This window comes from Arachis duranensis, chromosome 5, assembly GCF_000817695.3.
Source record: "Arachis duranensis cultivar V14167 chromosome 5, aradu.V14167.gnm2.J7QH, whole genome shotgun sequence".
Lineage (NCBI taxonomy): Eukaryota > Viridiplantae > Streptophyta > Magnoliopsida > Fabales > Fabaceae > Arachis > Arachis duranensis.
The window spans coordinates 5,889,904-5,942,450 of NC_029776.3; the positions used below are offsets into that span (position 1 = coordinate 5,889,904).

General features: G+C 36.1%; 4 protein-coding genes across 6 annotated transcripts; 1 reads left to right on the top strand and 3 right to left on the bottom strand.

Annotated features, from left to right (window-relative positions):
- The first annotated feature begins 1,356 nt into the window (after positions 1–1,356).
- LOC107487612 (transcription factor RAX3) lies at positions 1,357–2,946 on the top strand. The gene is made up of 2 exons (XM_016108280.3): positions 1,357–1,660; positions 1,774–2,946. The coding sequence occupies exons 1-2, from the start codon at positions 1,525–1,527 to the stop codon at positions 2,454–2,456; spliced, it is 819 nt and encodes a 272-aa protein (XP_015963766.1). The 5' UTR covers positions 1,357–1,524; the 3' UTR covers positions 2,457–2,946.
- Positions 2,947–22,344: 19,398 nt separating this feature from the next.
- On the bottom strand, positions 22,345–35,780 carry LOC107487547 (separase-like). The gene is made up of 29 exons (XM_052261594.1): positions 35,688–35,780; positions 34,625–34,691; positions 33,251–33,872; positions 32,996–33,164; positions 32,817–32,924; positions 32,602–32,730; positions 32,152–32,531; positions 31,898–32,006; positions 31,653–31,775; positions 31,295–31,555; positions 31,108–31,200; positions 30,788–31,003; positions 30,576–30,683; positions 30,312–30,476; positions 29,862–30,221; positions 29,703–29,792; positions 28,027–28,227; positions 27,807–27,930; positions 26,825–27,334; positions 26,354–26,591; positions 25,845–25,947; positions 25,345–25,512; positions 24,933–24,976; positions 24,629–24,849; positions 24,308–24,521; positions 23,656–24,049; positions 23,214–23,453; positions 23,047–23,134; positions 22,345–22,956 (listed from the first exon to the last, which is right to left on the bottom strand). The coding sequence occupies exons 1-29, from the start codon at positions 35,778–35,780 to the stop codon at positions 22,544–22,546; spliced, it is 6,051 nt and encodes a 2,016-aa protein (XP_052117554.1). The 3' UTR covers positions 22,345–22,543.
- A 4,478-nt stretch (positions 35,781–40,258) lies between these two features.
- On the bottom strand, positions 40,259–45,095 carry LOC127747557 (uncharacterized). The gene is made up of 2 exons (XM_052261595.1): positions 42,021–45,095; positions 40,259–41,872 (listed from the first exon to the last, which is right to left on the bottom strand). The coding sequence occupies exons 1-2, from the start codon at positions 45,093–45,095 to the stop codon at positions 40,259–40,261; spliced, it is 4,689 nt and encodes a 1,562-aa protein (XP_052117555.1).
- A 2,873-nt stretch (positions 45,096–47,968) lies between these two features.
- Positions 47,969–50,443, bottom strand: LOC107487613 (uncharacterized). Of its 3 annotated transcripts, none has more exons than XM_016108284.3 (10): positions 50,299–50,443; positions 50,077–50,181; positions 49,909–49,964; positions 49,730–49,843; positions 49,537–49,662; positions 49,353–49,457; positions 49,134–49,265; positions 48,906–49,010; positions 48,693–48,816; positions 47,969–48,038 (listed from the first exon to the last, which is right to left on the bottom strand). In XM_016108284.3, the coding sequence occupies exons 2-9, from the start codon at positions 50,138–50,140 to the stop codon at positions 48,700–48,702; spliced, it is 819 nt and encodes a 272-aa protein (XP_015963770.1). In that variant the 5' UTR covers positions 50,141–50,181; positions 50,299–50,443; the 3' UTR covers positions 47,969–48,038; positions 48,693–48,699. The 3 variants fall into 3 exon arrangements, with proteins under 3 accessions (XP_015963770.1, XP_015963767.1, XP_015963768.1); XM_016108281.3 differs by having other exon boundaries at positions 48,906–49,013; XM_016108282.3 differs by having other exon boundaries at positions 48,906–49,013; positions 50,077–50,184.
- Between the last annotated feature and the right edge of the window lie 2,104 nt (positions 50,444–52,547).

The following is a 52,547-nucleotide window of genomic DNA, read 5'->3' on the forward strand; positions in this document are numbered from 1 at the left end:
TATATATAGACAAAATAATAAACGAAATTATAAGAAAAGAAGTTGTAATAATTTTTATTATTAAAAAGATGATAAAAACCTGTCTCAAGTATTTGAACATATAAAAAAAGGATTGATATATAAAATATCTAATTAGGCAAGTAGATGAGATAATATACATAACAAGAGAAAGATAGAAAAAGATTTTTTTTTTCTTACAAACGAATTGCCATTGTTGTACACAATGACTAAACTTTCCTAATTTGTAGTCATTTTTTTAAATTAGACAACTGGTCGAAAATTATGTATAAAAAAATAGTTATTAAATTAGTTTATATATATTTATATAAATAATAGATTTAGTAATTAATTTTTGTTGAATACGATAACACGGTTGATATTTTTATGAGCAATGCTAGGGGACCAGCAATTTTTGTGATTGTTAGCCATCAACTAGCCATCAATAATGATTTGATGGTGTGAGATTGATGTGAGATTTCATCCAATGGTTCACCTTACTCTGCTGGTTACATGCTGGCCAAAATTCAACAAAACTGCTGGTCCCTAAACTTTTCCCTATTTTTATTTGATAAAGCACATCTGATGATAATAAAAAGGCTAAAATATGTAGCCGTAGTAAACAAAGGCAACTCCTTCCATTACGGGAGTTTTTAAGAAAAACATTCCTGCATAACTTGCATTACAAACTAAGATATCGAAGAACCAAGGCGTAATATGGAATAAGCACAATTTCTTTATCAAATTGTTAATGAAATGAAGGTAGTTACTAGGAGATATTGATAGATTGACAATTTTATATTTAACCAATCAACTATGAGTTTAACCTTATTAATTAATATATAATAGTATATTTACCATTGCACAAGTTTATTATGACATTATCTGCAGGATTCTCTGGTGATCATGATGCGTAATAGACGAGTCATTCTTGGTCTAGGCATTATGTAATCAAAGAACCATTCAACCCCAAAAAAGGAAAAAAAAAGTGGTTTTGATCACCATCGCTTTATTAACCTTCCAATCCAGATTCCTTGTAATAGGTCCCACTATAACTTCACATGCATACATGCATACATGATGTATGTTTATTATATCATCATGATCATCCACCATCCATCCACAGCAATAATAATTCAATTATTCCCCGGCATTATATTTTTTTCAGAAATAATATAAGAGAGAGGGGATAGATGGATAGGGTGTATGTATATAATATATTGATAAATAAATGAATGATGAATTATTATAGATATATAGTAGACTAAGAAGGACAAGGAGAAAAACATTGATCTACTTCGTCACTGGTATTCCAATTAATCCATATAATAATAAATAAAGCTTGTGTTATTTTTCTTACCCAAATACTACACCTTTTAGAAATCCCCAAAAGTCTAAGCCTCAATCTCCTTTTGAATCTCCAGGCTATTTCTTTCTTTACTCGTTCCTCTCCCTCTCACTCTTGTTGCTTTCTATATATATAAAGAGCATCCATCATTACCAACATATCAGTTAAGAGAGAGAGAGATGGGAAGAGCACCTTGCTGTGACAAAGCGAACGTGAAGAAAGGGCCATGGTCGCCTGAAGAAGACGCGAAACTCAAGTCTTACATCGAGCAGCACGGCACAGGAGGCAATTGGATCGCCCTCCCTCAGAAGATAGGTATATATATATACATGGATCTTAATATTAAACCACTCTTTCACATTAGTCCATGACAATAATAAATACTTTCTGGTTATTAATTAATTAATTAACGAATGAATTAATTGCAGGACTTAAGAGATGCGGGAAAAGCTGTCGTCTAAGATGGCTGAATTATCTTCGGCCAAACATTAAACACGGTAGTTTCTCAGAAGAAGAAGACAACATCATCTGCACCCTGTATGTTAGTATTGGAAGCAGGTGGTCTATTATAGCAGCACAGTTACCAGGGCGCACAGACAATGACATCAAGAACTACTGGAACACCAGGCTCAAGAAGAAGCTCCTTGCAAAGCAAAGGAAACTAGACCAACCTCCTCCTATTCCTTATTGCAATTCCTCTTCTAATTCTTCTTCTTCTTCTTCTTCAGTTCCACAACTAGTAGTACCACCTGCACCGCCTTCCATCCACGACTACGATTTCACCTCCCTCATATCCTCCTTCCCACAGCAACACCACCTTTATCCACCGCCAAATATGTATCACCATCAGCAAGGCTTTGAAAGCTTATTGATAGATGATGATTTGAGCCATCTCATGGCGTGTGTAGTGAGTAATAATCAACAAATGGAAGTGCAGCAGGGTTTTTATGGCAGCACAACTTCAACAGAGAGCACTACTACTACTAGTTGGGGACCTGATATGACCTCTCTCGTTAACTACTCATCATCACCACCACCACCACCACCACCTTTGCTTTATCAAGATGACGCTTCACCTGCTTCTAGGTACTTTGGAATGCAAATGCTATAACATACATATACATACATAACGCTTTTGTTTCTTTAGGGGGTGCTGTAAATCAATTTCATTTAATATGTACGCTACAATTGCATAAATAATTAAGATTTAAGAAAAGAAATGTATCCGACAAAACCCTAAATCAGTTTATCACTTTCATGGACGACAGCTTTTGTGGCTCTTACTGTTTTTGGCTACATATATGTATAGCCTTATATATATGGATGTTTACGGAATAAAGAATCTTAGTTATAGTTCTCTATATATATACCACTACTGGAGTTCATATAATTATTTCTGCTTGAGAAAAAAGAAAATGAGTTTCTCCCATCCGTCCCTGAAATACATGATGATGATGATGATTGAATTGTAGCTTTCAGAAAGTTCTTCTGAAACGGGAAGCAAAAGGCTGTGGGAAAATTTGAAAGGTGCTTAGCGGTTTTGGCAGTGACTTGATAAGCTTTTAGCAAAGAAAGAATAAAAAAGTGGCAGCATTCTTTTATAGTTTTCTTAATGTCTTATATATTTAGTAGCCATACATCTCATGTGACTCCAATTCAAGTAGATCGAATACGAGACACCTTTAAGTCTCTCATTATATTCTTGCCTCATATACAATCCATATCTCATGAAAACAACACCACCCTTCTTATTAATTATTAGCTTGCTTGCTTTCCAACTTCAATAGTAGCTAACATTATTTTAAAACGTATAACCATTTCTTTACTTAAATTTTTGAAAGAAGTAATTTTATAATATAATAATAAAATTTATTTGACCTAAAAAGTTTTAAAATTTGATATCTAATATGTTTTGAAATTACTTATCCCAAAAGTTTATGAATACTTCTCTTTAAAGAAGAACTTTTTTTTATTGGGTTTGTTTGATTTTGTATAGGTCTTTTAAATTTTTTTTATCAAGGTCTGATATTATATTATGAAAGCGTCCATCCCAAAAATTTAAATTGATGTGGGAGAAGACAACATTAAATCATTAATGATTATATTTTATCATAATAATGTTTTCAAATGAAAAACCGAGAGAAGATAAATAAAAAAATATACAAAAATCTATATGATAAACAAAAAAATCTTATATAAAAAAAATTGTACTAAAGATATAACTAATTAAGTTAAAAAAATAAGTATAACAAAAAATATAGCTTTAGTTGATAAAATTAAGTTTATACTTGTTTAAATTTGTATAATATTAAAAATAGTTTCCATCGTTCATTAATAATAGTTCATTTCCGTTATTTGGCACATTTTTCACTCCAAACTACCATATGACTGTACAGGATGACTCTGGTACGGGTTGAGAGGAGGATCGGGAACCTGTGGGTCGAGGCGGATGTCGGACTGTCCGAGTGGAGTGGAGGGGAGGTACCTGCAAAGACACTCTGACGCTCAAGTCAGGATATATCTAAGAGGTAGAAAGTGTGAGGAATCAATAAATACCTGGAGGGACCTGGGTCCTCTTATTTATAGGTGATGACAGTTATCTTATCTTATCTTGTTTGGCTAAGATAAGAGGTGTTTGAATTCGAAAGTTGGTTAGGAGCTCTGAAGGGCCGGTTTTAGACCTTCAGGTCGAAACGGATTGCTCCTGATAAACCGAGTGCGTAGAATCCGTGGGTCGGATCCGTAACACATACCTTAAAAAAGAACAAGTATGAAACACGTTAATATAATTTTCGTAGCGACAATGATTGTCTCGAGCCTATCTTTCATAGATAATAACTATGTTTATATATGTATATTCAGTTGTTTTAACAGTGTATAATTAAACAGCAACAATTATTTATTTATTTCTACCAATTATTTTAAAGTTTACTCAACTCTATCATTGTCTTAAAGTTTCAATTTATATGAGACCAAGCGCTTACTGCAACAAATTCTACCTATAGGTCAAACGAGGCCAACTTAATATTTTGAATTATTGTTTTCACAGCTCACAAGGAGTTGTTGCAACTTGAATCAAATTACCAATATTTAATCTTGACTTTATAATTTCTTATTTTTTGGTACGCAAACCTTCTCTAGGCTTTTCTATCGTTTAATTATTGATTTTACTTTTCTCGCATAATCTTTCTGAAGTGATTTGATATTGATAGTTGATTTGTCAACTTTAAAAACCTACCTAGCTGCTGATCCTACTTTCAAACCACCATTGTTAAAGGATTTTTTTTTTCTTGAAATAGTAATGATCAGTAATTGTTCATAGTTAATCATCTTATGCACCGACATGCATGTAAGCAAATTAATTAGCAACACTATAAATTATAAACAGTTGAAACAGATAATTATACAAAATATTTTTAAAAAGTTAAAAGAATGACCAATGTAGTATTTATTTATGCTCTCAATGATACACTCATAAACTTTTCTTCAATTTTTTTAATAATTATTACTTCATATAGTTGTCAAAAATAATTGTATCCAATTACGTAATATGAACATATAATCAAATACGTGTTTGGTTTCAATCATACTAACATATCACCAACAACTAAAATATCGTGGACTAAGGCCTAATTTTTCTCACTTAATAGTTTTCAGTTATATGAAAAGATTGAACTCAGCGACATTAGAAATCAGAAAATAATTTAGACTATGTTATTTTTATGGTGAGTTGTATCTTATCTTTCTTAAAATAATATGTAATTTAACATTTATAATATGTCAAAATTTAATTAGCTGATATCTTAATTTAATTATTAAATATACTCATAACTTTAATTTAGTTATTTTAATTTAATTAACGTTAATATTTTAATCATAATAAAATTATTTTGTAATTAGTTATTATTTAAAATAAGAGATTATATATAATTTCTTAAAATATTAATAACCAAATCTTTTTTTTTAAGTTATTTTTTCGGAAAAAAAATTCTATTCCTTCACCGATGCCGTCGTAATAAGCAATGACGACATCGTCCTTATCTTTATAAATTATATTCTTTATTTCGTAAATTAAACCGCCGATACAATACAACAGAGACTGAGAGTTAACGAATGTATTTTTAATTAACTATAATTTTTGTATAAATATATGGATGAAAATTAGCATTCGTTATGAAAATTATTACGGAATGTTTAAGTTGCTATCAACAAGTGAAAGGTTTTACCATCAATCTAACCAAATCAATAAAAAGTTGAGTAAAGTACCAACCCGGTCCCTGTCCATTTCCCAAAATGTCAAGACGATCCTTAACCAAAAACACGTTCCAATACGGTCCCTAACCCTGAACTCCGTCTGCCAACTCGGTCCCTCCGTCACTTTCACGGCCAAAAGTCGACGGAAAATGCTGAGGTGTGAAGGCAAGGGAGTGACACGGATGGCTCGGATGGTTATGTGGAAGATGGAATTCTACGTGACTAGATGAAATGGACAGGGGCCTTTTTGTCATAGCCCACAACACAAAAACGATGACGTTTTGAGGGTTCCAGGCGTCGTTTGTTTTCGCGCCTTATACGTTATCCCCTAAAGACCCCTTGACTCTGTAATACAATTACATTCCAAACCCTAGCAGACAACTCTCTTCTCCATCAAGGCAGTGGTGACTGGTGAAATTCTTAGTGACAAGGTTGCTGATGAAGCTCTTGACGGAGACGTAGACGGTTGTTGGACGGCGCTCTTGACGGAAGTTAGACGGTTTGGCACACAGCATTGATTGGTGAGGTAGGTGTCGTTACTGTCCCTTTCACTGCTTTGCTTGTGTGTGGTCCTCATTCTACCATTGTTGTTTTCTTTCAGTGTGGGTGGGGTAGAGAGAGATTAAAAAAGTGTTTCTGCTGCCATATCCTAGTAGTTTTATGTATTTAAATAAAATGAAAGTGTAGATTTGAGTTAAAAAACTAGTGATATGTGGAACAGATTATTAGGATTGGTTGTTTAAATTTATGTAAGATTGAAGAAACTGTATTGCATGTTTAAATTTTTTATTTAGGAGTTAAAAAAATTTTATTGGCCTTTTCCAGATGTCTGAATGTCTAGTTACCCCTGTGTTTCACCATGGGGGGAATTTCATGAAGGACAGTGAAGGAAATCTTACCTACATGCATGGAAAAGTTCATAGGTGGCCACCAATGGATGTTGACCTGATTAATTACTTTGATTTGGTTGTTTTGTTTAAAGAGTTAGGCTATGTTGAGTTTAAGGGAATGTACTGGTGTGATATGACTGCCTCTGATATGAAATCTGGCCTTTATGCCATTCATGGGGATAAAGAAATTAACGAACTGAGGGAGGGTATTGATAAGAACAGGCATACATATGAATTTTACATCTACTTTGATCATCCTGTGGACTTGCCAGAGGTAGTTGATGAGGGGTTTGTGGAGGAGGATGTGATTGCCAATGATGGCAATTCCCTTAAGTCATCATCATCTTCCTCGGATGATGGATACGAAAGCGCCGAAGATGAGGCTTACAAACCGCCTCCTCCTGGTTATGAGTCTGATAATAGTGGGAGTGATGACAGTTTGAATAAGAAGAAGAACAAGCAGAAGAAGAGAGTTAAAGAGAGGATGTCACCTAAAGGAAGAAAAAAAACTGGTGTGGGTAAGAAAAAGAGGACTAAGTCAGCAGAAGATGGGCCAAAGATGTCCCCTAAAACAGCTAAGAGAAGGGCTAGTAGGAAATACTCTGGTGCTAGGAGAAAACATGTGTTAAAGGAGGGGCTTGGTAGGCAAGGTATACAGGGGGAGAACAGTGGGCCTGGGCCAGAACTGGGAGGCCCAAGAAGCTCCAGACAACATGGGCCTGCTGGGCAGGATACAACAAATGCTGCTAATGGAGCTGAAGCCCATGTACCAGAGGCAACTGCAGCAGAGCTGGATAGTGAGTATGAGAAACCTTATGAGTATGAAAGTGAGGTGTTCAACAGTCCAGTTTCATCTGGGGATGAGGGTAAAACAGCCTATGATACTTTTGATGAGGACACTGAATATGGTGAGGTCGAATTTAAGGTTGGACAGTTGTTTCCCACTATGGAGTCATTCAAGAAGGCCCTGAAAGATTATTTTGTGTACGAGGGTAAAGATGTTTTATACATTAAGAATGAGAAGCTGAGGGTGAGAGCAGCTTGTGCAGGTGAAAAATGTCCTTGGTTAATTTTTACAAGTTGGAACAGTTCAAAGGGTTGCTTCCAGGTCAAAACTCTGTACAATGAACACAATTGTGGAAGGGATTTTGGTAGCAATTTGGCTGATAGAGCATGGGTTACTGATAAGTTAGTTAAGAAGCTCTTCACAGAGCCTGATCTGAAGCTAGGTGCAGCCAGGGAGCATATCATAGATGAATACAACGTGAAAGTGAATCTTAGAATGGTAGCTAGAGCATTGAAGGTTGCGAGAGAGGTTGTCGTTGGGAGTGAAAAGGCACAGTATGGAAAGACACGGGATTACCTGATGGAATTGCACAGAAGTAACCCAGGATCAACTGCCTTGATGGAAGTAATTCCCCAACCTGAATCCCTGCCACTATTCGATAGGTTATACATTAGTTTAGATGCCTGTAAGAAGGGGTTTAAGGAGGGATGTAGGCCACTGATAGGATTGGATGGCTGCTTCTTGAAGGGTCGTTATGGTGGCCAGCTTCTGAGTGCGGTGGGCCAAGACGCAAATAACCACTTCTATGTCATAGCATATGCAGTGGTTCCGAATGAATGCAAGGAGACATGGAAGTGGTTTTTAACTTTACTGAAAGAAGACTTGGGTGAAGTTCCACAGCATGGGTGGAACTTTATCTCCGACCAACAAAAAGTAAGTGGATTATGTTAAGTTAGTTGACAAGTATACCTTCTTATCAAAATTCAATTATTTTAAGTTAATTACATGTTCAGTTTACCTTTTAATGATAATAAACATGATGAAATTGTGTTATGAATCTGCCATAGGGTTTGGAGCTGGCAATGAAGGAAGTGAACCCTACTGCTCATCACCGAAACTGTGTTCTTCATATTTGGAAGAACTTTATTAAACATTTCAAAGATGAACAAACAAAGCAGATGGTATGGGAGTGCTCTCATTGTACAACAATTCAAGAATTCAGAAGTGTAATGGAGAAATTAAAGAAACTGAATGAAGGAGCCTGGGAGTATCTGCAGAAGTTTGACCCGGGTGTGTGGTGCAAGGCCTACTTCAGCCATGGGCCCAAGGTTGATAACATAACGAACAATATGTGTGAGGTGTGGAACGCCAAAATTGTTGAATATAGGAAGAAGCCAATTCTATCAATGTGTGAAGACTTGAGGTGTTACATCATGAGGAAAAGGGCTATGCACAAGAAAAGACTGGAGCAGCACATTGGTATATTGGCCCCTGTGCAGCAGAAGAAGCTTGATCAGTTTATCAAGCCCAAGAGTACCAAGTGGAGAGCAACCTGGGCTGGTGATTCTGATAGAGTCCTGTTTGAGGTTCATATGCAAAGGCACAAAGTTGGAGTAAATTTACAAAGCAAGACATGTACTTGCAATGTGTGGCAGCTAACCGGTATACAATTCATCATCCTATATGACTAGTCTAGTTAATAAATGCAAAGTCTTTAACTAGCTAGTGTTTTTTTAACAAAATCTGTGTGCAGGCATGCCTTGTAGACATGCGGTTGCAGCCATGGCTAAGATGGGGTTGAAGCCAGAGGACTTTGTGCATAAATGGCTCACTTTGGATGCTATTAGATCAGCCTATTCTGTCTGCATTAATCCAGTTAACAGCGAAGAATACTGGAACCCAACTGATTCACCACAGCCACTACCTCCCCCAATCAAGAAAGCTGCACATCGCCCAAAGATGAAGAGAAAAGTTGATTCTGTGGAGACGGAGATGAATTCCCACAAGGCCAAAAAGTCATTCGAAGTGACTTGTAACAAGTGTGGCAAAAAGGGTCATTACTATAAAACATGCTCCAACCCACCCAAAGACCCAAATTGGAAGCCTATGACGAAGAAGGAAAGGAGAGGTTTGAAGCAGTCTGCTCCAGCAGTGGACTCTGCTAGCACCACACATGTATGCCTCCTACAGGGTTCGATTTGTCATAATTTTATAATGGTTAAGGATTTAAGTGTCACATGATAGATTGGTTAGGTATTTAATTGTTATAGCAAAGATTGGTTAGGTATTTAATTGTTACATGAAAGATTGATCCAATATTTAAATGCCTGTTTTGTATGATGATCCACATAGAACCAGGTTGGTGAGGAAAACAACATGACTACTAGTGTTGAAGGAACAATACTGGACCCTGTGGTAAGTAGTTTGTAGGGTTAATTTGTGTACATGTTTTCATCATCTTTATTGTTGACTCTAAATTGAGAAAGAGTACTATTCATGAATGTAGACAAAGGCAAAAAAACAAAAAAAGAAGCTACCTAAATCGACATCAAAGGAAGGTACAACACTGGGACAAGGAGATGAAATTCCTCTTTCACAGTCTGCTCCCCAACCAGAAGTTGTAAGTGCCTAGTGTAGTTCACAATTGCATTATAAATAGTAATGTCTTAGTTATAATTTTTGTTTCATATAATGAAATCCTGTTGGTTTACAGGGAGCATCTGACATCCCCACCTTCAATAACCCACCTTCACAAAGGATGAAGCAACCAGTTGTTAGACCACCAATCTCCTCCACCTTTGTTCAAGGGTCTGTGGTAAATCAAATTCCTCCAACCATAGGACCTCACTTCAGGCCTCCCACTCCTACCAACATAGAAATTCCACCCAATAATGATACTAATGTTCCTACTGGATCAAGGATGCCTAAACCAAGTCAACCACATGGTCTTAGTGCCGAGACAATGACCGCAGCAGCTTCCGGAACTGCATCAAGACTATTCAAGTTTATCCCCACTCCTGGATTTAGGCCTCCTAGGAAGAACTAGAAGTGTGGTCCTAGATTTATATCTAGTTAAAAGAAGAAGCTGGCTTTTTGATAAACTAACTTACATATAACAACCATAAACAGTTTTTTGCTTTTTGTTTTCATAGCATATGTGAATTAAGGGTCAACAATACTGTTTTTATTTTGGTGTTGCTGATGTTGGTATAGGGCTATATATTGCCCACTTTTGGGGTTATTTTGTGAACAATATGTTGACATTTGGTGGCTGTTTGCAGTTGTTAATGTTACATACTACTGTTAGTTATTACTGAATTGCTTTTCATGGTATGAAAGGATTCTATTATAACGCATTCTACTTTTTTTACACAATGTCCCTTTTTCAAACAACCAACACAATTGTTTCATTTAATAAACTCGGATACAATACAACTAATTCACCAACAGGAACTTCCAACACAAAACAAACCAGATACACTAACTATTCACTATCCACTCTAAAGGAGATAATTTACACATACAACTCCAAAGACAAATATAACAACTATCAATGGATGACTAAACCACCAATTACACTTATTGTGGCTAGAATTTTTCATCTGCAACTCTAACCCAGAAACTCTATCCTCTAGCTTTGTCAGTTTCTCCTCCATCCAAACATCTGCATCCAAAAAATTGTTTTGCTTTCGATTCCGAGCATAAGGGTTGCCATCATTTATTTGCTCCTCTTCAATCAGTGAAACATATTCATCCAACCATTGAAAATATTTGCAACCACCTTGTGCAATCTGCACAGTAACAAGAAAGCAAACTCAAACTATTAATGCAGAGATGCCTGCTACAGATCTTGGGATGAATAGCAAGATAATTAACTGTTTCATACCTTAAAATTTGGGCATCCAAAAAATAGCCTCTTAAGGTTCGACTTTGTTGATGACATGAATAGAATTGCATGAATCCCACAATTGCATTTCGGGGCAACAAATCTTTTCTTCATCCTGGCTCCAGCACTACCAACGGAGCTCACAGAAATACTCCTACCCTCATCGTCCGACGCATCTCTTCCAATCCCACGATCTCTGCTGTTGCTCATGGTGGTATTAGTTCCATACACAAAACAGGGAACATAGAGGACCACACTCGTCTAAAAAGGACGCCTGGAACCCTCAAAACGTCATCGTTTTTGTGTTGTGGGCTATGACAAAAAGGTCCCTGTCCATTTCATCTAGCCACGTAGGATTCCATCTTCCACATAACCATCCGAGCCATTCGTGTCACTCCCTTGCCTTCACACCTCAGCATTTTCCGTCGACTTTTGGCCGTGAAAGTGACGGAGGGACCGAGTTGGCAGACGGAGTTCAGGGTTAGGGACCGTATTGGAACGTGTTTTTGGTTAAGGATCGTCTTGACATTTTGGGAAATGGACAGGGACCGGGTTGGTACTTTACTCTAAAAAGTTCTTTATGATGATTTTTTATTCAAAAAAATGATTTGAAAAAAAATAGTTTTGGTTATTAATATTTTAAAAAATTATATAATTATTTATTTTAAATTATAATTTAATTATAAAATAATTTTATTATAGTTAAGATATTAATTCTAATTAAATTAAAATAATTCAAGTTATTAATATACTTAATAATATAACCAGATTAAGATTTTATTTTAGTATGTCATAAAAGAATAAAATATATCTTATTTTAAAGAGAACACGCATTTATCTATTTTTATACTGATTTAGCCTAAATTTTCTCAATTATTATTTGCGCATACATATATAATAAAGAAATCACATGTTTTGTTTTGTTTTTTATATAAGATATGTCTGAGATTATTAATTAAGTGCAACTAAATTCGTGGGTAGATTATCTAAAAGTTCCAGTTGAAGCAGAATATTATTAGTAATCTTTTAATTTATGTTATCTCATCGCTAACGTCTCGTGGAATATATATACATATATACTTCTGTTGCGTATCTGTCGTAGTCCATAAAAAAATTAAATTAAATACCTCTTTTAATTAACATTCCTAACAAACAGCAAGAAGACAAATGCATTAAGAAATTAGAATAGCTATCATGCATTCCGCTGAAGAATAAAAACTATATAACTATATATAGTGTATTGCTTGGTTTCCAAGTTCCAACCACTGAAAATTATTGTTTTATGGGCGTCTATATAGCCCACACTAAAGGTAGCATTTTAGTTAGGGACTGAGATTAAAATTAGAAGACTGAAATTTAGTATTATATTTGGTGGTAAGAGATTTTTCGTTTTTAAAATTTTAGTCTGTTCAGTATTTTAAAAAAGTGAGAATATAAAGATTTAAAATTTTGAAAATAAAAACTGAAATTTTAATAATATTTTTTTATTATTTTTATTACGATGGATAATCGGAGATTAATGGAATGAGCTTGCGAGGTTGACCCAAACGTTAGAAGGAGACGGTCTCCGACTTGACTTGCGTTTGGGAGCTACCGTCCGACTTGTATGTATGATGAGATGGGGTGGTACCTGCAAAGACACTCTGATGCCTAAGTTAGCAAAGGGTTTAGCAGGTTTAGAGAGTATCGAAATTTAGGGATACCTAATGTCAATGTATTTATAGTAGTGAACCAATAACTACCGTTGGAGTAGTTTCACCTTTTAAGGTGGATAACTGTCCCTTTATCTTAGAAAAGTTGAGATATGGTTCCTGAAAATGGGTTGAGAAATTTTATGGGCAATTACTTATTTGAACAAGGGTTATCTGCCAGCTAACCTTCGATCCCGACTTTCTTAAAGCGAGATTTATATCGAATTCGACCTCTTCTGAGGAGGTCGGTGAGTAGCGAAGGCCAATCTTTAGATTGGGTCTTTTTGACTCATTTGGACTTGGGTCTTAATGTTGGGTCAGGGTATGAACAATTTTTATTTAATTTTTTAAATTCTAATTCTATCTTTCAATCTCTATATTTATTTTAAATTAAACATAATACTGATAACACCAAACACAATATAAAAATTTAATTCAGGCTTAATCTCTCAATCTCTGTCTTTCGATCTCAATCTCTTAATTTTAGTCTCTCAATTTTAATCTCTCTTTCAAATACAATCTAAAAGTCAAGGTATAATGCGTGCAGCTATATATATATAAAATTAAAATTGACAAATGAAGATTACTCAATTAGTAAGCAAAATCCCGTAACAAAAATGGTTTGGAATTTAATTTATTTAATAAAAATGTTTGACAATATGTATTTAAATTTTCTTTGGTTGCAGTGCTATTTGTGACATATATATCATATGGCATAATGAGAATGAGAAAATTACTGCAAAATACTTTAGGCTGCCACCTCATAGTTTTTCTACCTATAATTCACACACGGTATAGCGGGTAGGCAGTGCCAAAAAAAAAGTGTGAAGTGTGAACAATAATGTCCTTCTCACCATTCCACCACCAATTTACTCATTAGTCATTACAATCGTCTTATTCTTTTGCAAATACATAAGAGAAAATTAAAGGTTTCAATAAAGTGGGTTGGAGAATAATCCCTTGACGAAGCAACCATTTCAGAAACAGATTAGAAGCATAACAACAAAGTTTGTGTTTATTTTCTTCATGCGTGTGTGAAATTAAGATTAAGATATATTATAAATGTAGATAGCATATTCTTTCAATGCCATGACGATAATAAGGGGATTAAAATAAAACACAAAAAGTAGCCTTGATTGAAGCCTGTGACGACCTTTCTTGCAGTCATTTCACCTTTATATGCCCATTTCTTGCATTTCTAAAACAAATTTTAATATTAAGGTAAGCGTCAGCGACTTTGTTTATCTCATGAAACTGACACTCACTACCACAAGAATATATAGTATATCACTATAAATGTGCACTTCATTAGTTTAATATTCATTTCATCATTAAAGTTAGCAATTTTGTATTTATTATACTTAAAAAAAGTATTAGTATGCACCCGGATGTGCGTGTTTGATTATACAAATTGTTTCTACCAAGAACAAAGATTGAAATTTTCTTCTTGTCGATTTTGACCGTGGCAGCCTGGAGAACAATTATTAACTATAAAGAGATCGCGGTAGTGAATAGAATAATCTTTCCTATTTGGAAGAAAACTCCTCAAGAGAAAACGTTGAACATATAATAATCCCAAAGATTTTGCCAAAATAATAAAAATGGGTATGGGCCATGTATACCTTATTAATTCATATTCATCAATTTTAAGTTATAATTAAGTTAAAAACTGTCATTTAAATCACCATGTTATACAAATTATTAGTAGAAGATAATTCTAACATATTTAAATAAAGTTGCTTGTACTTATTTAAAGGACTAAAACCAATTTCAAACACAAGAAGGCAAAAAACCTGACAAACGAGCAAAGGAGCTCGAGGACAATTTTGAAATTTTATTTTCACATACACAAGCTCAACTGCTCAAGCTTGCTGGACACATTACAATGGACTTCAAGTTTTATTTCTTGAGTATATACCTATTTTGGTTTTCAAAGAATTTTAAACCAGACATTTTAGTCCCCAACTAAAATTAATTACTCGATTGGTCTCTAACCATAAATTTCGTCAGTTCTTTAGGTCTTTTATTCCGTCAACTCTAACGAAGGACAATATAGTCCCTAAAAAATCTAATAGGGAACAAAATGGTCTCTGATTTCCTCTGTTCGGAAACGACACTGTTCTCCCTCAATTTCCATCATATCTCGTATAACACTAACAATCTAACACTGTAACTTCAAGCTACACAATGCACACTTTACAACTTTAATGTTCACAAAGAAAAAATTCTCAACTTGTTCTCAATAAATTCATACTCAGGAAAATAATGACTATGTCTCGCAACTACTTGTCGTCTTCGATGGATTACATGGATCTAGACAACAAGTCTAATTTGTTAAGACTCGTCATTATCGTTGCTATCTCCCTCCTTCTCTACCATATCGTCTCCATGACCACGTTGTCTACCATTTTGATCGCTTCCTTCAACTTTTTCTTCGAACCAATGTTCAGTAATCGCTTCAGTTTTCATATGAGCGGCAACGACAACATTGTTCATTGTACTAATAGCTTGGATACGAGGTTGAAACTGTCTGCCAACATGGACTCCGAGAATATGATGTCAAAGGAGAATCTTCTCATGATGTCCTAATGTCCAATAATCTATATTGCTTGCCAAAGAGTGAGGAAAGGCGTGTCCTTGGAGCAGTTGTGGAACTTGGTCTTAGGGATGTCGTGGACGTTGTCGGGGTTAGATGTGTTGTTATCGAGAACGTGGAAGTGGATGCTTATGGTGGGTGAAGTGCAGATGAGGTGGATGTACCAGTATCAGAGATTTAGGAAGTTTGAGGTCCATGACATGTTGAGGTAGATGCGACACGTGTGACAATTACACTATGACTTAATCTTGGAGTTAAATATGAGGAAGGAAAAGATGAAAAAAAAAGACGGTGAAGGTGAAGAAGGAGAGTATGAATATTATTGTTATGCGAGATATGATAAAAATTGGAGAAGAACAATGTCATTTTCGAATAAAAGGGTCAGAGATCATTTTGTCCCTTGTTAGAGTTGTCATGGATCATTTTGTCCCCTGTTAGAGTTGACAGGGACCATTTTATCTTCCGTTAGAATTGACGGAGCCAAGGATCTAAATGACTGACGGAATTAATTGTTAGGGACCATTCAAGTAATTAATTTTAGTTGGGAACTAAAGTGTCTAATCCGAAATTTTTTGAGGACCAAAATGGGTATATACTCTTTTTTCTTTATTGTTCACATTGGATTTATTATAATTTGCCGTTTTTGATTTTTATATTTTTCACATCAAAAACTCAAAATTGCTTATACTTTTTTTTTCACCTCCCGTTCTTCTAATTTTTCTTATATTTTTTAACAACTAATTTCCAATAACATTTAGCCCCTAACCATGTAGCTCTTATCAAATTGCATAGCAAAAAAGCGTATTCCATTAATTCCACTTTTTAGAATAAACTTAACAAATTAGGCTTTGTATTATCTTCCTCTTATACAAGTTGTGACCTATTGACAATATATTCTGGGTTGCTCTTCATAGCAGCATTCTAACTTTTGGTGGGACATCCATTTTTCATATTTTTTTTATAAGTCTCTTATATCTTCATTTATTGACAGATTTTCTTGGTCAAATTCTTGACTTTCCGTTTTAGCCACATGCTATCCTATTCTGATGGTGTAACTCTCATTTTTTTTCCATGGCTACTACAAGCAATCTTCTTAGTTTACGACACCAATAAAGGTTTTTAAAATTGCTCTGCTGATGTCGTGGGAAAATATTCCTATAATTTTCCTTTCGTTCTATCCTCTCCCTCCATAATCAGCTCGTTAACTTTGGTCTTGTCACAACTTTCTGCATTCAAAGCCTTATTCTTTTTAATAATCCAATTATCTTTCCAAATGCACACTTTTGATCTATCTCCTATGCTCCACTTGCCTCTTGCTCTGTAAAGAGCTTTCTCCCATGCAAAATACTTCTCAAAATCCATGATGTTTTTTTTAATTTTTTGCTATCTAGAAATTACTTTCTGGAAAGTATAATCATCTTAGAATTTAGACTCAAATCAAATTTGAGTTTTTGATGGCTCTTCAAGTCTGTTTTGCAAGATAGGAATGTTTTGTGATTTCAAATCCTTGAATCCTAAACCCCCATCCAACTTACTCTTCATAATGGATTCCCAATTTTTTCAATGGATATCTCACTCCCTTCCTTATGTTGCCCACCAGAATCGCGTGCCACCTTAACGCATATTCTTCTACAAAACTGTTTTAAAAATTTTATGACGTTCATAGCGTATAATGGTACCACATGAATTACTGATTTGATTAGAGTTTTTTTGTCCGCTTGATTTAATAATTTCTCCTTTCATCCTTCTAATTTATTCATTATTCTCTCTTCAATCCATGCTAAAACTTTGCTTTGAGATCTTTTTCAAGTAGCTGGAAGACCAAGGTACTTTTCAGGTGTCTCCCATGAAGCCATGCCTAGTATCTCCTCAATATCAACCCTTTTTTCTGAATTGACACATGATTCCCAAAAGTGACACCCGACTTATTCAGATTTATCCTTTGTCCAGACGTCTATGTGTATTCATTTAGCACTGAAATAATTTGATAAGCTTCTTCTTTATCTTCTGCAAAAATAATGTAGTCATTTGCAAACAAAAGATGAGTAATTGTAGGGACGGTAGGAGTAATCTTTAATCCAGAGATGTTACCTTCATTATGTGCTTCCTGCATCAAAATAGTAAAAATTTTGGTTGCCAAAATGAAGAGGTAGGGAGATAAAGGGTCACTCTGTCTTAGGCCTCTTTGCGGCTTATTCTTTTGGACGACTCGTCATTGACCTTAAATCTATAATTGGTATTTCTGACACATTTCATCACTAATTCCACTCATCTTTCATTAAATCCAAACTTTTTTAAAACATTCTCAAAAAAATTTTATTATAATCTGTCATATGCTTTATTCATGTCTAACTTGATTACCATGTTGTTAGATCCTCTTCTTCGTTCTATTCAGGCTATGATATACCTCTTACACGAACTCCATATTATCTTGTATCAATCTCCCTCCTACGAATACACTTTGAATTGATGAAATTACATCCTTCATTGGTCCTTTCAGCCTCAACACTAAGATCCTTGATATAATCTTACATATGAAATTATAACAACTAATAGTCTTAGCTGGTTAAGTCTTTTCGAATTTTTAATTTTTGGGATCAAGACCACTGTGGTTTCACTAATGTATTCTGGCAATAGCCTGTTTTTGAAAAACTCTTTAACAACTGTACATACCTCCTTCTTGATTGCCTTCCAATATTTCTAATAAAACAACCCGTTTAAACCATCTGGTCTTGGAACTTTGAGACTCCCATGCTAAAAACTACATTCCTTATCTCATCTTTAAGACCTCAAAAATTAACCTTCTGTTCATTTCTTCCGTGACCCTCACTGAATCTTTTTTAAGATGTTTTCATACCTTTGTCTTATAGTCGAAGTGAACAATACTTCAAAATCCACTTCAATGTGCCTCGTTACTTCTTTCTTCTCTCCACCCAATAACCTACTTCATTTTTCAATTTTTAAATGCGGTTTGTCTCTCTTCTCTGGATGGTTGTTGCATGAAAGAAGAATGTGTTTTTATCGTCCCACTTCAACCACTTTAATCTGGATCTTTGGCCTGAAAATTTTTCCTCTTGCTTCCATAATGTTGTTATTTTCTCCTTTAACACTTGTACCCGATTTTGCTTCTTTTCGGTGAAATCTAAATCTTGTAACTTCTTCGACTCTTTTTTCAATCTATTTATTTTTTATCTGCCCATTTGAATGTAAATTTACTCCACTTTTTCAGATTTTTCTTGCAATTATTCATCCTCCTTGTTATCCTTGTCCATTCGCAGTTCTGTGAGATTTCTTTCTCCCATCCTTTCTTAATAATATTTTCACATTCCTGATGGTAAGCACAAAATGCCTTAAATTTAAAGCTCTTGTTTATCCTATATACTAATTTTGGGTTCAAAATTAACAGGCAATGATCCAAGCTTATAGCAGACATAGTTGAGAATGAAGCATTCTCAAACAAAAATCTCCATTCCGAATTAACTAATGCCCTATCAATCTTTTCTTTAGTTACAAACTCGTTTCTCGGATTACTAAACCAAGTAAATCTATCCCCTTTGAGATCTAAATCCATAAAGGTTAGAATCAACAAAGTTTCTGAACTTTTTTACTTGGCAATGTGGCTTTGGGTGTAAACCCATCTTCTCCTTTTGAGTCAAAACGTCATTAAAATCACCTATAAAGTGCTGAGGTTCAACCTTGTTACAATTGGTTGTTGTGATTTTTCTCCATTGCTTTCTCTTCCTGCCAAAATTAGAATTGTTGTAAATAAAGTTACATGCCCATGCATTTCCCTTTCCATCAACAATACCGGTCTTTATGTAGCTATCACACCAAAAGTAAACATCAATATTATATATATCATTCCAAAAGACACATAGCCCTCTAGACAAACTTCGGAGTTCTATACAAAAAGTATTCACAAAATGTAATATTTTTTATAATTTAATAATAAATTTTTCGTTTGCTCTTGTTTCAATAAGAAAAACTAAAGCTGACTTGATTTGCTTTCACGTATTGTGCAATTCAGAAACTGTCGTAAGGGCCACTACCCCGCGACAGTTCTAGTTTATGATACTCATGGATGAGTTGGGGACATGTTTAAACCCACCTCTTCATCTATTGAGTCTTCTATGATCTCTTCTCTGCTCTACTGGTCTTCCTCTATTGGCGTTGCTCTAGTTGGTCCTGGTGATTGCTTGCTTCTTTTACCAGCTTTCCAAACTTGTAGGGCAGCTTCTTCTCTGAACATATCTCCCATCAGCAATTGTTGTTCGTCCTCCCTTTTCCTTTTCAATTTCAGCTTTTCCTCCATTCCTTGTACAAGTTCTATTTCATATTCTGTAGCCACTACTAATACTTTGCTTTTGTTCAGCTATAACTCTTCATCTTCATTTGCAAGTTCAACGTAATAAACACCCCCATCAGCTGCTGTATATATCTGCTTGTTATCCTATTCTTCTAACTTTCTGTTTTAACTCAATGATCTCTGCCTGCACTCATATGATCCCTTTTATTATTATGTTGGGCTTCAATAGCATTGTTTTCTCTTGTATCTCCTTTCATTATCTCCTTTACCATGCTATTATTGAACCTTTTAAGTAGCTGTCCAATAGTGAGATTATTATATTCTTCTTGTGGCCCAATTCTAAAATGATAAATATTTTCATTGGGCCTTTGGTAGAAGTCAACCCATGTACCTTTAATTGCAGATTCCTCTTTTAACACACTTGGCCCACCCGTTTCTTTGCCCTTCTCATGGATTCTTTTGTTGTCTTTAATATATTTGTTCCCCTTTTCACAATCCCAAACATCTCTCTCCACTTCTTCTAATTTAATTTCTCTACCAAGCAGATCTTCAAGGATATTCTTCTCTTTTTTCACATCTCTATGATCTTCTTTACCAGTTCTTCTAGGATCTTCGGCTAAACTGTCCCCTTCTATTTCCCATTTTTTTTTGTCTACTACAAGCTTTACTCCCTGTTATCTCTTGTATTGACTCACCTCCCTTCCTTCAATCATGTTCTTCATGCGCCACCTCTCTCTCATTCTACCTCGAACTACTCTCTTCTCTGCTTACCCTGTATTCTTTTGGCTTCAACGCTCTTGCTTGTGCTACTCCCCAAACCAGCCAAATACCTTGGTTTCTTTGGGTTCCAAATTGACATTGTCGTTAGATTCTTGCATTTCTTCTTGTTATGATTGATAATACCGTAGTTCATACAATCAGGGACGGATCTAGAAATGTTATCATAGGGTGTGATAACACAATATTAAAAATTATATAAAAAATGATATAATATAAGATGTATTATAAAAATATACCGATAGAGAATATATTTTAAAGTACAAAAAATATGTTTGTACTATCGTATCATAAAATTCATCGATAATAATAGAATTTGTGTCAAATTTTTGAGTAATTTTCTTTTCAATATAATTAAAAGACAATTAGCAAGAAATTCATCTTTCATTTTGTTTATGGGTTATTTTTTACAATATTCATAGTTGAAAAAGATCTCTTAGTTGTACCAGTTGAAATAGAGAGAATTAATACCAAATGAATAAAAAAATACGGTTATAAAAAGAAAAAAATCATTTTATGAGATTTGAAAATTTTATTTAATTAAAAAATATTAGTAATAATATTTTTTTCATATTTTTTAATATTATTACTTATTTTTTAAATATTAGAAATCATTAATATTTAAATTGAATTAAACTTTTATTTATACTAAATTAAATACTAAATATTTTTTTTAAATTAAATACTAAATATTTTTTTTAAATTAAATTATATATAATAACTTATTACTATTACTTAATTGTTTTCTACTTAACTGTATCAATGCCTTTAGTAATCTATCACTGTTTAAATAAAAACCAGTGGGTATGGGTTTTGAATATGGAATTGCTATTTTAACTTTAAAAAAATTATATTTTTAGAGTATATTTTACTATTAGATCTTCAGCCTCTAGTCCTCTACAACCAAGCCTATTTTATTTTCAATCTCCTTTGATGATTCCACATTAATGAATTCTTGGAGAAGTCTATGTATTTGGACCCAAATTTCCAAAAAATCATGTCTAACCTTAGATATGGAATTTTCTTGCATCCACATTTAAAAATTTAGAATATAGTCTCTTAGATTCTAAGGCCCTTATTTTAATATTTGTAGCCCTTTCATCTTGTTCTTGAAACTAGAACTTTGTTTTTGTCCACTTCAGAAGTTGGCATATCTTCAAGATTTTCTCAAACTCCAATTAGAGTGTTCTTGATGATTTTGAAGGCAAGCTCTTTGTTTGTGATCACTTTTCCAACAAGATTCAAGCAGTCTATTTTAAACTTTTGTTGCGCCGTCTTCTGTAAAAGATTTTTTTTTCTATGAATTCAAGTCCAAAGTTCTTCATCGAAAATCAATAGGTTTTAAGATATTATTGTTCAAGTATTTGTTGTTTTTGCAATTTGTATACCGGTGATTTGTGGGTAATGATGAATAGTATAAGAATAGGAAAAATATAAGTAACTAACAATATTTTTGAATAATGTGTGAACAATGTGAGTTAATAGAATTAAAAGAGTAAATTAATCTTGAATTTAATTAGTAACATTAAATTAGGATATAGTGTATTTTTATTTAATTGGTAATTATTTATATTATTCAAGATGATCATTATTTAACTAGCACTCCCGAATAGAATGTGTGTTAGTTAATTATGCGTAATGATGGATATTGTATAGAAAATATTAGGTTAGATTTTACTAGAAGAAGTAACGAAGATTTGTATAATGTACTGGATAAGTCAGAAGATATGTTTATATGATATTTGATTAAGTGTAAAAAGAAAGAACCATATGTTCTTAGAAAACTCTCGTGTCATGAGTGAAACATTCTCCTAAAGAGAAAAAATGTACCACAGGTTCTTTACTTCGATTAATTCTTAATTTCTAGTCTTTCTGTTTCCTTTTGGGCTTGATGCCGCGTTATAATACCAAAAAAGAACATACACATATCTCCAAAAATCCAACCACCCGAGCAAAATAATACCCAAGACCCTTACCACTCACTAAGATTTGATGATTAAGTCAACGAGTATCAAGTGGCCATGGACGAAACTCTCTTCTTCACACAAATCCGAGTAGGAACACCGTAGCATACAGGTGCTGCACCTGTCATAAATTCTTGTTCGCAAGCATCCCGTGCACGACCTATGAAAGCTCCAAGTGTTGGTGGGTGATCACAGTTGTTAGGGCATTCTTTTTCAAGTTCAAATCTTTTCTTGACCCACGCCTGGAGCAAGTATTTACCAAATGTACTGATATCTTTTGCTGATATTTTCCACAAATTAGCAACAATAGCCGGAGAACCGGCTGCAAGATATTGCAGGGGAATACATAGCGGTGCACAGTTACCCTGCAAGTAAACGGTACCGCTGTTGCACCCTAACAACACCACAGCACCACATTTATTTAGATGCTGAAAATTTTCCAAGCTAAAGTACTTTGTTCCTGTGAAAAAGTGAAAACACAACCGTCATCAGTAATAAGAAGAGATTGATAGTTATATTTAAATTTAGTGATATTTTATCAAAAGTGTACCACTTCCATGCCCGATGTATATAAAAAGGTCGTGCTTCTCCAATGCAGAAGCCCATAATTTTCGGGTTGGTGCCAAACCTGTGTTCCCCTGTGGAGTAACAAAATTTGATTCAGTAGACACACAAATAAACCAATTATTCTCCTGCCAACTTCAAATTGCAAAATACCTTCAAATTGTTCTCTTTAAACCAATTCTCAAATTCATTTTGACATTCAGGGACGGTTCCATCTGGATTTAGTATATAGAAGGCGTGCAGAGGATCTATTGAGGGAAATGAGGGACATTTTCTTCCAGCTTCCTTTTGGGATCTGCTTCCTGTATCACCCAAGGCAGAGATGCTGCTGACAGAAGGCATCCGGTATACTTCAAGTTGTCTAAGTATGGGAATGTTTTCCCACGGAAGCATCTATCATAAATGAAGACAGTATTTTAAGATACCACAATGTTATTTCACTACACACCAGCACCCCTCTCAAAGAAATATGCCCCCACCACTTGTTTTTTCTTCTTCCGTTTTCTACCCACTACATATCATTTCTCTCTAATTAATCCATAGAGTAGAACTCGAAATTTAATTCCTAACTAGTTTTATGTCAGAGAACAATTACCTGCACCTCATAATCTAACACAAGAATAATTGGCTCTCTTTTACTATTCTTATCTGCGTCCAGCTCAATCAACGCATGCTTCAACAGTTGAAAAGCTTTATCAGATGACACCCCAAAACCATCGGCGGCATTTAATAATATCCCACTCATTCCTTGATCACAATGGCCTACTTTAGCAATATAGCAGTCTTTCTTGCACTTTAGCTTTTCTCGTCCACAAACATGTCTGGTTCCTCCAAGAATAACTCTAACGAGGCCCTCGTTAACTTCCAATTTACATTCAGATCTTAACTCCTTCACAAGATGCTCAAGCAGAGACTCAAAATTCTTGCAATTTAACAATTCTCCAAGAAGCAAGCATTTCCATGATCCAAACCACGATTCTTCAATGCTCCTGCATGGTAAGGTGTGACAATAGTTGAGGGATACACATAACAGTTAGTTTCTTAAAATTCAAACTTACTTCATCATGTCCTTGACTGTCGTTGCGCATAGTGGTGCTTTTAGTTTCTAGATCTTTTAATAAAAATTTGATAAAGTGATCCTCAATAACTATGGAGCTTCATGCAAAATATGCTTATCAATAAGAGAGCCCGTTAACCGAAGTTAATGCCAGACAAGACAACTCAGAAAATCATAGAGGGTAGCACACCTTAGCAACTGACGAAGACGTTGATTAAGCGTTTTCCTATGGTTCCACCACAGCTGCTGCTGTTCAGATGTATTTTCTTCCAATTCTCGCGAATAATCCTCTTTTAAAATATTTTTGAATGCTGGAACTACTTCATCTAAGGCTGTCGAACCCCATGGACACCACCAATCTCTTAAAATTTTATACTTGGGAAGTATTGGCGGATCAATTACATCTGGATGGTGCAATTAAAAATTTAAAAGTAAAAAAAAGGAAATGGAAAGAAAAATGATCTTGTTAAGTATCTTACGGTTGATACTTGGTGGCTATATGTGTGTGTACCTTCTGAAATAGGATGCAAAGGCAATAATGCTACTATAGGTTCACTCTCAAAAGTGAGTCTGGACAACAGTATCCATGCTTTAACACTAGGGGAAAATTCCTTGAGTAAACTAGCATAATCATGTCCAAGTAAAGTCAGGCAGATGACTGTTGTAGATGGAAGATCACCCAAAAACTGTTTTACACATTCTGCAAGAACTTCAGTGTCATCAGGCACAAGCCTGCAGGAAGAGAGAGGCAAGACTTCAGGTTGTATATCAATTGGAGGTTGGCTTTATGATGCAATAATAAGCACAACTGTTACCTGGATAAGTTGTATGTCCCTCCTATGTTGGATTTATCTGAACCCTGAAATTTAACGATGAAAAAAACACACAACAATGTTTAATTTGACTGATAAACATACATATCATAATTATCATAACTTACAATATGTCACCTTTAAGATCCAAGTAAGTAGTAATTAATATACAGTTACAAGGTTTGAGTGATAGCAGTCACTCATTATTGATTAACTAAATGATCAGGTTTCTAACCCGTTGAATAAAATTCTTGTGCCATCTAGGTTGGACTCTTAACCATTTCATGATGTACATACATAGCTTAGTTAGATGTAATGAGAATTGATTTAAGTCAAATAAAGGACACTGAGACAAAGGAACAAGTATTACTGAAAAAACTATGCACGATAATTGACCAAAGACAAGGGGTTGTACCTTGCATCTTCCAGTTAGACGAGATGAGTGAGTATCATGAGTTCCAATGGACGCTTGGTGGAAATACGAAGCCCAAGCATTTTCACCCAAACTTTTGCTAATATATGGCAGAGAAAGTTGCTCTCTCGAGTCAGAAACAACATATGTCACAGCAAGTAACTGAGACACCTGTTGCAGTATCAACATTTGACTAAGGTCAGTTCAGATGATAAAAGAGCAAGGGATGAAACCATATCAACCTCTAAATCAGGATTAAGATAATCAATATGATAGTAGATAGACGCTATAGCAGCGTGTTATATATATAGGCCATATATAAAGTTTAGATTCAATTATTGTTTGACTGATGCATTAAAAACTCTGAAGAAGTAATCTACACTACTACTCTACTAGAATAAATACACTATTAAAACGAAAGATTATGGTAATTCAACTAGCATATTAAACCAATAAAGTGAAAAACATTGCCAACGAGTGGTAAATGTGAAGAGAGCGGTGACCTTATGAAAAATATCGGGAACCTCACGGGAGAGTACAAATGCCACCATCAGCCAAGAAGCTAGATCTTTAAGGCTAATGCAAGATTCATTCTGAAAAATATTCCTGTAAGGTAAAATCAGAATCTTAGAACTTAGAAGTACATCAATCTTACTTATAAATAGTTAAATTCCCAAAACTGCATGCATAACTAAATAAAAACAACGACAATTTACTGAAGGCTTTTTTTTCTTGAGATAACAATTTACTAAATATTTTCATTACTGGGTCCTCAGCAATCATCAATTCTATAGAAGTGATTGTCCTTCAGTAAAATCTGATCGATAGATGTCCCTGTCAACAATTATCAGGGGGTCTTCTTCCAAACACAAGATGTGCAAAACAAAACCAAAATAACAAGTTAATTCTAAAGCACATTTTGGATGCCAAATTGCTAATATTGACGCATATACGAAGGTAGGACACATGCAGTCTTCAAGTATAAGAAATACTAGCAACTTAGTAAAAATACCTTGTAGTTGTAGCCTTGGAATTATAGATATTCCAATAGTACAAACATATTTCTTTGAGTATCTCCGCACGTTCAACCGCAAACATGTCTCCCAGGATCACCTTTGGGACTATATGTTGAAAATAATCTATGGCAATCGCTGAATTTGTTTCACTGAATGTGTTTTTACTGTGAAGCATTGTCGTACTCTTCAAAAGAATTTTCTGTGTCTCATCTCCAACATATGCAAAGCATCTCACTAGATTCAACTACAGTTGTGTTAAAAATGGAAGCAAACAACTCTATGCCACAACAAAACACGTACAGCGAAAAAATGAAATGATGTTTGCACTACTTTTTTTATGTACACCTTTTTAAATTGTATTACTTCTTATCAATTATTTTTATTATTAAAAAAAAGTGTAAAAAATATATACACAGGTTCGTGTATATAAAATTCCTAAAAAATGAAATGGCAGTCATAAGTACTACCTAATCGAGCGAGCAGCTTCATCGAAAGTTTCCTCCGGACAAACTCCCATTTAAAGTTTATAAAATCGCTAAGAAGTCTGCCTTCTAAAACTTCGGTTGCAATACAGTGCCAATGCCAGCTACCTTCTTTCGTGGGTTCCATTATTACATTTTGAGCTGCTTCGTTCATTGTAAAGCAAATACAAGAAGTCCCTGCAGAGATGACATCTACCGCTGCTGTTTTGAGACTACCATCTTCAGGACAGCTGACAGAATTTTTCCACTCAGGAAGATCTAATTTAGCCAGAGCTGATTCGTAAAAAGATATATGCTCGGAACTAAAACTCTTCACTTCACAGGTCTTATATTTACTTTGATGCAAATCTCCATAATACTGATCAAGTGTCACTTCAAAGATTAATTTACACTTAGAACAGCATAAAGTTGTATTGCTATCCCTTAAAATCTGCTTGGCATTTTGAAGTTCCTTTTCTGCAGAATTCCAGTCTCTTTTCTCAATATAAATTTTTCCTAACAAATCACACCAGAAAATATTGTTAATCTATTTAATAATAAAATAGATTGAGATCTGTTCAACGTGCGGATAAAAAACTATATTGTAAACATGGAAAGACTAATTAGAAAAAAATGGAAATATAATTAATTGAATATTATATGTATGAAGAGAATATGCCATTTGAACTATAGCTCGTAAGCAAACTAAGTGTTCTTTATTATATGTGTTAGCTTTTTTCTAATATAATACAAAACTGAAAATAAATTATTATTTTAATTTAAACGGTTCCATTATAATTCACTGGTTGAAGTGTACTTCTCACAGTGATTCATTGTCCTGATTGGGTCGATTGAAAATCTGAATTTTATAATAACTATGAATAAAACAATAATGGATGTGATAAGAATTTAAGAGTTTATTATATGTAATATAAATAAATAAATAGGTAAATAAATAAGGGATAAGAGGTTACAATGGGTAAAATACCTAGTTCGGAGCAAAATGCAACGATGAAAGAAGGCAAATGTAACGAGTAAGACGTGTCTTTCCCGTCCAGGAAATAAGCTTTGGCCAACTCTGCATCTCCACTAATTTTGCAGATAAGTCCTACCTGTAAGAGTGTTAAAAGATAAAATACAGCATACAGCATGCAAAATATTTTGAAGTTTTAGAATTCCTACAAGTTAGTGAGAAATTAAAGTCAAACCTGAAGAGTACTCTCAAGATAACATTGCATACTATTCCATGGACTAAAATAACATTGGCTGAAGTCCCACAGTTCTATATCAAATTGTGCAATCTTCCTGGCAACTGATTCATTCACTCTATTTTTCTTGAAGTTGTCCCCAAATTTCTCTTTGCAGAGTCCAACATATAAGTTTCGGGCTTCTTTAGCTAATGAAAGAGCCTAACAAAAGAAAAAAGAGATACTTAAGATGAAAAAATCAACAATAACCCTTTTTTTTTTTTTAATAACACAACACGTATACTACACATTCACACAGTAGATGGATTCATTTCTCCAGGCTAGAGCCAGATTCTAGCTTTTAATGTGGTTGTTTGGAAGACACATGTGCCACTTTCTTTAGCTATCAGTATATTATTTTTAAGAAAAATAATTAGAAATTTTAAATTTTATTTTAATTATTTTTACTTTTAAATAAAGAAAATTTATTTTTTATATTTTTCAAAATTAAATATACATTTAAATACTGGCTTATTATAAAATTAACAAAATAATTAGGAGAATAAAATGAGCTTGATTTATACTTTCGAGAAGGAGATCGGAAATCAATTTGAATCGGAAGAAGCTAATACACATGCCACAAAGGACCAAAGATAATCATTAAAAGAAAAACTAAAAAAATTACAACGCTTTTCTTTTAGAAAAATTAAGATATGCTTAATAGAATAAGTAGGGATTGGAACTTTTAGGAGGGAATGAATACTCTCCATTTTTTTTAATAATTGAAGAACTAAAGTATAATCTCTTATTATTAATTTTATAAGTAGGATTAAAAATAAATATAGAAGAGAGAATAATGAAAGATTAAAAATCACACTTTACACTTCTAATTTTTTTTAACAATTAAAAGGATTCATTCCCAAACTTTGGAAGGACGAAACGAGAATGTTTTGGAACATATATCTAGATTGTAATTATGAGATAATATTTAATTTGGTCTCTAATTTTGTACACAAACTTTAAGTTAGTATTTGAAATTTTAATTATCTCTATTTAGTCCTCAAACTTTATAAATGTAACTCATGTTAGTTCTTTGGATAATTTTTGACACACAAACGTTGTTAATGGAACACTGACGTGGTTAGCTAGATGTCATGTTGAATTTTGTAAAATGATATTATTTTTGTTTTGGCACTCAAATAGTCTAAAAAAATATTATATAACAAGTAATCTGGTTATTTTTTGACTATTTGAATGCAAAACCAAAATGACATCATTTTACAAGTTTCAATATAACATCAAACGGTTCATGTTAGCACTCTATAGAATTAATGTGTATCATGTTTGTAAAATTTAAGGATAAAATAAAGACAATTAAAATTTCAAATACTAATTAAGACTTAGCTTACAAGTTTAGGCACCAAATTCAACATTACCTCTTGCAATTATGGTTACATCTTATATTGTTAGGTAGAAAAATAATGTTAGATAATTAACTTCTTTTTAGTTAATATTAACTAATTAACTAATTTTTAAGATTTTAAATTTTATTTTAAATTTTAAATTATACACTTAAACTTTAAAGTTAGTTAATATTAATTAATTAAAATTAGTTTAATATATTTTCCACCTAAAAATATCTAATCTATTTTAATTAGAAACAAGAATCTCACCCAAACACATTACATAGCACATACCTCTCTTAATTGTCCATTTGCAACGAGCCATGAGCATAAATCATAATACAGACTCCCGCGAAGAAAAGTAGAATGAAGTGGAACAGAATCCTGAAAGAATAAAATGAAGATTGGAATAAATAAACAGTATACTAAATTTTAGCTCCAAAAGAACCTTACATTTGAAAGTTTCTCTGCGGCGCTTTTAACATCATCAATTGTTATCTTTCTTTGAAAACAGGCTTCATAACAGGAAGAATCTGTATCTGAACTAGCAAACAAAAATGAGAAATTCTGCTGAAAACCTATTAATTGTATAGGATTTTCTCGAAGGTGACTTGTCCAGATGTCAACTTTTGAAAGTTCATTAACTAAGTCTAGTGAAGACTGGATAAATGCATCACTGATCGGGGAAGCGCAAAGGGCATGTCTTAGCCTTCTACTTTCCCATAGTAAGGTCAACCACTTCTCAGTTGAGAACTTCCGTTTAAAGATTCTAATCACCATCTGATATGCTTTCTTGGAGAGTTTCAAGAAACCCTGAATATGCAAACATATTCTGATATTGTCACTATAGAAACCTTACGCAACAATTACAGAAACCACAATAACTAAAGAAGCAATATAGACCTTGAGTTGAACTAAATCAATTGTGTTGTAGAGCAGAACCATAATACTATCAAACGGTTGAGAACGCTCTCTGTCCTCAGGGAAATCAAAACGAGAAATGTCCAACCACAGATCCAATGCACTCTCAACATCTTCAGAGATTCGCTGTTTAATGTACAAAGCAAGCTAAGCTTTTCAGAGAATCAGCGGTTTTAGGCAGGGGTCTGGGGACAGTGGGAAAACAAAGGTTAAAATAGTGAAAATTAATGGCAAGTGTTCTAGTACCACCGATTTTGGTTCAGCTTCCTGGGTAGATAAAGCACGTAGGCAATAGGCCACAGCCAACTGATGATCAATAACGTTTTTGTTGGCACTCATTTCACCATAATTCTTCTGTTGAAAAGGAATTACTTTGTGTAAATGGCTTGTATATCGAGTACTTTAAAATAGTAAAAGTTATATACTGAGGAAGACACAAGAATAACCAAAGAGCTAACCATGATAGTTATTGCATCGGTGAGACACTGAATGCAGTCATCATGACTAGCAGTGGTACAAATCCTTAATGCTTTTCCCCTTCTTAGTAGGGCCTGGGCTCTTTTCAAATCGTCAGTGATATATATGTATTGCAGGAGGATCTTCGTAATTTTCATCAGCATTTTCTGAGAATGTTTTGGGTGTTCTAGACTCTCTGCCTCATATGATATAAGTTCCTAACAATATACATTCACAGCAGGTCCAATGCACATTCAGTAAATGGCATAAGGAAAGTGAAAACTTCTATTGAAACTTGAACGTATATGCTAAGATGCTGAACCTGCTCCAGGATGAAGCTAACGTTCTTGTTGGAGAATTCGGTAGAACATGAATCCACTCCCTCTTTTATATGCTTAGCATGTTCCTGTTTTATCTGCATTATTATATCATCCTAGCAATCCGTAGAAGAAATTGAAAAACAGAAGAAAACTACCAAATACTTAAACCTAAACAGTTCGAAAAAGTACCTTCATCAGCCACTTCATTACAAACATAGGAGGTGGCAAATCCTTAGATAGACTGTTGGCAGTGTACCAGCTTTTAAGGATCTCAATCAGTCTTTTTCTTATCTTTCTAGGATTGATGTCATAAGGAGCATCTAAAAGTTCAGTGCTTCTTTTGCAAGAGTTATTTACCAACTCTTTCAATGCCCCACTGGTTAGCTTCGAACAGTGATATTCAATCGTGATCCATGATGCTGTACAATACAGGTTTAGAACCTTTAAAGCCTGTAATGAAATGCCATAAAATAAGCAATATGAAAATGCTCAAGACATTTTGCGGAGTCCACAATATTATCAAGAATGTGAAAACGACCTTAGATACCTTTTTATGCTTGTCTGCGAACAAAATGACAAAAATTTCGTTGAGACAACCACATATCTTTGAAATGCTTTCATATGTTAGCCATTTGCTGGCTATGATTTGCTTAACTAACTTACTGCTCTCCTGGAATATTGAAAAAAACAACTAATTAAGTACTCAAAACACAAAATATAGTCAACAGTAAGTCAATAACCCTTTTTTAATTGGAAAACATTATAACAGAAGTTAGAAATAAAAAAGAAAACCTGGACTTTAAGATTTGTTCTGATTGAAATAGTGTAGGCTGCTAAAGCTACACTAATCACTGTTTGACATTTCTCTGCAAATTCGTTGGTGTTTTTTTCAGATGTAAAGCTGGCCAGGAAGAAGTATAGATACTCATCATCACAATTCACAATATAAAATGAGATAAACATACTGTCTAAGCTTTCAAATTGTGTGCATCAACGACAACAAATTGGTACAAGTAGAATTACTGTAGAAATTTCACTGTTCGTACCTTGGACTAGATAGAATACTATTGCAAAGGATATGGAATTGATCTTGCACTGTGGACATAAGTTTTTCAACAGAAGCATCCACCACTTTATTAACAAACTGAGACATTTCTTCATCAATTGAATTAGCAAGAGGTAAACATAAGAATCTCAATGGGTGGGAACAAAATGGAAGGTAAGTCAGTGAAGCCTCAGCGACAGAACAAAGCGAATCTAAGGAAGTCTGCAGCACGTTCTGTTGTTTAAGTAAGTTTCCAAGTTGACAGTCAAACTTCAAACTTCTGGTGGATGCAGGATCTCCAATTCTGGACTGAGAGGTAGAATCATCAAGGAGCAACCCAGTGGCATAAAGCCTCAATATTGAAAAAATGAGTGGATTAACCTGCCAAAATACTTCAATCAAAGTGAAATACAAAAAATTGATAATCAGTGCACAAAAAGACAGAAATTACCTGTTTAAAATGTTCAGCTATTCTGTTCAGACATACTGCAACTGTACGACGAGTACATGCTTCTGTAGCACTCCGTACACAAAAATATACAGTTTCAATAAACCTTGTTCCAGCATTTCCCTCTCCAAGCTGAAAGGGCCAAACATAATTGATCCAAATTATCAAACAAAATGACTGAATTGTAAGTATAGGGTTTCATATTTCATCGACAATACCTGGCACTCAGAAAGAACACAATCCAGGATAACATCCAGTACATTAGCAATATAATTCGGTTTATTCTTATGCAGTTCAAACAGTAAGGAGCACATGCTTTGGGCAATCTGCGTTAAAATTTGATAATGTCAAGGGAAAGATTTTTTATGCATATATACAAACCATAGAACAGAGTTACCTCGTAGACTTTATCTTTTCTTGGAGATTTGACATACTCAGTAAGTGTCACACGGCAGAAGGAAATTATCAAATCTTCGTCAGAATTTGTTCTTCTCAACAATTTGAAGGCGTTACGAGACAAATCATCCACCAACTTGATGCGCAAATTCTCAGTTGTATCTATTTTCCTGCGAATTAAGGTAAAACTACCATATCTTTGAATTTTAATGGTGGAAATATACGAATTATGGAAGTAGTAAATGCTTACAAATACCTTAGCCACGGCCTCATTTCTTCCAACAAACAAAGCAAAGACCTGAAGCGGCTATCACCGACATCGTCATTGTCATCGGCTCCCAATGCCGCCGTCAAACTCACCATTAATACAGCATTTTGAACTATTAAAGAACCCAAACATTTATCCTGATCAGCACGTATACGCTTCCTACTCTTCCTCTCTGTCGGTTTACTCGAGTCTTGAAGCGTCTTGGACAAGCTTATAGACTCGGTTTCCGCTTCTGATATGTAACCGAACTTCTCGAGATACTTGATAAAATTTAGTCTCTCAAACTCCGCTACATACGGCTTGCGTTGCTGCATCGCAGGGGCCACTTTGTCGAAGCAATCCAAGCACATTTTGTATACCTTCACCAGTTCCGCGAGGATCTCCTTGTCTTTGCTGGATTTGAAGATGTTCTCCAAGTGTTTGTGAAGAATTCCAAAGGAATCCATTAGAAACGGATAAAACTTCTCAGCGATCGATTGTACTTCCCTTTGGTTTTTTGACATGGAAAATTCGTTGAGATCATTAACGTATTCAAGAAACAGTGATCGGAAGCCTATGAAATCCTTGGAATCTAGCTTCTGCAAGATTGTTGATGAGCTTACAGAAGCCACTATTAGTTGATTAACATGGAGATGAAGTGTGAACTAGGGATTGAAGAGATGAGAAAGGGAGAGCTAGAGAAAAGAATGGTGATGAAAATGAAGATAAAGAAGTATGAATTTTTCTTGAAGAAGAAGATGAAAAAGAAAGACTTATTATTCTGCAACGAAGTGGCGAATGCATGAAAACGGTTATAGTTACTAAAACGTACATAGGGCTGGCAATGGGTAGGGCCCTACCCTAACCCTGGACCCTACTCTAATTCTACTAGTTCGTTGAAAATTTCGTTAAAACTCTATCTTATTCTATTTGTAGGTTGAGAATTTTTCAACCCTAACCCTACTCACATCCTAAAATTCTAAATCTTATCCTACTTTACTTTATCCGCAGAAATATCAAATTTTTTTAAAGTAAATATAAAATTCAATCATTTCGAATTTTATACACATTAATAACATAAAAAATAAAAAACTAATACTCTAAATTATTAACTTAACTTATTAATTTAGTAGTTGTTCACTTATTTTAAGTCATTACATAAATGAAATTGTAGGTTCAATTCTCACTTTTTTCACTATATGTCTAATTTTTATAAAATATGTGTTATATATGAGGTACGAATAAGGTAATCTACCCTATTTATTTGGGTTGGAACGAGTTGGATATTTATGGATAGGGTATAAATATTTATGAATAGGGTATAAATTGTCAACCTTAAACCTATAATGTGAAAACAAAAAAGAAAGGCGCCAATAAACATACCGCCCTTAGCTTTCATTCCAAAACTAAAATTCCTTCGCTCATTTGTTCCGATCACGCTGCTCTTTGTCTGTGAGTCAAGAAAGGAAGTAAACGAAAATGAAGGGTAAGAATGTTAAGATGTTTGTTTTGTATGGTTGGTAATTGAAAATTATTTTATTATATATTTTTATTAATTAAATATTATTTATATATTTAATAATATAATTTTATTTTAATACACTATTATCACATGAAAAAGTTTTGTATTTGAATTAAAATTAACCAAATTACTTATTGTAAAATTAATTATCAGTAGCTCCAAATTATAATATTATCTTTATATTAAGTTATTTTATATTTTTTAATAAGGGTTAAGTATTTTTTTGTCTTTAATATTTTGAGTCAAAATCAAAATAAAAATAGTCTCCGATTTTTTTGTTATTAAAATTATCCCAATATTACAAAACTTTATAAAATCATCATTTTTATAAAAAATAATAATACTTTGACAATTTTACCCTTCAAACAAAAATTAAAAAAAGCCTCTTCCCTCCTTCGCCACTAACCCCCTCCATCTGTCTCCCTGCATCTTCATCATCTACCCATCACTCACCTCTCTCTCTCTCTCTCTTTCTCTTTCTCTCTCTTCACCATCATCATTACCGCTACCACCGTCCCACCCACTATCCTTAACTCTTTCCACTTCAATCCCTTACCCAATACAATTCCAACAGCCAACATAAAACCACACTCAAACCTCAACAATGCACAATATGGTCAGGAATCCATATAAAAATAAAATAAAACAAAACTCAATTAAGTGGATCAGTAGACTAATAGAGAAAAGCTTTAGATCTTGTTTACCAACCAATGGCCTGAACAATTGTATTCATATAAGTGAATCAAGTCAAACGAAGCAATATACTTGTCCTAGGCTCCTACTATACAATAAATTTTAAACCCGTGCTAATAATTTCATCTATTATTTTTGCTCCATAACAATTCAATTTGTGTAGTAAACTAATCGAAATGACTAGACATTAATGAACGGAAGAACAATAGCTTGATAAAATTGAAGCCAAACCTTGTCATCGCAAGAGCGGCAAAGAGCAGCTTCGTCGGCGGCGCAGAATAAAATTGCAGCGGCGTTTTCGCATACGTTGCAGAGGGTTCTCATTGTCGCTCTCTTAATAATTATGCCTTTCAAATGTCAATTATTCTTCAGCTGCACTGCTTTCTCACTCTTTCTTCTTCCGCAATGACAGTGCCTCAATGCAAACTTTGCGATTTGAACAAGTGGTTCAGGTAGTTAGCATCATTAACATAAGAATAGAAGGAATGAGGAAGAAGGAAGTTGAAACTTGAAAAGCAGAGTCGGAGGTCTGAAAGTTTGGTTATGTTGGCAGTGGGGCGTGTGTGAGAGTAGGAGGAAGGTAAAATTTTTTGGATTGCCGGGGGGAGACCGAAGAGGCTGGGGAGTGGGGTGGGGTTTTGTTTTTCTTTTTTTTAATATTATTTTTATTTTTGTTTTAATGATAAAATTATCAAAGTAGTATTATTTTTTTTAAAATGATGATTTTATAATGTTTTGTAATATTAGGAATAATTTTAATAACAAAAAAAATCGAAAACATTTTGATTTTGACCCAAAACGTTAAAAGATGAAAAAAATACTTAACCTTTTTAATAATTATGTATCGATTTAAAAAATAAATTGATTGTACATTCGATCAAATTTAGATAGATTAAGCTAACATGTAAAGTTATTAAATATATAAAATTTCAATATATTTATTATCCATTCATTAAAATGAAAAAATTTCATTAGTAATAATCTCAACATATAAGAAACATGATAACTATTCCAAGGCTTACATTGTTTTGTGATTTGGTTTTTGTAAAGAGGTCGAAAGTGGTGATGTCTTCATGTAAGCTCTAAAATAATGGTGGGATGCTTCATGCTCGTAAGAGATTCTAATATTTTATGTTTAAGTTTAATAAGAATCTTATGTAGACTTTTAAGAAAAAATTTAATGTTGATATATTGATAATATGATAAAATAATTTTATACATATATTTAATTATATAGTATTATATTAACAAAAATAATTATATTCTACAAAAATGATCATAAAAAAAACAGATATAATTATACGATTGTATAAATTATTTACAATGTCAATATATCAAAATTATTCTTTATGTTCCGTGGTCGGTTACCGGACAGATCGGGTGGTATTTGAAGGGAGTGAGAACGCCTCAATCGCGGCTGTGCTGAATTCGGGCTTGCCGAGTAGCCGAGAACTTGTCGTGAGAGGAAAGGGGGGTGCCACCTGCAAAGACACTCCGACGCTCTAGTCAGTCAGTGTGCAGGCGGGGAAATGATTGGGGAAAATGTGACGTACCTTGGGGGAAGGGCAAGTCCTTCCCCATTTATACCGTGTCAGAGGTGGGCCCTTCAAGGACAGGCCCACCTTCCTCGAAGCTTCCTCACAGCTGTAATGGGGAGCTGTCAGGGACGCGTGTCCGGGTCGCGCAGTGAGCTGCATGTCCCCGACCGTTCGGGTCGGGTTATCCTTGGGTCGGGTTGACCCGCGAGTTGCTTGGGCCGAGCCGTAACAGTGCCCCCACGCGCCAGTGGTAGTCGTGGGAACTATCAATAGCGTGCCGTTTCGCGTTTCGTTTGTTCTCGTCAAGTCGGCCGCACGTGGGAAGAATATGCCCCCAACGCGCGTGTCCCCTGGGTTGCATAAGCAACCGTTTCATCGCATCGTTCCTTGCGCCGAGCATTAAATGCTCATAATGGGGCGAATAAACCCCTTTTGCAAAGACTACTCTGCCCCCAGGTTTTTCGCGCTTCCTGGGGGACAGTTTTTAAACAGTCAGTTTTATGCTTCTGCATTTCTTCACACTTCCCATCTCTCCCTTTTTCCTTTTTTTTGCTACAAAATTTCAGAACGTCTTTGTGGTGCCTTTGTACATCATCCTTCCATACTTGCAATTTCATCTTCCTTCCATCAACTCAGGTAATTCTTTGAATTCTTTTCTTTTGTGCTTCATTCTTGCATGCTTGTTGCTTGGTTTTTGTTGTTGTTGTGTAGCCTTTCGATAGTGGTTATATGTGTTAGGGGGGTATCATTCCAGGGTAGGTTTTTTCCTGAGTTTTTACGTCCATTAATAGTGTTTATCCTTAGTTGGGGAGTAGTGGGGGTAGTGTCTGTACTCGACCTGAGCAACCGATCTCTTGGACTGACTGGATGGTCCCCCATGTAGGTATGGTTCGCACGGTCTCCCGGGCTTCCTCTTCTCCCGCGGCGTACGATCCCTACGCTTGGGTCGTTTCCGATGTAAAGGATTCGTCCAACCAAATGGGTGAGGAGGAGCTCACCGAGTTTCGACAAGCCGAGTACTTGTGTGGAGGGACTGATGAGGAAGCCAATTATGACGTCTTTGTCCCGGCTCCTCACGAGCGATTGTACGAGATCAATCTCCACCATCCCCGAGTTGCCGATTGGATTTGGTTTTACAAATCCATGTTTACTCAAGTTGGGGTTCGTATCCCGTTTTCCGCCTTCCAGATGGCGCTTTTAAGCCGGGTTTCCGTGGCGCCGTCACAGCTGCATCCGAACAGCTGGGCTCAATCCGCTGTTTCGAGATGGTTTGTGAATACCTTGAGCTTCCGGTGTCTGTAGATGTTTTTCTTTTCTTCTTCAACCTTACAAACCCCTCGAAGGAGGGAAAACATAAAAAGGGGTTCATGTCCTTCCGGTCTGCTCAAGGTCGGAGGATTTTTGGTTTGTTCGAGGACTCCTATCATGGATTTAAGGACAAATATTTCAAGGTCCGCCCCGTCAAAGGTCGTCATCCCTTTTGGTTGTCGCTGGAGGGGGTACGCCTTATCCCGACCTATTGGAGTTTCGGGGCTGGGTCCAATGCCTTCGTTAAGGTAACCTATAAGGGCATGTCTGCGGTGGATAGGAAGATTGCCGATGTGTTGATGGCAGTCTTCGGGAGGAATCATGTGAATCCTCACCTCCTTATGGGTGATCGGGAGGCCGGTCGTAATTATATTTGTGAGAAGCTTCTACTTGTCTTGTTTCTTATCTTCTTGCTTTTGTTAACAACTTGTTGCAACTAACCAACTTCGTTTGCTTTTTTACAGTGGGGATGTCTGTCGAGATAACGGGTCTCCCTAACTTGTTCCAAACCTTCCTGTGTGCTAGTGACGACGAGGGGGGTAATGAGAAATCTGCTGCTGAGAAGTCTGCTGCTCCCCCGGAGGACAAGGCTGCTACCGAGCAAGGGGCCGTGGTCGACGAGACCGGCACCTCGGCCCAAGCTGCCCAAATCGAAGGTGACAAAGCGGTTCATGTCTCCCCCTTCCGTGAGGTGATCGGCACTGGGGGTTCGACGTCTAACCCGGATGCCGATGACGAGGTGGAAGAGGTCCCTAGCCTCAAGAGGAAGAGGAAGACGTCGTCCAGTCCTGAGGGGGTTCTCACTGTCATGGAGAGGAATTTTGATGCCGGGAACTTTATAGATTCCCAGCTGATTCCTGGTACCGAAGAGTATTTCCATGAGTCTTCCCTTGCCGGGCAGGCGAGGTGGATGTACCGTACCCTTTTGCGCGGCGCCGTGATAGCTCGGAAGGCCGAGTTCGAGCTATCTGGGATGGAGTCCCTTCGTAGAAGGTTGGAATCTGCTGGGAAGGCTAACAATGAGCTTAAAAGTGAAGTTGAGACTCTCCGGGAGCAGCTGACCCAATCAAATGAGAAGCTTGATGCCACCGAGAAGAAAGCTACTGCTGCCGAGAAGAAAGCCGCCACCGCTGAAAAGAAGTTAGAAAAGTCAGACGCCACGGTTTCTCGTCTTGTCGATCGTGAAATGGCTTTAGAAAGTCAGGTCGGCGCGGCACAGAAACGGGTGGCCGAAATAGAGAAGGAGAAGCAGACCGCGGAGGCCGAACTAGCAACATGGAAAGCAAAGTATAAAGACGTCGTCAAGCAAGGGAAGGGTGCGATTTTGGCGACCGAGGAGGCTCTTAAAGCTCAGGTTAAAATTGTCGCTCCCAAGTTTGACACGTCGGCGATCGGCGTTTTCAAGGTCATCAAAGACGACAAAATTGTTGACGTCCCCAAGAAATGAATTCTCTGTCTAAAACTTTTTTGGTTTAGCCGTTTTATTTTGGCTTTTGTGAACAATTTGACTTTTTAGTCGTTTGCCCGCTTTAACGTAGTTAACTCTTTCTTATTCGTCTGGTTGTGTTATCGTTTCTATTAACCGTTATTGGTTTATAGCTGTCGTTTATATTAACGAATCGTGGCCTTTCGCGTAGTCATTTGTTATCGCGGTAGTTGACGGGCTCCCGGGGTGATCAATCCCGGGGCCGTGCGTCGTTGTCGGTCGTGATAGAACGGGTTGTCTGGAAAAAGGGAAACAAGACAAGAGAGAAAATTTGCACAAGTATATCTTATTCGGTAATTGCATAAAGGACCCGTAGGTCATTATGGAAAGTTCAAATCCGCAAATTAACCACTTAGCTCGATTGGTCGGCGTGTCGCCCCGTCTGTTAGGAGTAGAACCTTCTCAAGTTGTTCGCGTTCCATGTTCTTGGGACTTCCTTACCATCAAGCCTTTCTAACTTGAAAGCACCTTTACCCATCACTTTTTTTATTCTTTAGGGGCCTTCCCAGTTCGCCGCTAGCTTGCCTGCTCCAGGGGTCGGTGGGCCGATGTCGTTTCGCCTTAGGACGAGATCGTTCGGTTCGAATTCCCTTTTGAGCACTTTGGTGTTGTAGCGCAAGCATCCTTTGTTTTAGCGCTGTCTCTGTCAAATGGGCCATTTCTCTGGTTTCATCTATCAGGTCCTTTTTCACGGCTTCCTCTACTCCTTTCAAAAGTAGCCGGGGGCTCGGTTCCCCGATCTCTACGAGTATTACCGCATCCAACCCATACGTTAGCCGGAAGGGAGTCTCCTTAGTGGAGGATTGTTCGGTGGTTCGGTAAGACCAGAGGACCGAGGCTAGTTCGTTGGCCCAAGCACCCTTTTTATTATCCAATCGCTTCTTCAGCCCTGAAAGGATAATCTTGTTGGCAGACTCCACCTGTCCGTTTGTCTGGGGGTGTTCTACCGAAGAGAACCTTTGTCTAATACCCAGGCCGTTGAGGAATTCCGTGAACTTCTTGTCGATAAACTGCGTGCCGTTGTCCGAGATGACGACTTCTGGAATCCCAAATCGCGTTATCACCTGCCTCCACATGAATTTCTTGCAATTGGATGAGGATATGCTAGCTAGTGGTTCGGCTTCTATCCATTTGGTGTAGTAGTCAATGGCGACTATGAGGTACTTGACTTGCCCAGGACCGACTGGGAAGGGTCCCAAGAGGTCGACTCCCCATTGAGAGAATGGCCGGGAGGACGTTAGCAGGCTTAACTCGGAGGCCGGTGCCCTGTGGAAATTGGCGTTCTCTTGACACTTCACACATTTTTTGACGAACTCCTTGGAGTCTGCCATCATTGACGGCCAGTAGTATCCGGCTCGAATTAATTTTCTTGCTAGGGCCTTGCCTCCTATGTGGTGTCCGCAGCAGCCTTCATGGACTTCCCTGAGTACGTAGTCCGTTTGGTCGGGGTGTAAGCACTTCAGCAGGGCCTGGTTGAGCCCTTTCCTGAATAGCTGTCCTTGGATGACGGCGTATTTGGCTGCTTCCCTTCTCAGTTTCGCCGCGTCCTTTTCGTCGTCAGGGAGTTTGCCATGTTCTAGGAAGCTGGTGATGGGGTCTAGCCATGAAGAGCCCAGCCTTGACACGTGCAAAGTGACCGCTGGTTCTCTTGTCATACCTTGGATGAGAGACCGGTTGCCTTCTCCCGGTTTAGTACTGGCCAACTTTGATAGGAGGTCTGCCCGTGTGTTCCTTTCTCTAGGTACGTGGTGGACCGTGACCTCCTCAAATTTTTTGCTTAAGTTTTTGACTTTTTCCAAGTACTTTTGTAATAACGAGTCTTTGGCTTGGTAGCTCCCGTTTACCTGGGAGGTGACGACTTGAGAATCGCTGCATATTTCCAGTCTTGTTGCTCCGACTTCCGCTGCTAGGGTTAGACCCCCTATAAGGGCTTCGTATTCTGCCTGGTTGTTCGAGACGGGAAATTCAAACCTGACCGACTGTTCGTATACGACTCCAACCGGGCTTTCCAGGATGATCCCGGCACCCCCCAAACGTCTGGTTGGAGGCTCCGTCCACGTGGAGCTTCCACCGTGTGCTCGTTTCTTCAGTTGGATCCCCCGTTACTTCTATTAGAAAATCTGCCATCGCCTGCGCCTTGATGGCTTGCCGGGGTTCGTATTGTATGTCGTACTGGGAGAGTTCGATGGACCAAGTCATCATTCTTCCCGCCAAGTCGGGCTTTTAAAGTACTTGCCGGATTCCCTGGTCCGTTCTTATGACAACCTGGTGACTTTGGAAGTATTGCTTTAACCTCCGTGAGGAGGTCAAGAGTGCTAGAGCTAGCTTTTCCAGTTTGCTGTACCTTAATTCTGCCCCTTGCAAGGCTCTGCTTATGAAATAGATTGGTTGTTGAGCCTTCCCTTCTTCCCGCACCAGAATTGCAGCCAGGGCTTCTCCTGTTATGGCGAGGTACAGGTATAGCGGCTCCCCGTCCTTTGGCTTCCCGAGCACAGGTGGTGCCGCCAGGATTTCCTTGAAGTGCTGAAAGGCTTCCTCACATGCGGGTGTCCACTCGAACGCCATCCCTTTCTTCATGAGGTTAAAGAATGGCAGGGCCTTTGTTGCCGATGCCCCGAGAAACCGGGATAATGAAGTCAGCCGCCCCGCCAACCTTTGGACGTCCTTGATACAACCCGGGCTCTTCATCTGGAGTATCGCCTGGCACTTCTCCGGGTTGGCTTCTACCCCTCTTTGAGTTATCATGAATCCTAGGAACTTGCCAGCTTCCATGGCGAAGGCACATTTGAGGGGATTCAGCTTCATGCCGTGTTGCCGGAGAGACGCGAATACATTGTCCAGATCCTTTAGGAGGTCGTCGGGTCGCGTTGTTTTCGCGAGGATGTCGTCGACATAGACTTCCACTGTCTTGCCTATTAGATCGTGGAATATTTTGTTCATCAACCTTTGGTATGTTGCCCCTGCGTTTTTCAGGCCGAATGGCATCACCTTGTAGCAGAAGGTTCCCCCTGGCGTTATGAACGCTGTTTTGTCTTCATCTGGACGGTGCATCAGTATCTGGTTATAACCGGAGTAAGCGTCCATGAAGCTTAGGTAACGGTAGCCCGCCGCAGCGTCGACGAGTGCGTCTATGTTAGGGAGAGGGAAACAATCCTTAGGGCATGCCTTGTTAAGGTCAGAGTAGTCTACACACATTCTCCACTTGCCGTTGTGCTTTTTCACTAGAACTACATTCGAGAGCCACGTCGAGTAGTCCACTTCTCGTATGAAACCTGCTTCTAGGAGGCTGGCCGTCTGCCTGGCCACCTTCTCCGCCCTCTCTGTCGACATCTTTCTCCTCCGTTGCGCTATCGGGCGTGCTTCCGACCTGACAGCCAGATGGTGTGACATGATTTTTGGGTCTATGCCTGGCATGTCGGCAGGTGTCCAGGCAAACAAATCCCTATTGGCCCTTATCATTTCGACCAAGGGCTCCTTTAACTCACATGGAAGGTTCTTGTTGATGAACGTGAACTTCTCCTCCATGTCGCCGATCATGAATTTTTCCAGATCCCCTTCTGGTTCCGGTCTAGGTTTGTCGTCTACTCTGGCGTTCAGGTCAGCTAGGAACACACCGGACGCCTCTTTGGATTTCTTTCTTAGGGAGAGGCTGGCGTTGTCGCAGGCGACTACCGTCTCGAGATCCCCTCTTATGGACCCTATAGATCCGTCATCGGTAACGAACTTCATGACTAGCAGCTTCGTGTTGATTATCGCTTCAACATCGTTTATCGTCTTCCTTCCCAAGATGATATTATAGGCAGTGGAATCTCGGAGGATCACGAACTCGGCCATCGCCGACCTTCGACCTTGAGCTTGTCCTACCGAGATCGGTAGGGATATTACTCCGTCAGGTTTGATGAAGTGGTCGCCCAATCCAATGACCCCGTGCTGGTGAGTCGTCAGGTCGGCGTCCTTTAGCCCTAGTGCGTCAAATACGTTGTGGAACATGATGTTTGAATCAGCCCCTGTGTCGACAAGGATGCGTTTGACGAGGCCGGTTCCTACTCTGGCCGTAATGACCATGGGAGGGTTTTCCGGGGCGTCGTCAAACCATTGGTCTTCCGGGCCGAAAGAAATGGATGGAGGCTTCTTAGAGTTTCGCACCAACGAGGAGGAGACCGCCAAGACCTTAGCATCTTTCCTATGCGCCGATCGAGATTTTGGCGCAGCGTTTTTGGCTGTCACCACGTTTATCACAGTGAGACCGTGGTCTTTATCTTCTGGCTCTTGTTGCCGCTTTGCCGAACGGGTTTTGCCTTCTTCGTCTTGGTCGCGATAGCATCTCCTCGGTTCTCTGATAAGATGAGAGAATGCTGCTAGCTTGCCTTCCCTTATCGCTTGTTCGAGTGCATCCTTCAGGTCAAAGCAGTCCTGCGTTTGGTGACCGTAACCCTTGTAGTAGTCACAATAGAAGTTCTTGTTTCCTCCCGTACGGTCCTTGAGTGGTCGGGGCTTCGGCAGGATCCCCTTCTCGGCTATTTGTTGATAGACTTCCACGATGGGGAGAGTGAGCGGGGTGTAGTTGGCGAATTTCCTGACCCGGGGGAACGGCCTGGGTGCCTTGCTTGGTGCCTCTTCCCTGGTTTGTTCCTTTACTCTTTCTCCGTTACCCTGTTGCCGAGTTTGGCTGTAGCCGGACTGCCGCTTATTGGCAGCCACGACTCGGCTGACTTCCTCGTCGTTTATGTACTCTTTGGCTACTGTCTGGATCTCGTGCATCGTCCAAACTGGCTTTGTGGTAAGGTGTTTTCGAAAGTTTTCGTTGAGGAGACCGTTCGTCAGGCAAAGGCTGGCCACCAAATCGGTTAGGCCGTCGATTTCCAAGCATTCGTCGTTGAACCGATCCAGGTACTTCCTGGTCGGCTCTCCCTGTCTCTGGGTTATCCCCAGAAGGTTGATCGGGTGCTTTGCCTTTGCTATTCGTGTTGTAAACTGGGCCAGGAACGCACGACTGATGTCCGAGAAACTGTAGATGGATCCCTGCGGGAGGCCGTTAAACCACCTGATCGCGGGTCTCGCTAGGGTTACCGGAAAAGCACGGCACCTCACCTCGTCCCCTACTCCCTCTAGGTTCATCCTCGCCTCGAAGGCCGTGAGGTGTTCTAGAGGGTCTTGAGTTCCATCGTACCTCATGTCCGTTGGTTTGTCGAAGTGTTTCGGCAACCGGACTTCGAGGATGGATCGGTGGAACGGGGTGACGCCCATTATCACAGGTTGTCGTGTCCTCCCGGACCTCCCTTCCCCGTCTTCACGATCTCGTGCCATGCGGCGTGTCTCCCTGCATGTATTGATGCATCCACGGTTGATTTTGTGCCTCTGGAGCTTGTACTTATTCTCCAAATTATCGACATTGCTCTTATACTGCTGTCATGTAGGATATTTTGTTAATTATTTATCTTTGACCCCACAGTGGGACTAAATTGAAGTTAAATGAAACTTTTTTAGATTCAAATAGAACACTTTAAACCTTAAGGATCAAAACAGGATTACACCCAAACGTAGGAGACTAATTTAGTACTTTACCCTTATTTATATTAGAAAAAACTATTTATAGAAAATGCTGAAAAGAGAATGGAAGGAATTTCATTATTTACAAATGTTACTTGTATCATTTAGAAAGAAAAAATTAGATTAAAAAAATTCAATTAAAAATTTGAGTTTTTGTATGTAAAAATATTAATTTTTGTGTGAAAATTTATTTTTACATGTAAAAACTAATTTTATAGTATAAAAACTATTTTTTTAGTATAAAAAATGGTTTTTTGGTTTAAAAACCGATTTTTTAGTGTAAAAATTTCTTTTTACATGTAAAAACTAATTTTATGGTATAAAAAGTAATTTTTTAGTATAAAAACCAGTTTTTAGTGTAAAAACTGATTTTTTATATAAAAATTGTTTATTTTTTAAAAATTGATTTTTGCTTTAAAAATCGGTTTTGAATTTTACAAATCGGTTAATAACCGGTTTCATCATGTAAAACCAATTTGGTTAATTAACCAATATTATATTTTTGGTTAACCAAAAAACTGGTTTGATTTTTGGATTAACTAAACCATGAACACCCATATACCTTGCTATCTTATTCCATCCTCGATACCTCAATATCTTGAGTGGAAGATGAAAACCTGCCATGTTAAAACTGCTCCTGTTGATGCCATTGAATAATTTTTTTCAGGGTATTGTATGGCTCAATCCCTGCTTCCAAAGATATGTCTACCACCATGCTTGGACCTTCTCTTCGAGATTGGCCCTATAATGATTAAGGATGGAAATCTTGTGACCCACTTTAGGATTTAACGTTTTGGTTACTTTTTTAAATTGGATGCCAGAATTTTGTTTGTTGATGCTCGTAATTTTGTTAGTTGATGTGTGAATATATTCTTTCGTATTTCTCACTAAGTCGTAGTAATTTGTTTGCCTTTGATCCCATAGCCTTTGTTAGTTATTGTTGAATATTAGTAGATAGAAGGTATCAAATTTTGTGACATATGGTAGTAACTAGTAAGTAGAGTAGTTTATTCTTTTCTTTTCTTTTAGAGATGTGTTAGATAGAACAATGTATATACTTTTGAAAACTAAAGTGTTTCTTTTGAACTAAAATTTGGGTAATTACTCTTTTCTAAATATGCAAGCAATTTTGTCTAGTTGGTCACCAAAGCTTTAATTTTCTTTCTAGTATCATTTCATGTTGTGAATGACCTTATTTTGCAAACAAAACAGTTATAAAGCTACTGTAAATCCGAAAATATTCGAAGTGTTCACCTGCTTTGTTAGGATTTGTAGTAAATAAAGATCAGTTAATAAAAGGTTAATAAAAACTTAACAAATAAAAAAATGTCTTACCGTCTAAATTGACATCATATAACATGTCAACCATTTGCTATCACCAAGAATCCAATTGATACTTTTTTTTCCCCATAAATTAATTAATCTAAAGTCAAAATTCTCAAAAGATCTAATTGTCATTTTATTTTTATTTTTTTTAAAACACAAATATCTCTCTAAATAAGTTTACCAAATTAAGTGTTATTGGCCAAAATTGACTTATTTTCAATTGTATAGCTAGCATTGTCGTCCTAAATATTCATGTTCCAATAACAAAGCTTAGGGTAGGATCCAGAAAATGAAATAGAAATCTTATTGTTATTAGGATGAAACTTTTTTCAATCCTAAAACTTAATGGTAGTGTTTATATATACTATTAATTATAGTAAATTGTCTATTTATAAAAGATCATTACTTGCATAACAACTTTTAGAGCAAAATTTTATCTACTTTATTAGAATTTGTAGTAAATAGAGATTAACTGATAAAAAATTACATAAACAGTTAAAAATTCAATAGATAAAAAATATTGGTAGAAACTCAGGTACAATCGATTTCACGTGAAGTTGATAATTGAGAGCCGTTAGATGATTTGACTGATTTAACTAAATTTTCATCTAACGACTATCAGTTATTAATTTCACGTAAAATCGACTGCACTTGAGTTTATACCAAAAACATTTTACTGTCCAAAATAACATCACATCATATGTCTATCGATTATTATAGTGGAAGACTTAATTAGCATTTTTTTTTTCTTCAATGATTAATTAGTTCGATATCAAAATTCTCAAAAAACATATTTGTGACTTTACTCTTTTTTTAAAAAATATAAATATCTCCCCAAACAACTTTACCAATTCAAGTGTTGTTAGCTCTCACCTCGACCCGGTAAAGACTATGCGATAGATCTTGTTGGTAGAGTGGCGAAGATTGATTGATTTTAAATTGTATGATTAGCATTATCGTCCTAAATATTCATTTTCAATAACAAAGCTTAGGATAGAATCAAGAAAATGAAATAGAAATCTTATTGCTATTCAGATCAAACTCGGAGAACCTCGGTCATTTTGGTAGCACACAGTAGCACCAGCAGCCAAGGAAAAGACAGGTACACAAAAACCTCAACAACAACAACAACAACAATAAGGGTTTTAGGGAAGTCAAACATTCTAAACAAGCATGAGGTTTATCCAGAAAATATCGCATGTCATTAGATCAGTGGCACAAAACATTATATCAAACACCACATATTAAAGGAGAATGAGTTTTTAGAGAATTTTGGTGACTCTACACTACAAATCAACTCCAAAAAATGGAGATTGCACTTCTAGCAACAGCTCTGGTTTCTACTCAAATCCCCCATGTGAATTATCACTCTTGCTGAAAGGGTACAAAAATTTTATAAAAGAAAAGTTAATTAAGAAAGAAAGAAGTAACAAGTGTATCAATAACCTATAACCAAGTTGAATTACAATTATCAGAGATTGCTAGAAGTTTTATAAATTACAAGGTTACTTGTTAAAGTTGATGAGCATTGAAGCTACTCAAGATACACTAGAAACATTATGCAGGAGAAGAATGTGTATTGATGAATTCAAGTTAGTTAAGTGGCTACATGTTATAGATAGGTATTTGAAAAGTCAAAAGGCAAATCAAAGTTACACAGCTACTTGTACAAGTTGTTAGTTGCAGTGTTACATCGTCATAAGTTCTATGATATTAAGCAACGTTAGGTTGTAGTATTTTATTACCACATGTTTGCCTAATAGAGGTTTGCATATGATATATAGTTCTTAAGTAAAGTTTATGAAGAATATGCTGTTAGCTTAAGAGTATTTATTTTCTCTTTATTAGAAGAGTTAAGAGAGTTGAGATTTATATTATTATTATTGTAGTTTTGTTCTTCTATCTAAAATATTGTTATGTTATTGTTGAGAAAATATTATTATTGTTGTTGAAGTGTTTATACGATTGAGTGATCCTGGGCAAATTAATTGTAGATGTTAAACTTACAAGAAGTTGCTACAAACCAACCTTTATTTTAATTGGAAGGGAGCAACTTGATGATTTTTGAGTGTTCTGATGTGTCAAGCTCAGCAAATAGACCTGGCAACAGATTAGGTACCTCCTCATCTATGCAATGTGGCTCAATCTCAGACTGAAAGGTAGACAAATGGTCAAAAGGAAAACAAAACAGGGAGAGCAGGGAGAGAAGGACCACGAGAAACATAAAACTTGAAAACAAACCATTATAGTTGGTGGAGAGTAACTCGATGACTTAGGACTCCCAGGGTGTTCTTGAGAGTCAGAAAGAGCAAACAGAGATGGCAAATCTGAAAACAGATTAGCTTCCTGCTAAAATAATCAGCGCAAATTCTTAATCTCATACTAAAATGGTACAAATAGTTTTTTTTTTTTTAATATAAAAAAGCCAAAAAGGAAGAGCATGAGAAACATAAGGAATTACAAACCTACCTTCCTTTTAATTGGTTGAGAGCAACGCCATGCTTCAAGAGTCTCTAAGTGTTGAGTGTTAGGAAGACCATATGGGTCTATCCAAAAGGAGGGTTTCTCCAATTTCAAGCTGTCCCAAAATGCCTTGTCATTCTTAGAATGAAAAATCAGACAAATTGTTATGCAAACAATCAGAGAAAGAAGGAGAAAGAGAAACATAATAAGGAATTAAAAACAAACCTTTAAATCAGTTGGTGGAGACCAATTCCCCGATTTTGGAGTGTCAGAGTAATCTGAAGAGTCAGAATATAGAGATGATAGCAGACTTGAGCAGTCTGGATCAACCTAAAAGGATAAAGTCATAGACATATGGTTAAGGCAAACACAACAATGAGAAAAAGAAGCAAGAGAGACACAAAGAAACCTTGGATGATTTTGGAGTCTCGGAATATTCTGAAGGGTAATCAAAACCATATTTTAATAATAGATCATGCCGATCTAAGGATATAGAAAAGTCGGGTGGCTCCCCACAGTTGCAGTCTGAAGTAAACTGAAAAGGGCATACAAGTAGTTAAGAACAGAGAACATAGAAAAAGGAGCAAGAGAGACGAACAAACCATCGCTGTATATGAGGGGGAGAAAGAGAATCTCCCCCATGATTTTGGAGTCTCCGAATGCGAATATTCTGAAGAGTCAGACTGGTCCAATGGATCTGGCAACGGCTCAGGTACCTGTCAAATTCAGAGAGTTTAAAGAAGCATGCAGAGGGGAGAGAAATCAGGAATTAGAAACAAACCTTCGTTTTAATTGGTGCACAGTTGTGCATTGGCAACCCATCAATCGAATCCAGATCTAATAATAAAATTGTAAGTAGGAATGACTCAAAAATATGTACAATTGTCATTAAATCCAACACTCTGGAAGAAAATAGATTATAATAAAAATGCTTGAACAAAAGCAATACCGCTGACGTGGCCATTGACGTGTTGGTCATGATCTTGAAACAAAGGAGCAGTTCGTGATGCCATTTGTGTTACTCAGCCAAATAACAAGGAACAATGGAGTTACTCTGCTAAATATCAAAGAGAACAATATATACAAACCCAATAAAAACCTTTCAGTTGCTAAGAAAACGCAAGAAATATAACGCAGTGCATGAAAACGATTAGGGGAGAGGAAATCTTACTGATACCAAAAAGGAATAGAAATCAGAAACAAACAAAAGAGCGCGAGAGAGAGAAACGAAGCTAGCCAGGGAAGCACCGAATCACGAGGGTGAACGTTTGGAGGGTTTGGCAACGAGAGCGGAAGTGAATTTACCGGTTTCCGCCACACTTGATTTGTATATACGTGAGGATGAGCAGAAAAAAAAAAGAGAAAAGGAAAATTAGGATTGCTGAAAAGACGGTCTTGCCCTTAGTTAGGGCTTCATTGGGTTTTTTTTTTATTTATTGGTAGATATAATTTGGACAAAATTTCTGTTTTTGTTTTCTATTATATTAATTTTTTTCACATCAAAAATTCTGATAATAGTTATTTAAATGTTAATGAGCCAAAAAATAATTTTTAATAAATTTTTAGAAATCATTTACCGTTTTATTTTAAATTTATAAGTTTGTAAATATATAATTTTTTTTAAAATGGACTATTTTAAAATGTTTCAAGAATTATTTTAACACTTTTAAAATTTTTTGGAAACTGTTTGTACTTCATTCTAAAAATTGATTTGCTCATCTCGTATACATAGACATTTAATAATTATGTGATCATCGTTGTAGACTAATGAAAAAAATTGCATTATCTAATAAATATAAATGTTAAGGATTATTTTGTGTCTCTTAAAATTTGAGGTATTAAAGTGTCCAATTTTAAAAATTTCGAGAACTGATTTGAATAATTATTTAAAAAAAAACCTTAGGCAGCTACCAATTTACTGTGGACAATTTTCATTTATTTTTTTAATAAAAAAGTTTTGCAACTGTAATTATTTAAACAATGATGTTATATATACAAATATTTTTGTAGTCAAGTCTAATTAAATTGGCATAGATTTAACAAAAAAAACAAATACATGCATTACTATTTTTTTTTCTTTGCGCCTTTTTAATACACAAATTTTTGTTGAAAAGCACAAAAATTTATTGATATAGAACATAAATTTTTGCACATAAAATTTTTTTATTGATATAGCATAGAAACTTTTACATATAGCACAAAAATTAGTATCCGATAACACATAAATTTTTGCATAAAGCATATAAAAAATTGTAGTTGTGCATAAAAATTTTTTGTGATGTACATAAAATTTTTTGAATTATGCACTAAAATTTTTGTGTTGTATGTATTTTGTTGGTTGGGGTCAATGTTCTCAACATATAATTCTTCAAATATTTTTTGTTCTGCGCATCAAATTTGCATTGTTATCTTATCTTATTTTGTTGGTTAAAATAAGAGAGATATTTAATTTTAAATGTTAATTAGAGATTTGCAATTTTTTGACCAGTTTGGACCGCATAAAGGGCCTCGGCCCAGAAAATCGGGTCATTACTAGGCCGTTTGGAGAACTTAGTGATCAGATTTGGAACATGCACAATTTTTTTGAATTGTGTATTAATATTTTTGTGTATTAAAATAGGCTAGTCGGTGACGTGAAAAAACATCAAATGAATGACAAAAGGAAAAGAAGAATGTCATAAAAAAAATGTAAAAACTACGGTGATTTCACCACAAGAAAAATAACATATTCTCTTCAAGAAGGATACCATGGCTCTGATACCATGTTAGAAATAAAAGACCAAGTTGAAGAAAGTGTTTTTGTGTATTATTCAGTATGTTCAAGTTATTTATTCAAGTTGTTTGGAATAATACAATATGAAAGGGTATTTATAAGTACTAAGAGAATCTTAATAATAAAGACGTAATCTCCTATAATAAATATTCAGATATACTAAATAATACTAATTGATTCTAATTATATTCTAACATACAAGATGCATTGAAGATTTTTGTTAGTCAAGATGAATTAAATAAGTATCACTTTCTTAATATTTATTTTATATTTATTTTATTTTAGTTTGTTTTATTTGTTTTAAACCAATTATAATTTGACCCATTTTTATTTTAGTGAACTTATGAGTTAGAATTTTAGATTTAAGAGATATAAAAATTCTCTAAAATCTGTTAGCCACTTTTTCTCTTAACTTTGAGGAATAAAATTTTTTTTGAATTTGTTTAAAAACTTTAGATGTAAACAAAAGAGGTAGAATAATTTCCTTAAACTGTTGCATCAAAATATTAAATTGAAGTAGATAAATCATTTTCTTTAATTTTTTATGTTACTCTAAATTACATTTCGTATCACAGTTTTAAACACAAAACACAATGTATATTGTCATAAACACCCCAATTTCTTCTTTATTCATTTATCAACTCTGT

Excerpts from the sequence above, each read along its gene's own strand:
- LOC107487612 (XM_016108280.3), top strand. The coding sequence starts at position 1,525 with ATGGGAAGAGCACCTTGCTGTGACAAAGCGAACGTGAAGAAAGGGCCA. Across the intron at positions 1,661-1,773 it reads CGCCCTCCCTCAGAAGATAG|GACTTAAGAGATGCGGGAAA; the intron begins GTATATATATAT and ends AATTAATTGCAG.
- LOC107487547 (XM_052261594.1), bottom strand. The coding sequence starts at position 35,780 with ATGAGAACCCTCTGCAACGTATGCGAAAACGCCGCTGCAATTTTATTC. Across the intron at positions 30,684-30,787 it reads CCGATGCAATAACTATCATG|AAGAATTATGGTGAAATGAG; the intron begins GTTAGCTCTTTG and ends CCTTTTCAACAG. Across the intron at positions 25,513-25,844 it reads TTCCCGATATTTTTCATAAG|GTGTCTCAGTTACTTGCTGT; the intron begins GTCACCGCTCTC and ends ATACTGCAACAG.
- LOC127747557 (XM_052261595.1), bottom strand. The coding sequence starts at position 45,095 with ATGGCACGAGATCGTGAAGACGGGGAAGGGAGGTCCGGGAGGACACGA. Across the intron at positions 41,873-42,020 it reads CGGACCAGGGAATCCGGCAA|AAACGAGCACACGGTGGAAG; the intron begins GTACTTTAAAAG and ends ATCCAACTGAAG.
- LOC107487613 (XM_016108281.3), bottom strand. The coding sequence starts at position 50,140 with ATGGCATCACGAACTGCTCCTTTGTTTCAAGATCATGACCAACACGTC. Across the intron at positions 49,965-50,076 it reads CGTCAATGGCCACGTCAGCG|ATCTGGATTCGATTGATGGG; the intron begins GTATTGCTTTTG and ends TTTTATTATTAG. Across the intron at positions 49,663-49,729 it reads CCCCCTCATATACAGCGATG|TTTACTTCAGACTGCAACTG; the intron begins GTTTGTTCGTCT and ends TGCCCTTTTCAG.